This window comes from Dermacentor variabilis, chromosome 11, assembly GCF_050947875.1.
Source record: "Dermacentor variabilis isolate Ectoservices chromosome 11, ASM5094787v1, whole genome shotgun sequence".
NCBI lineage: Eukaryota > Metazoa > Arthropoda > Arachnida > Ixodida > Ixodidae > Dermacentor > Dermacentor variabilis.
Window position 1 is genome coordinate 106,601,775 of NC_134578.1, and position 72,089 is coordinate 106,673,863.

Consider the following 72,089-nt stretch of genomic DNA (forward strand, 5'->3'; position numbering starts at 1 on the left):
AGTGTTACAACGACCTAGGTCAAGTGTGGTTTTTTTCTTTTTCCGACAAAAAAAATAATACCAAACATGCAAATTTTTCTTTACAAATTCACATGACAATGCGCTCCGCATCAGTAATATAAGTGGTCTCAGACGGAAACATTGTCATCAGTGCACTGCATATATTACGAATGTGCAAACCTGGGGCACAGTCTTGTAAAGGTTCGCAAAGCAAAATGTTACCAAGATCGCGCTACTTCACGTTAAGTAGGGACTGTACTTGCACGCCAAAAACTGCTGACGTGTTGAAAAAAACTGCAGCTGCTCTTTCCCAGTGCCCCTATTTGACAAAGTTTTTGTTAAGATTGATGCAATATTTGGTGCGCAGAAGCATTGTCATGGTCAGGGCAGTTTATTTTCACCTTTTATTTATTTCATGGGCTTTCTTTCTCGTGTCTTCACAAATCCTAGGCTGTTTGAAATGCTGTTACTGGCTATTTGTAACCATGATACAAAACCTTTTCACCGACATCTCATCGATTAGGTAAATTTTAAAATTTAGCTAATGAACCAAAATTGTGCACAATGAATGAGAAATATTTGCAGTGACTGCCATGAACAACACTCATCAAGATACAGTGAACACCATTCGAGTAGTATACTCTGGTAATTTTTAATTCTTGGCAACCTGCAGTTGAGATAGCAGAATATCGCAGAATAAATGTGAAGTGACGTACAGGTCATTGCATGTTTGCCAGTATTTTACAGCTGTTTTGACACACTGGTTAGAAAAAAGACATGAACGGGCATGTTGATTGCACTTGAGCTGTGGTATAGAAGTTTCCCTTGTCGTGCAAGGGCGTCTACATTAGACAGACGGGAAGGGGTTTCAATGATTCATACTAAGGTTCGTTACAGCGCAACCTAAGACAAGGACAACAGAAGGTACAAAATGATGACACGGTGCTGTTTTGTACCTTCTGTTGTCCTTCTCTTAGGTTGCGCTGTAACAAATCTTAGTATGAATCCCAACCAACTGGCCCAACTTGCCGTTCTGATGAAGTATCAATGATTGCTTGGGCGAGCATAGTTACAACCTTCATAAAAGTTAACAAAGTAGGCCCCTTGCCATGCATTGCAAGACTTGTGGATGCAAACTATTTTTTTTAAAGAATGTGTCCTCATAGGATGCAGTAACACTCAACTGATGCGCGAGATTATTGAGGCTAATGCCATTGCCAAATACGTTAGGGTGTGTGTGAGTACGCCGTCCTTATCTTTATCAGGCAAGGAACTTTACTTTCTAAGTTGGTCAGCACGTTTTCAGTGAACTGCAGCCATGTGCTTCTTGTAAGGTTGTTTTTTCAATTGTTTTTCTCATGTGTGCTATGAGCTGCGCATATAATGTGCAGTAGGCTCATGGAATAAAACCAGTTCGAAGTTAGTGCTCATCCTGTCACCTGTACTTTTTCTTCCATACTCAAACTGAATTATGCTAAAGCAAGACAAGAATCCATTCAGTCAGTTTGTGCCTTCGAACCAGTTAACCTCCACAGTGCACAATGATGCTTTTATAAAGGGACATTGAAAATATTGTTTATTTTCTTTGAATAAATAAAGTTTACTGTTAAGTTTCACATTGCATTTTGCAAGTTTTAATTACGCTAGTATAAATTTGTATTCTAGAATGTGAAGAATGAAAACAAGCATTTCCAACCTTACACATTTCCAATGACATGTAATCACTACAACTTAGAGGAAAGGCGTTACGATCTCAAACAGTCGCAGCTCCTATACGCGGTTGTTGTATATAAATGCATTACGCACCGAGAGAATATGGTCAAATCTTAAAGCTAAAACTACGGTAAAAGCTAGTACCAAGACGCCTAAACATGGGAGAACATTTCAAGACACATAGCGCAGAGGTAAAAAAATAAATCATGGAGTTCTACCTGCCAAAACTACGGTCTGATTATGAGGCATGCCCATAGTGGGGGGACTCCGAAATAATGTTGACCACTTGCGGTTCTTTAACGTGCACCTAAATCAAAGTACACGGGTGTTTCCGCATTCCGCCTCCATCAAAATGCGGCCGCCATGGCCGGGAATCGTGTAAACACGACCTCGTGTTTACCAGCCCAACACCATAACCACTAAGCAACCATCGTGGGTACAGTGCAGAGCTGTGAATATTTTTCCTATACCAGAAATAAGTTTTTGGCCAGGGGCTCAAGAACCGGGGGAATCGCGCCCTGTCTGGCGCTGTTCACGGCGCCACCTCCGCAAACCGGGACATTTGCACGCGAGAACGAGAGCACCAAGTCCGGCCATAACTAGTAAACCATACGACGACACGTTAACAAAATATGCAGTAACTAAAACAAAAGGACACGTACAAACGAGACGTGTCCTTTTTATTTAACTGACATATTATGTTCGCGTCTTTTCCCCCCTGTACGATATAGAGGTTACACAGTTCTGCTTATTCTATATCAGTAGTATCATCTTACATGATGAATGCGCACTGAGCACATCAATACGTTCTGGATATCGCAGAAGCCGTTGTTCACGGCGTGAGACTCACGATAGCGAAGTCGAATGCGATCCTTTTAGAAATAAAGAAAAAAATTGTTTGCCTGCGACAAAATTCGCAAACGAGAAATAAAATACTAGCTTACCGAAATGCTTCGTCCAGGTTGGTGGCGGCACACAGTTCGGTGAGCTTTGGGTGAGGTGGTGGGTGCACCCTGCGTTCCAGCCTGTGATATTGAAAGATCGCTGAGTAGGTGATGGGTACGGTCTCTGCCCCTGCTGACGCAGACCGGCATCTTGAGAGTAGGAAGGGTTGGCCAGGCAGGTGTGGCCTCGGGCCGCGGCGTGTGCTGCTTCGTTCCCCTCCAGACCATCATGCCCAGGAACCCAGGTCACGCAGGTGTAGGGGATCGGAGGGCTGTCGTGCTTCAATATCTTTATTGCTTCTGTCGACTAGACCCTTAGCGTAGTTCGTGGCAGCTGCTTCAGAATCGGAAAAAACTACAGCTGTGTTCATGCACGTGGTAGTTGCTAGGGCCATTGCCGTCTCTTCTGCAGTCTCAGAGTTTTGTGCACGGACTGTGGCAGACGCTAGCTCTCTGCACTGAGAATCTATGACGTTCAGGGCGTAAGCATTTCTTTGCAGGTATTTGGATGCGTCGGTGTATCTAGCATCTGGATCTTGCCTGTGTCTTTGCCGTAGGGCATCCATTCGGGCTTGTCTTCTTTTCTTGTGGTACGTGAGGTGCATGTTGCGTGTAATTGGTGCTTTGCACAGGGATTTGCGGATGTTTGGAGGAATTCTTTCTTTTCGGTCCATCGTGGCCTATACAGGTTTCAATGTAGCTCAGCCGTTGCAGCACTGATCTCCCGGTGGGCATGAGCTTAAGTCATTCTAACTGACTGGCTTTATGAGCTTCAGCTAATTTTTGCTGGCGTTGTGTATGCCCTTCTTGAGAAGTCTCGTAGTCAAAGCCGTAGATGGGCTGTTTTGATGGCTTTGCATACTTGAATGTTAATTTTTTTCTACCTCTGATGAGATCTAGAATATTGGCTAGTGTACATGATGAACAGGTCGGGAGAGTAATAAGTTTAGGTAACGTGAAGTGTAGACAGGAATCAAGGAAAATATGCCATTGAGCGTGAGCAGCTGTGACAGATTCTGTTGTCCAGTTAATAACGGACCGGCTCGAGGCCGGCTCTTTCGTGCAAAATGTGGTGAACAAGAACACGCTTCCGACAACTGGACTGGCCCGCCCCACAGTGCGCACTGCAACTGCGATCATACCATATATTCCCGATCGTGCACTACGTTGAAAAAAGAAACACATATCAATCCACTGAAAGTTGAAGAAGATATCTCATTTCATGAAGCGAGGGAACATGTCTCGTCCATTCATACCGTAGCGTATGCTGATGTGGCGCGCAAAGGGGGCAATGCCGTAGCAGGCTCCTGCTTTTGCCAGGCCCCCACAAAGGGTGGCCACGGTGGTTCCACGATCCACCGCGGCGACGAAAGCCAGCACTGCTTCGATATCACAGATGGAGGGTCCATCGACCTCCGGGTCGGTGGCGTCCAAGGGTTTGTCTCTGCAGGCGAGGATCACCCCGAATACATCCGGCCCATGTGAGCCAAAGTCCGGCGGCTCCCAGGAGTCGATGAACACAACCCAAAGAAAGCCAGCGAATCCGGCGCCTCGGGAGCGGTGCGTTTCTCGCGACCACGGCAACAAAGACCAAGGCCGAATTATGGGGCCTGAAGAGGCTCCTTAAGCCAACTTCACTCATCTTAACAAAAAGTAGAGAAATACAAACAATATGGATACACATATATACAAAAGAAAGTGAGACGCCTTACACACAACCTACATGAAAATACAGAACTTTCAGAGGAGTGCACTACGAAGGTACTGTGTGTTCAGGAAACACGTCTTAAATCTACGCAACAAAACTACACTACAACCAAACAAAACAAATCTACACATACAAACCGGGAAGAAGCTGTTGCATCGACCGGCCGTCTAGCTATACTATTCGATAGATGCGTTACGTCTTGGCAACTGCAACTCCGAACGCCTCTTGAGGCATATGCCATCGAAGCAGTGCTGTTCAATAAACGTTCTCCATCATATCTATTTATATCCCTCGAAGTTATCAACTTTCTAGAACAGCACTTGAAAGCTTTATCGATGAGCTCTATCATGCTTAAATAGTCGTCGGCGATCTAAACGCACCTAGTTGAATGTGGCCCGGCGCTCGCTGTGATGCGGGAAGATGAATATTAGAAAACATTCTATTCTCTGCAAGTACCTGCTTGCTTAACAAGAAATAACCAACATTCTACAACCCTATGCGCAAAGCATTTTCATCCATAGACCTAAGCATGGCGTCCAGTACAATTGTGCCACATCTGGAGTGAAATATAATTATTAACCCTTAGAAAACTGATAACTTCCCCATTCTTGTAAGCCTTACAAAACAAGCTGAGCGCTCTGCACACGTTCGTCAATGGAAAGTTGATTCAGCTAACTGAAAGACGTTTGGAGAACAAACATAGCCGCCCTGGAAAGATGTGTGAACTTGAACTTGGTAAACACGACGCAGTAGCATACATAACAACTTTTGTTATTGATGATGCATCAGTATGTATTCCCCAACCAAACGGCGTATTCCATTGTGGTATGAGGAGTGCATGGATGCCTCGAAAAACCAAGAAAAGGCTTGGCATCTCCTTCACAACTCCCCAACCACAGATAACCTAATTAACTTCAAGGCAATTAAGCGAAAAGGTTGAAGAACACGTCACCGTCACTAACGCTAAATCTGGTAAAAATACATACGTAGCATGAATTCTTACACAGCCGAACGAAAAGCATTGGCATAGAGCGAATAAAACAAAAGACCATGAAACTCATCCTATTCCATTAGGAAACAAACAAAGAGAGCTTCTTGAGGACCAGGATCGTTGCCTTGGAGCACATGTAGAGCAGATTTGCAGTACATCCCATTACACAGATACATTTCTGAAATACCAGCCACAAGCAGAATCAGTGAAGAATATAATTGTCCATTGCGCATGGCGGAGTTCCCGATCGCACTGAATTGTTCTAGCAAGCCGGCTCCAGTAAGTGACAAAATAATGTACGAAGTGTTACTGTTACTACTGTTACTTCTATCACTACTTTTACTCTTTAACTCTGTATTCTTCTCTACATTTGCCCGCATAGCATCGCAATTCCGATTCTCAAAGAGGGCAAGGAGCCTTCCTCACTCTAAAAGCGAGGAAGACCTATAGCTCTGACAGTTGTCTGTGCAAACTCCTCGAGAAAACAATTAACCGGCGCCTCAGCCATTTTCTGGAAAGCAACAAAATACTGGATCCAATACAGTGTGGTTTAGGGAAAGCAGATCATCGATTAAGACAGTGGTCATTGCCACAGATGCTCCTTTGACAGTCTACATTGATGCAGATTTCATGAGAGCCCATATCCGACACCCGACTCGGACTGTCTCTCTTGCTTGCCAGCAAAAAGGCCACAGTCAACTATTTCCAAAAGTATAATAAGACATCATTCCTACTCGCCATCACAATTCATGCCTGCTACACGATTATCAGACACATTGTGGTGTCGGGACCGGCCGCAAGTGCAGTTGACAATTCCAGGCATCAGAAGCAAAGTTGGAGCGCCGTTGCAATCTTTTTAAACACGCAATTTTGGAACACACAACGTGCACAGATTCCTCCAACATGCATACTAAGATGGTTCGGTAAAACTGAACAGATCTGCTGCTGCAGTCATCATTCTGTCAAAATCTGAAGAAATGAAATTAAAACATTATGTATCACCACTTCGACGAGTGGACAACTTTCGGCGCTCTATGCGGCACTTGCTTCCACTAATCAGGAACCACTGCAACAGTGGATAGTCTTTAGTGACGCCAAGGCGACCCTTCAGTGCCTAAAAAGTCCATTGCGCCACGGACCCACTAAACAAGTAGACTGAGAAATTTGACACTTATGTCATCACCGCCATGACAAGGGACATAACATAATCTTTCAATGACTTCCAGGACATTGTAGCATCAGTGGGAATGACCATGTCAAAGAAGCCAGTCGTTCTGGGCTTCAACATGGTCACCGCGTGTTCATTCTCTTTTCGCGGACAGACGCTGTAGCTGGGCTGTGATTGCTGTCCCGTGATTTTAATTTGCCCCCGTGGGACTCGAACGTTTTCATGATGTGTCGTTTGCGTTCGTTTTCTCTGGACATACGGATGCACCTACCATCTTGGTTACCATGACGTCAAAGACCATGCTGTAACGTCTATGGCTAGGCGTTACCTTTACGGACAGATATGGTTTCCTTATTGGAAGGGCCAACAGCCCACGTGCGACATATGCAACAGCGATGAGACGCTCGCGCATATTATCTGTGTCCGCCCAAGATATAGTGCCCAGAGACAAGGGATATGCAGAATACTGCACCAGTTGGGCAATTGTCCACTAGCAGAACTGAAAGCTTTAGGTCGGTTCTCCGAAAGAACATGCGCATTGAAGGCCTTACTCGCTTTATTAATGTTCCTGTGGTCTACGGGCTTCACGATAGACTTCAGGAATGCCGCTCCTACCGCTCTATAGTGTACAGGCTTTGTTCATGCTCGTCTTTTTTCTCTCTATCTCCCTCTTCCACTCTCTTTCTCTTTTCATCCCCTTAAGCCGTGCCACCATGCAGGGTACCCAACCGGAACTACCTCTGGTTAACATCCCTTCCTTTCTATACATACTTTTCTCTCTCTCTCTCTCTCTCTTAGTGAAGCCCAATCGAAATAGCCCACATCATTGAGTAGTCAGTCTCACGATTTTAGCACTTATATTGTATACGCATTTTAAAGCGACATGTCTTTGTCTCTTTCATATTCGCGTTACATCAACCGTAAGGAATTGATTTTCCACGCCATGCACAACTAATCGGCATCGTTAGCACTTGTCACGGTGCTATTTGTGAATGCCTATCCCTTGCGAACCACTGAGTGATTGCCAATAGTTATAACATTCGTATGGACTGCTGGCGCCGGAACAGTGCCCAAACAATAACGCGAAGGAGCTCAAACACAAGGAAGTTGCAGCTAGGGACCGGTACTTACCCGAACGGGAGTGTTCTGCATGCCTTGTGTTTTGCGAATTGCACTTGCAACTGCGCCTTCTACTTTGTGCAAATTACCGTTTACCAGATGGTATGGCAGTGTGCTGGGAGAATAATACGCGGATAGAACAGAATAATGTGCGGATAATGAATACCTTCTTCCGCAAGCGGAATAGGCGAAAGTGGACGTCGAGGAGCCCCAATGGCGAGACTAGAAATGAAATGGACTTTATATTCTTCGCTAACCCTGGCATCATGCAAGATGTGGACGTGCTCAGCAAGGCGCGCTGCAGTGACCATAGGATGGTAAGAACTTGAATTAGCCGAGACCTGAGGAGGAAACGGAATAAACTGGTACATAAAAAGCCGAGTAATCAGTTAGCTTTAAGAGGGAAAATACAGCAATTCCGGATCAAGCTAGAAAACAGGTATTCGGCTTTAACTCAGGAAGCGGATCTTAGTGTTGAGGCAATGAAGGACAATCTTACGGACATCATTAAGGAGTGTGCAAGAGAAGTCGGTGGTAACTTCCTTAGACAGGATACCAGTAAGCAATCGCAGGAGACGAAAGATCTGATCAAGAAAGGCCAATGTATTCAAGCCTCTAACCCTACAGCAAGAATAGAACTGGTTGAACTTTCGAAGTTAATCAAGAAGCGTAAAATAGCTGACATAAGAAAGTATAATATGGATAGAATTGAACATGCTCTCAGGAACGGAGGAAGCCTAAAAGCAGTGAAGAAGAAACTCGGAATTCGCAAGAATCAGATGTATGTGTTAAGAGACAAAGCTGGCAATATCATTACAAATATCGATGAGATAGTTGAAGTGGCTGAGGAGTTCTATATAGATTTATCCAGTACCAGTGGCACCCACGAAGATAATGGAAGAGAGAATAGTCTAGAGGAATTCGAAATAAACATGTAACGCCGGAAGAAGTAAAGAATGCCTTGGAAGATATGCAAAGGGGAAGTCAGCTGGGGAGGATCAGGTAACAGCACATCTGCTGAAGGATGGTGGGCAGATTGTTTTCGAAAAACTGGCCACCCTGTATACACAATGCCTCATGACTTCGAGCGTACCGGAATGTTGGAAGAACGCTAATATCCTCCTGAGACCCGGGATGCATTTGGGTGCACAGATTTTTACCAAACTTTCAGAATAAATCAGGATGGTTATGAAGGTGAAAAGTGTTAAATGTTTTTTCAATAGCCGTGATAATTTCAGCTCAGCGCGATGTCCAATATATTGGACACTGGGATGCTACCCGGTCTTTCTTTACCCAGGGCGCACGTAATGACATACCGCGGATATTACGCAAAACTCATGTGCAAAAATATTTTAACAACTCAAAAGGCAAAGTATTCAATAAAGTACATAAGAAGAGCATTCCTCTGCTCAAAAAAAAAAATTTCGCTCTTGTGTTCACTTCCCGTGGGCAATTTCAAAACACCTGTTTGTCCTTGGTGATGCAGAAGAAGAGCCGACATTTGGTGCAAAAGAACTTCGTTTTCATGTCGCAGCCCTGTAGTCTGCAACGGGCAGTGTTTGCAGTGTCTGCCAGTATTGAGTAGTGGGCAGTGCTCTTTTCTTGCGGTTCTCGAGGAGACAGCCGAGCCTGCTTTGATGGCGGATGCCACTCGGCTTCGTTCTCACTCTCCGTTTCATCCTGCTTCTTCCCTTAAGCCACGAGAGTCTCAGCAACAGATTGGTGGAACTGCATATATTTGAGTATTTATTTCCGCTGTTTCTTTACGGAGCGTATGTCCCGCGTGTTCTGCACCCAGGAGTTGTTGAGGGCAATGTCGAAGAGGTGAAAGATGGCTCTGATTGTCCACTTGTTCACGCCTGCTTTTATCCTGTAGTAACTTATCATTCGGTCTGCCTTGTCAGCAACGCCCATGTTGAAGTTGTACATGCGAACAATATCTGGTAGAGGGATATTGATATTTTTTTGCCTTACGAGACCATCTGCGACAGTAGGTGTCTTGCGGATCAAAGCCATGGATTGAAAAAAGAAACGTTATTGGATTAATCCATAAGACACGCGAGGCCGGTCCCCCGAAGAAAAGAAGAGACGCAATTTCGTCCGCAAGCCGCTAAACGCCATCAGTACTCGCCTACTGTTCATAACAAGGCCATTGAAAAAGCGCGGTCAAAATAACCGGGTTGAGTCCTAGCGTCCAACGTAATTGACACGCGAAATCAAAGGAAGAGTAAAAAAAGGTAAGCGCGCGAATAGTTAAAATTTTGTATTCTGCGCGTACGCTGTTGTATCAACTTTAATAGAAAATCAAAGATATGCCCTAAAAGCAGGTAGAAATACGAGAAAGAGTGCTTACTTCTCCGGCAGCTGCCGTAAAACGCCGCGCCGCTTAATGCCGCCATTGTGGAACTGTTTCGGCGGGAATTTGAACGATGTATTTTCATCAATGCTGCATAGATGGCGCAAGCAGGTGTCCAATAAGTTGTACAGTGTGGTTTTATGAGAATGAAAGCCTTGTCACAGGAGTACTGTCTCATATCTGAATGTCCAATATATTGGACAAATCCCCATAGCGGGGTCTCAGGAGGATAAAATTCTAATCCATAAAAAAGGGGACGCCAAGGCTTTGACAAATTATAGACCGATCAGCTTACTCTCTGTTGGCAACAAACTATTTACTATGGTAATCGCAAATAGAATCAGGAACACCTTAGTCTTCTGTCAATCAAAGGACCAGGCAGGATTTTATAAAGGCTACTCAAGAACAGACCATATTCATATTATCAATCAGGTGATATAGAAATGTGCGGAATATAACCAACACTTATATGTAGCTTTCATTGATTACGAGAAACCATTTGATTCGGTTGAAACTTCAGCAGTCATAAAGGCATTGTGGAATCAGGATGTAGACGAGACATAAAGAAAGCAACGACATCTCAATAAAGAAAGGCGTCAGACAGGAAGATACGATCTCTCCAATGCTATTCACAGCGTGTTTACAGGAGGTACTCACAGACCTGGAATGGGAAGAATTGGGGATAAGAGGTTACGGAGAATACATTAGTAACTTGCGATTCGCTGAACATATAGCCTTGTTTAGTAACACAGGGTACCAGTTGCAGTGCATGTTCACTGACTTGGAGAGGCAAAGCAGAAGAGTGGGTCTAGAAATTAATCTCCAGAAAACTAAAGTAATGTTTACCACTCTAGGAAGAGAACAGCAATTGACGATAGGTAGCGAGGCGCTGGAATTTGTATGGTAATACATCTACTTAGGGAAGGTAGTGACCGCAGATCCGGATCATGACATTGAAATAATCAGAAGAATAAGAATGGGCTTGGGTGCGTTTAGAAGGCATTCTGAGATCATGAGCAGCAGGTTGGCATTATCTCTCAAGAGAAAAGTGTATAACAGCTGTGTCTTACCAGTGATTACGAAAAGGGTTCTAGTTAAATTGAGGACGACGCAATGAGCTACGGAAAGAATAATGATGGGTGTAACGTTAAGGGTTAAGAAAAGAGCAGATTGGGTGAGGGAACAAATGCGAGTTAATGACATCTTAGTTGAAATCAAGAAAAAAAATGGGCGTGTGCAGGACATGTAATGAGGAGGGAAGATAACCAATGGTCATTAAGGGTTATGGATTGGATTCCAGGGGAAGGGAAGCGTTGCAGGGGGTGGCAGAAAGTTAGGTGGGAGATGAGATTAAGAAGTTTGCGGGGACAACATCGCCACAATTAGTACATGACTGGGGTAGTTGGAGAAGTATGGGAGAAGCTTTCGCCCTGCAGTGGGCGTAACCAGGATGATGATGATGACAGTGTGGGCACAACCCTTGGACACCACACCTACCGGACCAACCATTGAGCAGTGGGAGGCATAGCTGACAAGCCCGAGCCCTGCCGACCAGCATTGTCCGGTGAGCAGGGCCAAGCTATCGGCTAAGGCCACACATTGTGCACTAGGGATGCCTCGCACCTCAGACCTCTTCACCGTCAGCACATTTTTGCAAATAGTTTATTCCTTATTCTCACATTATAGGGCATCTTTCGTCTACTTTATAAAATAGCACGTGATACAGATTCTGTGGGGATTCTAAAGAACATGCGCAGCATTTTTACTGAATAATAAACGGATTCGATACGAAGACGGCGCGCGGTTAATCCATTGAAGTAAAAAAAAGAACGAAAAGGAATTGCCGTGCTGATCAGCGTAGCTGGCATAACTCGATCAAGCTAGCGTTTAGGACTTGCGAGCCCAGAACCGAAATAGGAAGTGTGGTTCAGGTAATAATGCGGATGTCCTGACGCGTAACAGTTCGTTTGCCTGATTGGCTCTATAGTAGTCCCCGCTTTTTGAATGTTTTTGTACATGCAACTGCTCAGTGCCTGCCAGAAACTGACAAAATTAGAACTTTTAGTGCTACTAATGAGGCAGCAGCAGCATAATTGTGTCTGCATTTCTTCTGCTTCGAGCAGGCACTAAGCAGCACTTATATTTGTTGCTGTCATCCGCTCCTGGCAGGCATTGGATAGCATACTTGTATCTTAACACTTTTCACAGTGTGTCAGTGGTAGCACTAGTTGATTTTATTTTTTCTACACTGGGCACTTACTCATATACTACTTGTAATTCAGTTAAAAGTTTGAATTCAGGTGGATATGGTGTTCTCTATGCTACTGGGGCGTTATCGTGATAAAAATATTTTGTATCATCGAGGAGGCACTCCCCCGGATTCCCGAAGTGCCCCACTCTGAGCCACAGTCATAACCATGTTGTCCGCCAGAGGGACCAGTCTGTGGACGATCCTAGTCGCATAAGATTCACATGTCAGGATTCCCATGTTCATATCACAGGTCTGAGAAAAACATGAATACAAAAAGACAATCGGCCCCAGAAAACGCGACGTTTGCCTACGAACATGCACTTTCGGGCGTAGTAACCCTTGCGCTACATAAAAGCATCATTCGCTCATCCTTGAGTGCGACATGTCACTGAGGCTGCCGTCCACGCAAATGATGACTCCAGAAAATGTACCGCCCTAAAGGAAACCCTCCTTCTAGGCTACCTTCTTATCGGATGTATTCGGAAAATGAACCCAATTGTTGCAGGCCCCTGATTTTACGAGAGCCAGTGCCATGCTTCGCACGCACTCGGTGAATTGGGTAGTATTTACTGAGGATGTTATTCAAGTTTGGGAGTGCGTTTGAGAATTTAGTAGTAAGAAGTCGCGTTGTTGTTCTTGTGAAACGCACTCCCAAACGTGAATAACATCCTCAGTAATTACTACCCAATTCTCACCAACAACCAGAAACTTAATATGATTTTTCCCGACCCCCCCAGAGTAGCCTACAGACGCAACACTAATTTGAAATATATTATTGTACATGTCAAACTAAGAACGAAGACGATGTTGGGAACCGGTCCCTGTTACTGCCCCAACTGCTCTACATGCAAACATATTCAATCTACTATTACAGTAAACGGTACAACGTCTACAGTCTACAGTCTAGAATGTGCCGCTTGTAGCAAACAATACATAGGTGAAACTGGACAGCAAATTCATACAAGACTCATCAGTCACCGCGCGGACACAAAACACAATTTACTTGTAGAAGTAGCCAGCCACTTTAAGTTCAAGTTCAAGTTCAAGTTGGTTCATCAACGGTGTCAGTTTTACAAGAATTGTAAAAATTACAAGAGTGCACTGGCATGCACTCCAACCCACTTTTATTCTTCCATAAATTTTCTTCTCCCAATCGCGGTTCCCTGTGAGTAATTGATCAAAATAAACGTACTCCTTGACAGTTTCCAACGGCAGACTAATGATCCTGAACTCTTGTTCCCTTGCCACGTTATCCAATATTATCTTTGTCTTCTTCATATTGATCGTCAATGCCACTATTACAGTTGCGTCGTTAAGGTCAATAATCATTTGTTGGTATTCACCATTGATCCTGAATCATGAACTTTACAAGTTAATGACCTGAATACTTATTCCAAGCATGCAGTGAATAGCAGTGGCAAATGGCGTCGCCTTGCACGACCTTAACAAAACATGGCCGTAACACTAGAGCTTCAAGATAGGCCGTGAACACAAGGACTGTTAATCCTGATGTATGGTGTTTAATAGCACAAGGGCCAGCTATGCCCAAAGAGCGACATCGAATATGGTTATAACTAGTGTAGTATGTAAAAATGATCAATTTATGGTGCATACGTAGATGAGATGTGGCTGTAATGAGGCCTAAAGACGGGTCGCCCTAAACTGCGTAAATTGTATAAGCGTCGAAATAATGACAGTGACTCATCATAGAAAAGGGCATTAAAGTCCCAGTATGAAGATGTGATATAAAACAATGGATACAAGCGCTACTGCCTCCAAAGGGCTCTTGAAGTAAAGCAGGAGCTGAGAGGCACGTGCTGGAAAAACTTATGTCAGTGCAGCTGCAGCCTCAACTGCCAAGCTGTGCTACGCACAACCCGGCCAAATAATTTCTAATATGTCGACATAATCTAAAAAGCTGAAAACTGTCTGCATATTAAAAAGCGGTTCGTTACTAAGAAAAAACGGTCGTTGAAGTTGAATAACCTTACAATACGCAAAGTTAAAATACTAGCTCACTTTCTTTTGCCCTGCACTGGAGGAGGACATGGAGGACATCAAGGCTGTCTTCACACCTTCGACTTGAGGGAGGGTCACTTCCAATCAGTCAGTAAGAGTTGGTGCCGAAGGTATGACATATTTTTTTATCAACAAAGGAGCGCTACCTTGTATCATAATGCTTTCTATGATAGGCAGTTCCCTAATATGGGTTTCATAAAGTGCAGTTTAGTGTAAACCTGAGAATCGCACTGTAACTTCTAGTGCTTTTTTTAGTGGGTGACCGATCTATGGTTTTGGGTCCGCGGCTGGCATGGGTATACTTTTGTCGGCGACACTATAATTTACTGAGGTAGCGTTCTTGTCAGCAGCTTCATTGCCTTTTATGCCACGATGGCCAGGTACCCTGCAAAGCATCATGACTTGTTTAGCCATATAAGCAGAGCATAGCAACGCATATCGCTCGTGAAAACGTTGTTCTTACGTTTTGGTAATATCAGTGGTGCTCGGAGTACACTCGGTGAGTACGAAAGCACAATAGGCCTGTGATATTTCTTTAATACATTTAACTACAGAGATGATCGCGTATGCCTCCCCCGTAAAAATACTTGCATATGGATTCAGTGTACCAGTTATTAAAAACAGTGGCCCTAGAGGTTCGTAGGCAACACGTGGAGGAGCCATCGAAGCATGTGTATCAATACAAGTTCACCACAGGAATGCTTCCCTTTAAGTTCAAGAAAAAGCGAATGTATATTCTATTTGAGTGAAAACGTGTGAAGACGAAATGGCGAACGCGGTTCAGTATACCGTGCGCGAGCGGGGAACGCTGCCCGGATGCGTTCTCTGTCTTGTTGCTCGTAAAGGAGGGGGGTGAAGCGAAGGAGGAGGGGGCATTCATCTCTGGCGGCTGCTCCGCAGCCTCGATGTACTACTTGCCCGACGCTCATTCCAGAGTGAAGAAAAATGGCGGCGTCTACTACGGCGTCGGCCACGGGAATCGCGGCACGGCAGTAAACGCCTTTAGTCTGATTCACATGGCGCGATTTTGAGTCAGCGACACCGTGAATTCCGTCACTCAGCGACCGCCGCGACGTCGTGGGCTCTCCGCGACTGGATTCCAACAAGTTGGTCGCACCATCGCTGAGTCGCAGCGATCGGCGTGATGTGGCAAGAGCAATGTGGGACGAAATAAAGAGCCGTCAACATAGGCGCTTTCCTGCTTTAGCGCACGTTGGTAGCTCTGTGGAGCAATGTCGCGCATCAGTGTGAGTTGTATTAACGCGATAGCGTTAAGGAGCTCGTGTCGCAGAAAAGCCGGTGTCGTCGGCGTCGGTGTCGGTGTCCGCGGCGTTGGCCGTGAGCGATAAATCACGGCAGGCACTTCATAAATAAAAAGCAACTTCCAAGATGGGCTGGGTGGGAATCGAACCAGGGTCTCCGGAGTGTGAGACAAAGACGTTACCACTGAGCCACGAGTTCGATGCTTCAAAGCGGTACAAAAGCGCCTCTAGTGAACGCGGTGTTGCCTTAGAAACGAGCTGTTTCTAAGGCTCAGGCGTGCGTCGCTTGCTCAGGCGCACATTTCGTTGTCGCGCCGAACGCTGCGTTGCTCGACGCTCACCGCGTCCGATGCGGGGCGCGTAGTCGCTGCGCCGTAGCCCAATACCCCTTGGCGGGTCGACGGGAACGCTGTCGCGTTCCACTCTTGAAGGCGAAGCTTAAGCGTCCTCCAATTTTTTTTATAGTCCGTACTCGCCAGTGCCTGCGGCTTAGGGGCATCATAAACATATTTTTTCTTCTGCTTACACAATTCGTTTAAAAAGAGAAGCTGCACGCTATCAAGATCGGGAGAAGGACGCCGCTTCAACATAAGGCCCGCGCCCACTTGACCGCCACCGTCGTCAACCTCTTCATAGCTACAAATTGTGACAGCTACTTATACCTGCACAGTCAATAGTACCGTGCCCTGGAAAAGCAAATACTGATCCAGCAAAAGAGTTACTACCTTTATCGTCATCATCAACATCATCATCATCATCATCCTGGCTGCGCCCACTGCAGCGCAAAGGCCTCTCCCATAGTTCTTCAACTGGTCCTGTCATATGCTAAATGTGGGCATGTTGTCCCTGCAAACTCCTTAATCTCATCCGCCTACCTAACTTTCCGCCGCCAACTCCTACGCTGCCGTTCTCTTGGAATCCAGTCCATAACTCTTAATGACCTTCGGTTATCTTCCCTCCTCATGACATGTCCTGCCCATGTTCACTACGTTTTCTTGATTTCAACTAAGATGTCATTAACTCGCGCTTGTTCCTCACCAAATCTGCTCTCTTCTTATCCCTTAACGTTACACTCATCATTCTTCGTTCCATAGCTCGTTGCAGCCCACTCAATTTAAGTCCCTATTGCCAAACCCAGCGTCTTCCAGTGCCTTTCATTGTAAAACCAGTGCGTTTTTTGGCACTGGATCGCACTGGGTGCGCTGGCGCTCGCTGGGACTCACTGGGACACCAGTCAGAACGCTGGATAAGAGCTGGGTCACACTGGAAGAGACGCTCGTTCGACTGCTATGACGCTGGGCCGCGCTGATTTGTGCTGTACAGGCGCTGGTTCTCGCTGCAGTTCGCTGGTTCGCACTGGAATCTGCGCTGGTTGTGTTTGTGCCACGCTGATTCCAGTACCCAAGGACGAGCGCTGCTGAATATTAAATGCTCTATACGATTCCATCGCTTGATACTAGTCTCTTGTCCTAAATAACGCTATATTTTGGGGTCATAAAACTTTATTTCATGTCGCAGGCTGGAGTAAAGGTGCGTGAGCTGCCCTGTTTATTCATTCACATTTGACACTGAAGATCACTTTCGTTTTTTTGCATTTTCCCTTTTGACTGGGCGGATAGCTAAATTCTTGAACGAAACCACGCAAGCGCCGAGGACGCCGCGTTCTTCCGTAGTTCGCCTGCAACATATGACTGGGAGTTGTCGCCGTTGTCGCAGTGTTGTGGAGTAGACATGAAATGCAGAAGTCGGTCAGGCGCGCGCGAACAGACCCCGAATTAGAATCCTACCGCTGAGAGATATTATCGCACCGATAACAAAGTCGAGGTCGGACGATCGAATTCTGGAGGGAGGACTTCCATTTTTACGTTGTTTTATTGCACTAAAATGTTCTCTGTTGCTTACTGTATTAAAAAAAATATACACGGTGTCAAGGCACTTCGCATTTAACGCGTTAGAGCTGTTTTGCGCACCAGTAGCCAGCGCCTCCCAGTACGCCGCTCCTGCCCAGTGCCCCAGTATCCGGCGCGCTGCACTAGGCCCATAATTCGTCGCACTGGATACGATGTACTGGGTTTTGCAACAGGGGTAGTACCCATTTCGTAAGCCTCCATGTTTCTGCCCCCTAGGTGAGTACTGGTAAGACACAGCTGTTATACACATTTCTTTTCAGGGATAGTGGCAACCAGCTCTTCATGATCTGAGAATGCCTGCCAAACGCACCGCAGCCCATTCTTATTCTTCTGATTATTTCAGTGTGGTGATGCGGATGCGCGGTCACTTCCTCCCCTAACTAGATGTATTCCCTTACTATATTCAGCGCCTCGCTACCTATCGTAAATTGATGTTCTCTTCCCAGACTGTTAAATATTACTTTAGTTTTCTGCACATTTTTTCAAACCCACCGTTCTGCTTTGCCTCTCCAGGTCAGTGAGAATGCATTGCAATTGGTCCCCTGAGTTACTAAGCAAGCAATATCATCAGCGAAACGCAAGTTACTGAGGCATTCTCCATCAACTCTTATCCCCAATTCTTCCCATTCCAGGTCTCTGAATACCACCTGTAAACACGCTGTGAATAGCATTGGAGAGATCGTATCTCCCTGCCTGACGCCCTTCATTATTGGGATTTCGTTGCTTTCTTTATGGAGGACTATGGCGGCTGTGGAGCCGCTATAGATGTCTTTCAGTATTTTTACACGCGGCTCATCGTTTTGCTCGGTCGTTACCCTGGGCTCGGTTTCTTGATCTGCTTCTGTCTCGCTGCTGCTACTGCTGTTTAGGGTGCTCCCTAAACTCCCGCTCCCTGTCCCTCTAGTTGCTTAAATTCCACTTGAAGCTTGCCATTCCCTTTCTTGTTTCCCTTGGCGGGCGGTCTCTCATATCTAATCTCGCATTAGTTGGATCCCATAGAAGGTTCTCCCATGCGCAGGATGCACCTCGGCGTGCACGTGGGCTCGTCTTGGACCGGATGCTCATCGCCGAACCTGTAGCAAAGATTTCTTTGTTCTTCCGGCCATACGGCCGAGCGATGTCCCGGTCTTCTACAGTTGTAGCATGCTTACACTTTGGGTCTGAATAGGTAGCAGTTATGGATTCCTCCGACAAATGAAGTCCGGGACCCTCTTGGTGTTGGCGAAAGTGATGAGCAGGGCTTTTGATGATTTTCCCATCCTTCTTGCGTCCACAATCTCTAGCTGTAGGTTGACTTTAACGATGTCCTCCATGGTACCGGCGTGGCTTCGGTCTTCTAGGACGGGATACCCTATCCTGTTGAAGCTGTTGTCCGGTGCCACTACGTAGGCACACGTCGAAGAGACTTGGTCTAGGATTTTAATGTGTTGTCCTTCCGCGTATTTTCCTGCGCGTTTCATAGAATGGGTGCTCGCCGTAAAGGAGTTAAAAGGTTTCATCCTTACTTGGTCGTGTTGTTTGATGTCCCCAAAGTTCACGTACACTGGGCGTACAGTTGTGTAGTGGCCGTCTGGTCCCGGAGCCGAAGCCCGCTTCTTGGCCGGTGTACGATCTTGTAGTCCCTCTCTGCTTGACGTGATGCGAGAGCGGCTTCTTTTTATATGGGCGGCGTCTTACTGATTGGCTCACCACATTGGTCTGGACGGCCTTAGAGGTGGCGTCCGTCGGTGTCATAGCTGTATCCTGTGAGGCCTCGACGTCCCCTTGCTTGGGGCGAGCTCGATCATGGGCTTTGATAGCAGCCTGTATCCATAGGCTTCGGTTTTCGTATTCCTCCGGAGAGATTTCTCCTCCGTCTTCGGCGTACTCCATTGCAGAAACGTCGGTGACCGCTCGAGGGGCCGGCGGCGATGCCGATAGCGCCCCTCATTGCACTCGGCATGAAATAGGCCCAGGTCGACTAGTTGTGGCCGGTGAACGAAAGTGCCCCTAAAGGGGCTAAAAGGGCTCTTGCTGGCCTCGAAAAACAGCGGCAGGGTTCTAGGCACTCTCTGTGACCTTGTGGGAGCAGTCCAGGTCTTCTGGCACAGATAGTCGCTCGGAAAAGACTAAGAGCTCGGGAGCCCATACGAAGCACATCTGCACGACTCAACGCGCCAAGCGTGCTGCTTATACTCCTCATTATGACAAACTTCCTTAGGTAAGCTGTCTTACGCTTGTTGATTACCTTGGAGAGTTTTGCCAGTTCTATTCTAGCTTTAGGGTTAGAGGCTTTCACACAGTGGCGTTTATTTGAATCTTTCGTCTCCTGCGATAGCTGACCGGTATCTTGTCTAACGAAGTTACCACCGACTTCTTTTGCACACACCTTAACGATGCCCATGGGATGGTCGTTCATTGCTTCAACACTAAGTTCCTCTCCTGAGTTACAACCAAATACCTGTTCTGTAGCTTGATCCAGAATCCCTATATTTGCCCTCGTACCGCTAATTCATTGATCGGATACTAACATACCAGTTTCTTCTGTTGCCTCTTCAAGTCGAGGCTAATTGGAGATCTTACCATCCTATGGTCACTGCAGCGCACCTTGCCTAGCACGTCCACATCTTGCATGATGCCAGGGTTAGCGGAGAGCATGAACTCTATTTCATTTCTATTCTCGCCATTCGGGCCCCTCCATGTCCACTTTCGGCTATCCCGCTTGCGAAGGAAGGCGTTCATTATCCGCATATTATTCCGTTCTGGAAACTCTACTAATAACTCTCCCCTGATATTGCTAGAACCTATGCCATATTTCCCCACTGACTTGTCTCCAGCCTACTTCTTGCCTACCCTTGCATTGAAGTCGGACGTCAGTATAGTGTATTTTGTTTTGACTTTACCCATCGCCGATTCCACGTGTTCATAGAAGCTTTCGGCCTCCTGGTCCCCATGACTGGATGTAGGGGCGTAGGCCAGTACGACCTTCAATTTGTGCCTTATATTAGATTTACAACAAGACCTGCGACCCATTTGTTAATCCTATAGAGTTCCTCTATATTACCAACTATATCCTTAATAATCAGGAATCCGACTCCTATTTCTCGTTTCTCCGCGAAGCCCCGGTAGCACAGGACGCACCCGCTTTTTAGCACTGTATATGCTTCTTTTATCTTCCTAACCTCGCTAAGCCCTATTATATCCCATTTACTGCTCGCTAATTCCTCCAATAGCAGTGCTAGACTCGCGTCACTGGATAACATTCTAGCGTTAAACGTTGCCACGTTCAGATTCCAATGACGGTCTGTCCGGTCCCGGATATTCATAGCACCCACCACCGTCCTCTTGCACGCGAGGCGGATGCTCTACCTCTACGCCACTGCTGCAGCTCTTGCATTGTAGCAACGAAACTGCAGTGTACTAAATTGAACCATTCCTTCGACGCCGCACAAGCTGCACGCTCATACTTGCGGTGTGGCGCAGCGTCTCAGTTGCCGCATCTGCAAGCTGTCGAGAAGTATCAATGCTTATAAACTTTAAAAATAGTGTGCCCATTCTATTATCGAATATAATAGGAAAATTCGAATACATGACTAGTTTCCATGTTGTTTTTATTTAACCATGTGTGCATGCTTACTTCGTGAACAGTAGGCAACCTTGCGCATCGCTGCGATGTAAATCGCGCTGCCGCAAAGGCATGTGAAAGCTGGCAGCGAAAATCGCTCTGCGACGTGCGCTGCAGTATGGTCGTGTTCGCCCGAATCACGCCATGTGAAACAGCCTTTTGGCGGTCGCTGTAGGGACGCGTTCTCGACGCTCATGTGTCTTGAAAGCGGTCTGCGACGTGGCTAAAGTGGGCGCCCACGCAGGCCTGATCTTCAAAGCGATCTGCGTTGCTTGCAGCTGACGCGTATTGTCGGTAGCTTCGTATGCGCTGTGCTTTCGAAGTTTCGTACGTGTTGAAACCACAGATGTGCGAGGTCAACTGGCTCGTGGCTACTGCCGCGATTCCTAACTCCAGCATTTCCACAGACAGTATCAGCTGTCATCCAGCGATGCTTTCTTCATTTTTACCTGTGCGCGCGTGAAACCGTGCTGTGTAATTTAGTTAAAACACATTGACCGGCTAGTTGGTTTGATCCCATCATGGAAGGTGTCATTACGACTGAACAAGGTGTAGAAACAAGCAGACACAGAAAGACAGCGTTGTCTCCCGTTGTCTCTCACTTTCTACGTCCTCGTTCAGTGACGCTTACACAATCTATCATTGTTAATTTAGTAAGATAGGGAATTTTTACAAGTTTATACGGCCGCTAAAGCTACTATCCTTACTTCGCACAGCTGTGTACTAATTTCCAATCAAGATCGGTGTTTCGCCTTTCCGGTGGAACTGTGAATTTCTTTTCTCCTATTGTTTTGCTTTCATCTATCGCATTCCTTCCCTCACGCTCTGCTTTGTAGCCATCAAGAGATAACACCTGCTTAACATAGCTGATGTTCATATGCCTTTTTCTCCCTCTTTCTGCGACTTTATGTACCTAGTATGCCTGCAATAGTACTCCGACAGCAACAGTGACAAGTGAATGCATGCACTTTAAAAATTAATGATAATGAGAATCAACAAAAACAAAACATGGCAAGATGCTCAAGTAAAACTCTTGCTTGGGCTAGTTAGTTAATGCTTGAAGTAGTAAAGGCTAGGCGCAGAAGACCAGAACTCGAGAAGAAGAACACAAAGGATAGGACCGGCGCCGCTGGCAAGCTGAGACGGCGATCAGTTTGATGCAGAAAATGGCAGGATTGTTGTTCAAAGAAAGGGCCCAATGTAGAAGAAATATGCTCAAGTAAAATTCCTTGGGCTAGTTGGTTAATGCTTGAAGTAGTAAAGTCTAGGCGCCGAAGATCAGGACTCGAGAAGAACACAAACGACAGGACTGGCGCCACTGGCAAGCTGAAACGGCGATCAGGGGTGCAATCGGAGATGGTTGTTCGGCGCGTTCGTTCGGTTACCGGCGCGCGCGATTGGCCTACTCCCCGTCAACGTCGCCCGCCGCGGGGCGCGGCCACGTTTTTGGTAACGCCAAAATGACGACAGCTCCTGTCAATCATCCTCCCACAGAGCATTTCGTCTGCTAGGCGCTGAACCCGACGGGAGCTGGGAAGTTTGGAGCGATCATAGGGCTTCGCTTGGCGCGTCTGGTGGATTGGATTGGATGAAGAAATGGCAGAAAGTTAATTCCGGCGTCGCTTTTGTTTCTCGAAACAAATAATTCGTTGGTTGTACAGAGAAATCGACGCCATCATTGGTGCCAGCGAGCCACTGGAATGTTGTCGCTGCCTCTTGAAAAGTGCGCCACTCTTCCCGTCGTTTTTTCTTGTTTTTCCTTCTCGCTGTGCGCGACACCACCTAGACACGACACAAACAAACTAATAGTTATAAATTGCAGTAGTCATACGTACTACTATTTGAAAACGTGTTTGGGCTTGAGAAGAAAAAATACATTTTTTTAGAAAAAGATTTCATTCATTTGGAAGATAAACATTTCGTTTAGTAGTATACTGTGCAAGCAGACGACAAACGACGGAAGTAAACTTCCGGGGAGGTCACCGCTTCCTGATTGGCTGCTCTCTCCGCCCCGCTGTCACAAAAAGGCGCAGAAGACCAGTACTCAAGAAGAACACAAACGACAGGTCCTGGTCTTCTGCGCGAAGCCTTTACTACTTCAAGCATGGACCAACTAGCCCAAGCAAGAGTTTAACTTGAGCATGTTTCTTCTACATTGGACCCTTTCTTTCAACGAAGCTTTCCCACCAATCCTGCCATTTTATGCGTCAACCTGATCACCGTCTCAACTTGCCAGTGGCGCCAGTCCTGTCGTTTGTGTTCTTCTTCTTGATTCCTGATCTTCTGCGCCTAGCCTTTACTACTTCAAGCATTAACCAACTAGTCCAAGCAAGAGTTTTACTTGAGCATATTTCTGCTCCATTGGGCCCTTTCTTTCAACAAAGCTTTCGCAACAATCCTGCCATTTTGTGCGTCAACCTGATCGCCATCTCAGATTGCCAGTGGCGCCGGTCCTGTCGTTTGTGTTCTTCTTCTTGAGTCCTGGTCTTCTGCGCCTAGCCTTTACTACTTCATGACAAGATGCATACGGGTCAGGATGTTAGATGGTAACTGTATTGGTATAGAAAATTATGTTCACAAATGGGCAAAAAAATTCGAAGCACATTTAGTACTCGAGAGAAGTAAGTAAATTGTGGCACATCAATCGTCTAGCTCGAATTTTATTGCAGTTACAGTTATACGGACACTACAAGCCCTATACCCCTTTCGGCGTCACCGTCGCCATCGCCGTGAGGTGGTGCCGTTGAAGAACACAGTAGCAAATACTGTGAAAGACAAAATAACTTTTATTGGGCGAACCTGTGCTCACAAAACAGGCTACACTTACAGCACAACGATAGCGGCGATCGTCGAAAATCTGATCAGCGGTTCAATTGCGTCGGCTTTTATACAGCAGTCATCGAATGTTCCAGACTAATCGTTGGCACCCGCAGCCTTCCACAAAGTTCTACAACATTCGAGTCACGCGATGAAATCAGATAACACAAGGTTCGGCGACAACAGACAGCGGATAGAAGCATCGATAACTTTCGAGAAACTTCGGATATATGCAGGCGCAACCCGCGCTGTGCGATAGCATTTGTCAGGCGGCGAAACGTGGTCGCCCGTTAAATATAAGTACACGTGTCAATACCCCCTCTTAAAAACATCGACCCGATGCTGCAAACAAACGAAAGGGATAAAAGAAAGCACTCCTAGCAAAGGAAACAACAAAATAAGGAAGTTCGTCAGCGTCCGTAAAAGGGTTTAAGACGCACCACGTGGACCACTTCAGATCGTGCGCGGCGTCGCTGTGAATGCGAAATGCCGTCTGGCACGACCTCATAGTCCAGTGCGCCAATACGTCGGATGACCTTGTAGGGTCCGAAATATCGTCGCAGTAGCTTTTCACTGAGTCCTGGTCGGCGTATCGGGGTCCACACCCAAACACGGTCGCCGGGCTGGTACTCGACGAAGCGTCGTCGGAGGTTGTAGTGTCGGCTGTCGGTCATCTGCTGGTTCTTGATCCGCAAGCGGGCGAGCTGTCGGGCTTCTTCGGCGCGCTAGAGATAGCTAGCGACGTCAACATTCTCCTCATCAGTGACGTGCGGCAGCATGGCGTCGAGCGTCGTCGTCGGGTTCCTGCCGTAGACCAGCTTGAACGGCGTGATCTGTGTTGTTTCTTGCACCGCCGTGTTGTAAGCGAATGTTACGTATGGCAGGACGGCATCCCACGTCTTGTGTTCCATGTCGACGTACATCGCTAGCATGTCGGCGAGGGTCTTATTCGACAGCTCCGTAAGACCATTCGTCTGCGGGTGGTAGGTCGTTGTACTCCTGTGCCTTGTCTGACTGTATTTGAGAATGGCTTGGCTGAGCTCCGCTGAAAAGGCCGTTTCTCTGTCGGTGATGAGGACTCCTGGGGCGCCATGTCGTAGCAGGATGTTTTCGACAAAGAATTTCGCCACTTCGGCTGCGCTACCTTTCGGCAGTGCTTTTGTTTCAGCCAAGCGGGTGAGGTAGTCCGTCGCCACGACGGTCCACTTATTTCCGGTGATTGACGTCGGAAAGGGTCCCAGCAAGTCCATCCCGATCTGCTGGAATGGTCGGCAAGGAGGCTCGATTGGCTGTACTAATCCGGCTGGCCTTGTCGGCGGTGTCTTGCGTCGCTGACAGTCGCGGCATGTTCTGACATAACGGGCGACGTCGGCGGTCAGGCGCGGCCAAAAATTCTTTGGTTGTATCCTCGATAGTGTCCGGGAAAATCCGAGGTGTCCAGCGGTCGGATCGTCATGTAGGGCATGCAATACTTCTGGACGAAGTCCTGACGGGACAACCAGAAGGTAATTGGCGCGGACTGGTGAGAAGTTCTTCTTCACGAGTAGATTGTTTTGAAGAGTGAAGGAAGATAATCCGCGCTTAAATGCCCTGGGGACAACGTCGGTGTGCCCTTCCAAATATTCGACGAGGCCTTTTAGCTCCGGGTCTGCCCGTTGCTGTTCAGCGAAGTCTTCCGCGCTTATAATTCCAAGGAAGGCGTCGTCATTCTCGTCATCTTGCGGCGGCGGGTCAATGGGTACGCGTGATAGGCAATCGGCATCGGAGTGTTTTCGTCCGGACTTGTATGTTACAGTGACGTCGTCTTCTTGTAGTCTGAGGCTCCACCGCGCCAGTTGTCCTGAAGGATCCTTTATATTCGCTAGCCAACACAACGCGTGATGGTCACTGACGACTTTGAATGGCCTGCCATAAAGATAAGGGCCAAATTTAGCTGTAGCCCAAACGATGGCGAGGCATTCCTTTTCGGTTGTAGAATAGTTGCCTTCCGCTTTTGACAGCGACCGGCTAGCGTAAGCTATCACCTGTTCGACTCCGTTTCTTCTCTGGACTAGAACGGCACCGAGGCCTAGGCTACTGGCGTCAGTATATGGATTTCTGTATCGGCGTACTCGTAGAAGTGCGCAAGTACCGGCGGCGACTGCATGCGTCGTTTGAGTTCTTCAATTGCGTCGGCCTGCGGCGTTTCCCACTTGAACTGAACATCACATTTAGTTAGACGTGTCAAAGCCTCGGCGATGCGTGAAAAGTTCTTGACAAAGCGCCTGTAGTAGGCACACATGCCAAGGAATCTACGCACTGCCTTCTTGTTGATGGGTTGCGGGAACTGTGCGATGGCAGCTGTCTTTTACGGGTCTGGATGGACACCAGATGGATGGACACACTACGTTGCCTAGGAACAGATGCTCATCGTAAGCGAAGCGGCATTTTTCCGGCTTCAGAGTAAGCCCTGACGACTTGAGGGCCTCTAGTACTGTCGCAAGCCGTCTGAGGTGATCGTCGAAATTTCCAGCGAAGTCGACGACGTCATCCGAATAAACGAGACAGGTCTGCCACTTCAATCCTGCTAACACCGTGTCCATGACGTGCTGGAACGTTGCGGGCGCCGTGCACAGTCCTAATGGCATAACCTTGAACTCGTAGAGGCCGTCTGGGGTGATGAAGGCCGTCTTTTCGCGATCTCTTTCGTCGACTTCTATTTGCCAATAGCCAGACTTGAGGTCCATTGACGAGAAGTTCAAATAAACTGTATACCCTCTTTGTGGTTTCTTAGTGGCTATAGTGTGGGGCCGCTAAACCCGAGGTCGCGGTTTCGAATCCCGGCCACGGCGGCGGCATGTTGATAGAGGCGGAATGCGAATACACCCGTGTGCCGAAATTTAAATGCACGCTAAAGAACCCTAAGTGGTAGAAATTATTATACTGCGGCATGCCTCATAATCAGATTGTGTTTTTGACCCGCAAAAGCCACAAGAGTTTACTATATATCCCATTTGCCTCCGCGAGTAGGTGCAAGGGTATACACACGTATACACACAAACAGACATTGACCACCCTCTGTCTCTCTCACACGCATACAGACGCACAGATAACACACACGTTCGGCCGCATACACATTTAGACGCGCTCACACATGTACAGACGCAGAAAAAAAAACAGACGCACGCACACACAAACGCGCGTGTTCTCGCACTCGCATAAGTACGCTCGTGAGCACGCAGTTTGAAACACGGAGACTCAAGCACGCGCGCGCACTCAAGTCATGCACGTGCATATGCACTCCCTATACCTCCATGCTGCCTGGTATATATAGCTGTTGTGCAGCATAGAAACTACATTCTCTACACTGCGGTCTCGATGTGTGTAGACACCGGATGTGAAGCAATCAGGCTGGCGTTGTAAACGCGTGGCTCGATTTGTCTGATGCTGTCGGGGCTGACACAGTGATGATAGTGAATATTCGCTGCAGAGGCAGTAGCGAAGTGTCTGTGGGACCACGTGCTACATGCTTGTAACTTTTTTTTAACTTCACTCACCAATCTGGCGCTTCAAAAGACCAGCAGCAAACCGCGCTACGCGGCAATTACGGGGAATTACGGCAATTACGGGAAAGGCGGGAGATGGAAATTCAAGACGATGAGCGAAACGAGAACAAGGTGAAAACAGGAGCCAACGTTTCGAGAAGTAGACTTGTCTTCTTCAAGGCGACATACGCTTTCCTCGCCACAGTATTTATACCAGATTGTAGTTTCGACACACAAAAGCCCCAAAATGTTGCAGAGGGAGGTGAGCTAATCTTCCAAAAAGGCAAAATTATCTTACTCACGGATGGTGGAGACTATTTTAGACTCCGTGCTATTTTCATGCACTGCGCATTCGTGATGTATTTAGTGGCTGTTTGTGTAGATCTGTTGAATAAAGGAAAATTGTACACAGGCCTTTAGTGTCAGGGTGGCGTGAGGTGGGTAGCCCTACGCTTATCCGCGGCGTCGTCAGTCCGCGATACCAGCGCGATACCAAAGCGGGGGGGGGGGGCGGTGTTTCGCCACTCGCGGCGACGTGGGACGATCCGTGCATATTCGTCGCCTGTGTCACGATGCGCCCGGGTTCGTGAACAATGGAGCGCTCGAGGCACCCTGCGTTAGACGGACGCTCCCCAGCGTGGTGGTGATGAACGATGACTAACCGCCGAGCAGCTGTGCTCGCCGGCGTTTATTGGTGCGGTGGGCAATGTTGCCTACCAAGCCTGGCAGGCCAGCAAGATTGTGCCCGATGGGCCGTCACGTGCTTGCTACATGCTTGTAACTTTTTTTTAACTTCACTCACCAATCTGGCGCTTGAAAAGACCAGCAGCAAACCGCGCTACGCGGCAATTTGTGTGCCGTCTACTACTACGGACGTCCTAAACACGTTAAAACACATCCTTGAGTACAGTACACCTAGTAACAGCTAGTTACAATTTGGAATGCCATTCTTCTTCTGCACGCCAAGCCACGGAGAATACTATATACATTTAGGGCATACTCAGACTTGGCAAACATTCGTGTTAACCCTTCATGGTATATGTGCTAAATTATGTTGAGAAAAAAAGAGCTTAAGTGCATGGAAGGTGATGGCTCGTGATTCGATCAGAAACCGCAACCGAAAACGTCTATCTCTGTCTAGAAGGATATCGAAAGGAAACACGCCCAGGGTTATGTATTAAGTGCACTAGGAAAGCATCAATACTGGCTTTTCTGATTTTCTGGCGTCGTTCCTTTACTGTTTCAAACATTCAGTGCTCTGGATAATACAAATTCATCAAACTGTATTCAAGTCTTTATTGTTACATATGCATGAGCACATATATATGCTTCACATATGCACTTTTGTAAACAAGGAATTAGGTACACGAGTGATTTTGTTGGCCTTTACAAATCAAGAACCCCCTGGCGCCGGAGTTGCGTGAAACTGGGTCGTCATAAGAACTGCCCAAACGTAATGCTATGGAAAATCAATGCAGGGACAAGAGTGGCGAAGTCGCTCAGAAATATGAAAATTCTAAACATCGAATTTTATACAGCACGCAACAGTACTCCCCAAAGAATGGAAAATGAATGAATGGTGTTCGACAGGTTATTCTAGGCAAATTAATCTACGGAAGACCGGCCATAGCTCTCCGCCACCGTTGATGGTAACGTGGCCGCCGCCAAACGTGAGAAACACAACATTTAATGCAAAGGGGATCTCCTTTACAGACTGGCTTAACCCTTCTTTGTCCACCAGGCAAGGAGTTTGAGCCGGCTACGTACATACATGCGGAGGCTACGAGTGTGGTAGATGCCGTAATTATGCGCATCAGGCTGTTCTGGATGTAGCTTTCGTGCAGACTGTTTCATACCTCCCCACATACACTGTTTTTCACAACAAGAATCAAAAACAAGCTAATGACTCGGGGAGTTCACTGTACTAAAAAAAAAAGACTACTGAAAGTAGCTAGAAAGATAACATTTAGACCAAGCTGATACATCCACTACTCTGAAGGGGTCATATTATTTTCAATTCGCATGGCAAATGCTGAAACTACTCCACAGTTTGCCTACTAAAGACGCTCATTGAGCATCTTAAGCAAGAGCTTACGAACCTTGCTTTTTGTTACCTTCACCTTCTTCCGCGAATATGTCCCAGTTGCCAGTATATTAACGCGACAGCGTTAAGTGCCCCTAGTTGCATCAAAATCCGATGTCGGTATTGGACCTCATTGAGCAAAAATCAGTCTTAACCACAAGCACGCAAGCCCTACGCGTGGCGCAGAGGCGTCAGTGAAGCAATTCTTCAAAGTAAGATGCGCCAGAAACACCCGTGCAGACATGACAGCGTCGCAGCGTAATTTGAAGATACATGAAAACATAATTTTGTTACCGGTAAACTCAAATACAAACCACCTTTCCAGCTTTTCTGCATTCCTAGAGCAGTCGTGGCCTCTGAGATTTGCGCTCGCCAGCTTCCGCGCACAGGCAAATATCGGAGACCTTAGAGAGCCGCACTCGGTTCCTTGCAACCCTTCCAGATAGAGCTCGCCTCCGCCGCATCAGGGCCCGCGCAAAAGGCCATGCTTCTACGAGAACGCTCGCATTCGTGTAGAGCTTTCGCCGCTAGCATTTCTCGGTAAACATTACGGTTACATAAGCTGCAGTTGCCAGGAAGCGCTAGAAGAACTTGGGGATCTTTGAAAGCTATCGGGTTCTACTCTTAAAGGCGAAGCTTAAGCGTCCTCCCGATTATTTTTTTACAGGTAAGCCCCGTTCTGAAGGTCATTGAGGACCTCCGCGTGCGTCAGGTGTCGCAGCCAAGAAACGCTGAACTGTCTTGAGTGTGCTTGCTAAATATTTTCATAAAACCTAAGGGGAGGGGAGTGCCATTACAAGTGCTACAAGATCGTAGAACTACCCTTTACTACTTCCTTAAAATCAATTATCATTTATTTCTTGATACTTTCTCTTTTCCCTACGTAGAATAGCCGGCTGGCCTATGTACTATTCCTCGAAGGAAAACCTTTTGTGGAGTCCTGCGTGCATTCACGTTGACATTGTGTCACAGTGGGGACTTAAATTGCAAGAAGAAAGATTATTCTGGGGTTTTCTGTTGAGACAACATGATTTGTTTACAAGAGGCGCCGCATTGCGGGTCTCAAGACTAAGTTTAAACACCTGGGGTTCTTTAGCTTCCAATATGCGTGGTACATGGTCATTGCTGCAGTTAGCGCTCATCGCAATGCAGCCTCTGTGGCCGATATTTTATCCAACGATCACCTGCTAAAACAGCAACGCCTTGTCCGCTAAGGCACCATGCCGGCTCGATTTAAATTCAGCAGTCGTTCAATATTCGCGAGATATATCAGGTTGCCGAGAGGTAAGTGAGTCTAAGAAATATTCCCCCGGACAAACGGTGCTGGCATGAGGAGCAGTTTTATTGAAATAATTTTTGTTTTGAACAAATAGAAGATCGTGCAAGAGAAGGGCAGTAAACATAAACAGGAGGGAACAGCACATCCGTAAGAAAATCAGGCAGACGCCGTACGTTTTAGCAGGTGTTTCGCAAACACTGTCCCAGTAGCCCTGACTGAAGCAGCTATCGCTGCACTTGAGTTTGCCAGAACATCCGCTTCCTTTTGTTCTTTAGGCTGAAAGGCAGAATGAGTGCAATAACATAGTGAGTGTCACCATAAAACCACGTCACCTTGAGTTTTGCGGAAGAAAACGTAGAATGTCTCTGGTTGGAGTGTATTATGACGACGTTGGTAAAAGTGAAGCAACATTGGCTTTCGTAATTATTTATGTGCGCAAAGTAATTTGTGGTCAATACATATGTTGCCGTTAAGTACGGAAGTGTACCATTCCAGATCAAGTAAAAGCTGCGTGACATCGCAGGTTACATACAAGAAAGCACTACGTGGTATTTCGTTTTTTTTTTTGAACTTCTGCGCAGAGCAAGAACTTTTTCAATATTTTAGTGTCATCCCTGTCGTAAAAAGTTAGCTAGCATCTTACACTCCCGTAGCACGTGAAGATGAAGGCCTGCTGCACACTTGGTAATGAATTCAGTTAAGCGATCGGAGGGGTCTGACAGCTTGCAAGACATAACGAAGCTCAATGTGAAATAAACGTGTGGCAAATCGTTGTCTGCGAGCGTCGGCCTCCTCTCTGCGTTGCGGTAAGGCCTCGTCGCGTTGCTGTTTTGGCAATTAAGCTCCTTCGGGTACTTCGACTGCGCCTTTGCGCGCTCGTATAGAGGGTCAGGCTCGCTCCAAAGAGGTTCCTCATCAACTATATTTAGCTTCCTCTCCGCAGGGGAAAGCAGCTTTCGCGGTTGCACGCCTTGCTCCAGACACATCACGCTTCGCAACTCGTTTCACGTTTGGCGAGCATCCTCTGCTATAACGACGAAACGGGCACTCCCTTCGCATAGGATCACTTACGAGGGCGCGGAGCATCTGAGATGGCAGCCGTAAAAAAGAAATAGGCAAAGGAGCTGCGGCAGCCGAAATCCCCTAAATGTGACAGGAAACTTCACAAAGTACCGTCCGCACCTGCTCGTTTCACTGCCTATCGCAATTTCACAATACATCAGTCTTCTTCAGTGTTCAGCCTGTGTATCAGCCTCTTGTCTAGTGTTCACCGTAATTTGTGTAATCACATCGCCGGTGATAATCAGGGTGTCAAGAAGTAAGTGGGTCTTATAAATAGTACGGTAGACAGCATGCTCTGAAGCAAAATGCACATTTATTCCCATCAAGTTTGTGCGCATATACCTAATAGAAGGCAGTGCAAGTGAAGCGCAGTAAACAGGGACATCACGGTGCAACCCTTGCGGTAAAAACCCAGGCAGGCGCAATAGGTGCCACATCGTAGGAGCCCTGGATCCGGCATCCCTGGCTCCTGGGCTACCTGGCTCCAAAGCCCTGACTCCGGAAGCGGCACCTGCCGGAGCCAGGGCTTTTATTTGGCCTCCGGCCTGAATTTGACCGGCGGCCTGATTTGATAGCTTCCATTTGACCTTCTACCTGAAAAACAGAGTGAAGACATTAGCGCACAGATGTACTTCCGCTACTCAACGAAAAATTGACAATTTACCCGAAAGGAGAAGTATTGAATGCAATAGAAATCCAGTAAACAGCTATACACACAGAAATTAGTGATTTTATCAGCTGTACAAACTGCAGTAAACATTAGCTGACTAAGTCAATTAACGATAACATTGGCAAGTACGCATATGCACACTTGAAGACATCTCACTCAATGAATACGCCACTCGCTGTAAGAACGCTCGCGGTATGAAGAGCGGCAGTAAATGCGAATGAGCTTCCCTTCGTGCTGCCTCCCGCTTCAGGTCAAATTAGGCGCGCGAGAGCACAGCCAACAAAAAAGCAATCAGCTATCTCATGTTGGCTAGCCTGCAAACGTATCACAGGTCATTGGAGCGGAAGAGAGAAAACATGATTTGATGCAGCATTTACTGGAATGGAATCCTGTGGGGGATTGAGCCTTCAGTCCAGGACCCCAGTGGCCGTCAGTGGGCAGAACAAACTCTCACTGGCAGTGTGTTTCGTTTTATTTGAGGGAGTTATGAGAAATATTTTGGCAGGCCCACGTTCTGGGGTATAGGGTCGATCGTGTTGTCCAAAATGGACAGCAGAGTTGATGAAGTATGGGGTACATGCCGTGGAGGAGCGTGATGTGACCATAGGTGTTGGTCTGGAGTTGCCTCTAGGTCGCGACTTTAGCTCTTTGTAGGTGGCGGCATTGTTCTTGTCGTACGACATTGGCACATCGTGGTGGGTGCACAATCTTTGTATACTAAAGAATCCAGGCGTCTCTTGCTGTGCACTAATTAAGTGATCTCGGGCTGTCATCCGTGGATGTCGGTTTACCCTCAGGGATTTGTCATGGTATGAAGATAATCCTGGTGCGGGGTATTTCGTTCAGGCGGTTGAGGATATCTAAAGGCCCTTCATCCAGATGGCCGTTCGCCTAGACTTGACAAGGTGATTGACAGTCAGTACGAATATATACTTCCTAATTCTGTCTAGATGCCGAAATATCGAGAATGATGGCGGCCTCCTCTGCCTCGGCGACCTTGTGCATGCCACAGGTTGCGGATACCAGTTCCTCTTGTCTGTGTCGTGCAGGCTCGTTACCATACATTCGACATTTGGGTACAGGGCCGCATCTATACAGCGCGCAATAGAGAGATCGTCATACTCTCTTTTTATTGATTTGACGCACAATTTCCTCCGGCGCAAGTGATATTTTTGGTGCTTGTTGCTCAGAAAAGAGGCCACAATTGTTCGCATATGTACAGAATTGAGGACTGCTTGTTGAGTATTGCTTGTCCTTACGGGGTATTGCAATCTTCGAAGAGTTGTTCTGCCGGTTCCATTTAGCCTGACGCGTGTGATTTGCAGATATTGTTGCGCCTCAATTAGATTGTCTACGTTTTTTTGGATGTACAGGAATAGCAGTTCGTTATTCCCGTGGCTGGAGGAAGGCCAAAGGTCTTGTTTTTACACATTTCGTAATTATAAGTTTATTTGGCCGTTATTTGATGATGTTACGTTGAGATAAGGCGTCGATGTAAATGATTATACTGAGGATAAGGACCTGAGTCTAGCTAAGTAGGTATTCCTCCTTGTTGCTATGGGTTTGGCTCGCCAGTCTACGCTGTAGGCAGTTTTTCTAAGTGCGTTTATTGTGCCGTTATGGCGGCCATTAAGGTGCATGTGGACACCTCATTTGCGGAGTGTGTGGACTCAGTGTAGATATTTTGGTTAAGATGAATCTCAATTGCTTCTGTACCTGTGCTTTTTCTGTTAGTTCCTTTATGAACACGAGGACCTCCGATTTCACAACAGAGCCCTCAACGCTACACTTTTCGACGCATCTTGTGACATAGTTCACCTATGCTTGTCGGAAGTCCTGCTGTTTTTCATCCGAACCAAGAGTTGCCCAAAATGTATTGCCGTTTGCACACACTGCATAAGGAACGTGTGATAACTTCTCTGGGCTTTCGGATTTTTTTCGTGGTGACGTTGAAGAGAAAAGGTAATAACACTGATTCCGCAGAAATGCATCTGTTTCGGAAAAGTTCTGTTGTGTTCTCAGTACACTAACACCTACGGTTGCCGAGCTCTCTATCAAAAGCGCTCGAATGGACTTCTATGTTCGTTACCACAGTTTATATGGCATAAGTTTTTTATGATGGCCTTATGAGTGACTTTGTAAACTTCTAAAATAAGGACCAGGGCGAGTATGCATTTTTCATGTTCGGTGAGATGATCGAGTACTCCTTCCATCAATTACAGTTGTGCGCCTTAGGTCGCACATTGTGAACTGAAGTCATGCACTCTGTCAGGAACGAAACTCGTGTCATTTCCATTAAGTTGCTGGTGAATAGTCATCACATTTTCAAAAAGTGTCCATTGACATGACTTCAGGTATATGGGTCGGAAATTGGTGATGTCTGAAGGCTTTCTGGGTGTTTATATTAGGAATATTTGGGTGCGCTTCCATTTCTATGGTAGTGTTCCCAATTTTCAATGGCTATAAAAGAATGTCGTTACGGCTTCTACCGAGTGGTCGTTGAGATTTCTGAGGATTTTATTTGTGAGCCCATGTTGTCTGGGCGCTGTGCTTTGAATTAGTGTCTAGATATGTGTCTAGGCTTCAGGTGGTTGGAAAATGCGATCTACATCTTAATTTAGTTTCCCACTATAATTTGGTACGGATGCATGTTTCCGTGTTTCTCGCTCTCGCAGAATCCCTTTGCGGGACCACGGCTGGTTCCAAAACATGAGTTAAAATGTGTGCGTGGTCTGCGGCTTCTTTTGCTTCCGTTAACTAGGTGTATAAGCATTGTCCATGCTATGGACATTGTTGGAAGGTAATAACATAACCGTTCAGCCTAGGAAGGCCTTTGCATACTGCGTGACAGTGTCCCCAAAACAATTTTATATTGTCTGTGTTTTTTGCATCTCTTTTGATTAATGTCCTTCTTCCCACCAATTGCATTCATTTGCTCCTCCCCAGGTTCCGGACAGCTAGGCGGACATAATATCTATCTTAACCTCAGTATTTTGCATTCTCCTTTCTCTCTCCAGCTAAGGCACATACGTCATATGACATAAGTACGGCGCTCAAGTACGTAAAAAACAACACGCTACTCGTACTAGGCCACTTTAACGGGATGCGTCAAACTTGAGGTTAGACCCTCACTACAAAGAAAGGAAACATCCACCACTCGCTCATTCTAAAACACGCATTGAAAGCCCACACACAGTCACAATTACCAAATGAAAACGAAACCAGAACATGAAGGAAACCGTGTCTAGACCCTATCACCTTCCAGAACCACGAGCACGCCACGCGAACAGGGAATAAACGCTGTGTAGCGATCCCAACATCCCGGAGGCTGCAATTTCGCTTAAGCATACACGAGAACGCATCAATCAGATCCTACGGGCAAATTAGTCACCATGAGCGAGGGCCCAACTAAAGAAACGAAAAACGAAGGAGGAGGATATCAAATCGCTACAACAATGGAGCAGCAATCTAAAATGGCAGATCAGACAACACTCGAAGCGGATGCAACTCACCATGAAGCAACCGATGGTGGAGACACACCTGGTCAACCGAAGGTATTCCAGTAGCGGTCAGCTGAACAGATGGCGCAAGGAAACACAATATAGAAAACTGAAATTTCTGGCAGTGGCTGTTACACAACAAGCGGAAGAATACGCTGCGGCAGACTCTTTAGGCGGTTGGCCCCGCCCGGCCACGCTTATCCTCAGCATGCACCGCCGCAGCAGGAGCAGAAGTGGAGCAGAAGTGCGCAACCCTGCGCCCTTCACTGCCATTTCATAACGCACGCACATCTGCCCCATTCTGGCCTAAGGCACATGAAAATTCGGCACGCCCTCTCCACACCTTCGTTTCTTGCGCGCGAATTAATACTCCGCCGCAAAAAGCAAACGTCCTTTAAGCTCACTTTCCCAAAGCTCCCATCACATCAATAGAATACGGCAAGCCGCCGCGGTATTATCATGCTCGTACTTGATACAGAACCTCATGGCGACACCAACGAGGACGATGACGGCAGAGATTGGCTCGCCTCTCCATAAAGTTACTATCGCAATATTGTTAGTATTTAACATAAAAACCATACAACAGCGCGGCTTGCGAAAGGATATGTGAAATGCAGCAGCTTACGAATTTATTGATGGATGTAGGTCAAGAAAGGGCAACACTGTCTTCCGTAATTGTTGATGAGCTCATAGTACTGTCTGTTTAAAATGCTTTGCATTTAAATATGGAAATTTTCCAGTCAAGATAAGGTAAAAGCTGCGTTGTATTATGCTTGCAGATAAAAAGTACTGCGCTGTCCTTGTTATTTTCTGCCTTTCTGCGGAATGAAGTTTTTGGACATATTGCCTTTCATTCCTCTCATAAGAAGCTACGCTAATGACATTAAAACTGTCTTGTGCAGAAGTGTTGTGGGAACGTGCGTGCACATCGCTAACTGAGAGAAAAAAAGGAGCCCCTACTTATTTGCGACTATTTAAGCGATGTTTTGCTTAGACGCTGCTACTACAGGCCGCTTTGGTATATGCTTCTATATTTACGCGACGTTACTGTTACTTGATAACTTTGGCCTACCATTTTTGTGTGAAAGACAAATTTCAGTATGTATACATCATCTGGTAACCAGTTTTATAAGTGGTTCGAAATGTCGTTGTCGCATCGACTGACACAACGACTACATACAAGCAGGATGTCGATCAGTTTGAAGCCTGGACTAGCATAATTTACTGCATATTACTTCATGAGCTTACATTAAGCGCAACTTGTGCTCTCCTCGCCCATTTTGCCTGGTATTCTGCAGAAGTCACTGCATAATCCAATAAACTGCTCTTCTAGAAGATTGCAGCAGGCGCATTCGGACCTCCAACTACTCACCAAGGAGGGGAGGTGAATCCTTACTCGGCAAAAGTCCCCCGAAGAGGTCCAGGATAACTGCATGCACGGGTAGAGTAAACGTTTCAGAAATCTCAAATAACTCGTCTATTGTTCACTTCAATGTCTCATGCAATGGAAGTATGTGTACCCGTATAATCGCGCAGTTATTACCCAGGCTAAGTTGTCTTCGCAGTGCTAGTCCAAGTACAGTCCAAAGATGAAGAATTTGCACTGAATAATTAGCAAGCTTAAGGCCAACCCACTGCCAGAAGAATGAATGCAGACAAACTTCTGCACACGCCGAGCACGAACAGGTGGAAGATGTAAGAGGAAGCATCCGCAAGTTTTTTTTTTTCATTTGCATGTAGCAATCGCTGCACGCCGTGTCAGCATCTCTCGTTGCTCCGACTGAAAACACTTCATATACCGCCATCAAAATTCGGGGCGTTTGTAACAGTGGCTCGAAGCTGAAACTTGTATTGGGTCATATAAATATAGAATATAATATTTAGTAGCTGAAGTTGTTGAATCATTAAGGGTAGGTAGACTGACGTGATATTCGTTTTTTCTCCAACTTTTTACATGACTCATTGCTTGTCCTCTATGTACAACGCCCGCGAAGCGTAATTGAGTATTTCGGCGCTTTATTTCTTGCTGTAGGATTTGCCTTGCATGCTGTACGGCGAAGGTCTTGCAAAATTTTTGGCAAAACACCGATTACTACAGTGTGTGGTATGTGCAGGAGTTTACAGATTGTAATTGTGATAGAAAACGCACTACATAAAGGAATAAGGGACAAGGCGAAAAACTGACAAACCTGTGTACTATATTTTCGTAAGCGTGCGCCTTCTTTGCGGATATATATATGTATATACATATATATATATATATATATATATATATATATATATATGTATATATATATATATATATATATATATATATATATATATATATATATATATATATATATATATATATATATGTATATGTATGTATATCGCAAACGTACACTGATTCCCACAACACGTCGGATCTGCGTCACATGCGTGGACTGAATCATTTCGTGATTCACGTCTGAATGCGCCTACTGAGAGCCCCGTCAAGGAGAAAGCTTCATGAAACGTCAACGGACAAAAGAACATATTAAGCTTATTGTATTTAGCCCACTAATAACCGTGCACAATTCTCAAGGCTTTAGTTTACGAGCAGCAGACTAAACGTGTCGGGCGAGGTTCACAATTTCTTTTCTGCAATTTCTTACCGGCTGGCACCAGAAGCAAAGCGACGACTGTAGAGTAGTACTTCATCTTGGCAGCCGCGGAAGCCTGGAAACTGCGTAGACAAGAGAGGCTTCAGTAATAGGTGGGGCACAATGCGTGACTGTAAAGGAACCAATATTTGTAGAAATACCCGCGCTTTCAAACGGACGCCCAACTTACCACGCACAATGCTCGCTTGTAGCGGCCAGCGAAGATGTACTTTCGAGGATGTTCTTCAATGAATTTATAGTAACTAACGTGGCTCTTTGAGCTTCGCGAATACATATTCGTAGTACCAGGTATAAATTATGCTTTTGTGACGCGCCATGTCAAGTCATAATAAGTTCCCAACGTCGTTTGTCAGCAGAAGCACCCCCACTACGCACTAACTAAAAACTGACGCTCGAGAATGAAGTCCATGTCATATATTCATTTGCGTAGACAGATGAAATATAGAAAGAAGACATTGCGGCTTAATCATTCTTGAGTTTCTGGTGTGCAGCTCCTATGGGATGACAGAAACTGTCAAACTGTCCAACAGCAGGCAAACATATCAGGCAAGCACGCCGGCCTGCATCATAATGATTACGGCGAGACAAATACGACAACCTTGTGTAGCGTGTCAAAAGCCTGAAGAATTCATAGGCCATTAATAAAGCTTTTCCTGTTCTCAGGACATGCGGTTGAAGAGGTCATACTTTACAAGAAGTTTACGCAAATGTGATGTGAGCTTCACATCAGGTATATGCAGTACGATATAGTAGGCTTGATATTGCATAAATGTTGGCATTAGTATTGCGAGCTGGGTATAATGGAAACCCGCTTTCCAGGTTTGCGTCAGGTTCGTGCAATTTAATAAGATATGTTGACAACCTTTTGTACAGAACGCTAAGGGAAACATGCACGCAGGCATGGATACAGAGCCCGGAGGACATAAGGAAAAAATGTTCTGAAGTGATGCAAATTTACAATAAATGTTTGTGTCCATGGTAAACGACCCACGCTCGATATAATCAGGGAAATATCCTTTTTTATTAACACCGCGGAGCGTGCTTTATATATGTCGATAACTTTCCTTGCCAAAATATGCGGTAGCATTAAGGAATACATATCCGCTACAATAACTGATAGGGTTTCGAAAGCCTGAAGGCATTGAGAATTGGTATTTAAAGACTCAGTTTATGACGGGGCTACGCTGCAGAGCTCACCAAGGTAGTGTTTACATCTGCAGTGGGTTCTTCCCGAAGCGCGTGGATATTTTAAATGCACAATTTTAATAGGCGAGCAGCTACTGAAAAAGAAACAGTACCGCCTCCAGCAATGCTGAGAAGTGAGAGCGACGACGATGGCCTTGCTGGCAAATTGCGACAGCCCCCATTCTTCTGCCATTGACAGAAGGGTAACAGTGCTGAAGACCTGTGTTTTGACCTTTTCAACGAATTTTAAAATAAAATGCCTCTACAATAAGATTGTGTGGTGGCGGGCACCTTTATTGTATTTATACCGCGTTTTTCCACAGGTACACGCCTACGTCACGAAAGCGAATGCAGCGCCACTTCTATACTCACTACAAACGAAGGCTTACCTGCTCATCTCCAGTTTAAAACAAAAACAATTAGCTGATATAGTAAGGCTTCTGGACTAGACGTGATTCTACAAAAGAGAAGTCGGTTGCCGGCGTCTCGCTGGAGGCAAAAAAGCCCGAACTAAAGTAGCCGCCGTAGCACAATGTGGGGTGCGTGCGTCCTGCTTGTGGTTGTGCGTATTTGGAAGAGCGTTCGGCTTATTGCGGCACCCGTCACTACTGACGCAAACATTTCAGCCGCACTCGAGGTGGTCGCGCCTTGAAAGCTCTTCTGGCTATCCAGGGATAACAAAACAATAAAAAAATAAAATAGAATTGAAACCTTCGACGGCATTCGTGTTGTTGTCAATGCTCGTCCCGATATTTCGCGCTTCCTACTCTAACTTCTCTGTATATAGCGCTCATTCTTAGTCAGTTGACCTATTGCATGGAGTCATGGGGCCTTGCGTATAAAGCCTACTTACGCCCGCTAGAACAAATCCTAAAGCAATCACTCCGTATTAAAACCGAAAGGACATATCACGCTCATTGGCCTCCACTGTTTTCCTCATTAAATATCCTTCCTATTTCAAATATTTTGTTTGGTTTATTCATTATAGCGTACCGCATCGTCCGTAATCCAAGTTTTCTTTATATTATATGAAATAAATTTGCGCTTTACTCTAATTATATACGTTTTTCCTACAAAAATAATATTTTGCTGCCTAGCGCTCGCACTAATTACGGGAAAAATACAGTAAGCTTCGCCGTCATCAAAGGGTTGAAAAGTCGACCCTTGGAGGCTAAAACCTCGTCCTCATGAATTGTTTTGAAACGCTCATTTGGGCTGTTGATGACCATTTGGATTTATATGGCGATCGCTATAGACAAGAACGGCACCGAGAGCGGCGCTGCTGCGCCGGCGTTGAGAGCGCCGCAAGCGAAGCAAAATTCTAATAGCGGGTGGTACCCCTCTCCCATCTCTCGTTCGCACCGCCTTGATTGCCTCTTGCACTGCGCGTGTTTGGGCACGTTTCGTACCGCGCGCGGTGTGTGCCTACGTGTGTGTGCGTGGACGTTTTATTCGAAGGACGATGTACAGTCTGTTTCACAGTTAGAAAACTCGGAGCGCATTGCATCGCGATGCGGCGAGCGCTTGAGTCAGGCGGCGGCAGCAGCTCGCGCAGGTGGTCGAGGGGCGGGATCTTGAACGGCGTCGTCTGCTACGGCGGTGCGCGCTGGCCGCATTGTCGGGAAGCGTTCTACTGTCAGTTGCAGTGCGCCGATCTCGTCGTTACTGCGTGAAATGAGCCGGTATTCTTTACTAAGCGTTGTGCGACGCCCACTGATACGCCTCGAAGGTAAGTTCATTGCTGAAAGGTGCAGGGCAGTCATAGACGACGTACTGATTCCATACATTCTTAACGGCCCGTTCCTGGAGGGCGACTATATATTCTAACGCGATAGGTCGCCGATCCACACTGCTCGCGTTGTGCAAGAACTGCTGGAAGAGCGCGCAGTCACTCTCTTGGATTGGCCGCCTCAATCCCCGGGCGCCAACACCATTTAAAATGTCTGGGGCTCGTTGAAAGTATCGCTGGCGCACCATCCCCTCTATCAGACGCCCGAGGATACGCTTCGATCCACCATCTTCAGTGTCTGAGAGGTGCTGCGAATGAGCACATCCCTGATCAAGTCATTCTACACTTCACTGCCTTCCAGGATGAGCGCTGTCATCGCTGCCGGCCGCTGTGGACATGACGAGATACTAACTGAAGTTCGGAGCGTGGCGTGTCCAGTTCCCCGCCGGCGGGTGGGGTCTGTCTGGTGTAGTGAATGATTGTCAAGAAAAATCACTTCCAGCTCATTGTCTTAACCTAAAACATTCCTTTAATCGTATCCGTTTGTTTCATCGTGTTCGACCCCCATATTTATCATTGTTGAGTGCTTTGTTTTCTTTTCGAGTCAAATAAAGACTGAGCACGTTCCGCGCACATCTTGGTGCGTCTTGTCACTGCTTATTACGGTAGCACACACAGTGAAGAAATATACGTGCACGCGCTCAGTACCCCGGCCTTTCGAAAGAACAAACCAAGCATGCTGTCAAAAGAAGTTTGTGGAACTCCATTATCGCCAATGCCTTCATTGCCTCGGAGTTTGGCTTCCCACAACGTTTAGTAAAGAATATAAGCTCAGCTCCCGCTGTACCGATGAAATCGGTGCACTGCCCCTGACAGTAGCACGCTTCCCGACAATGCGGCCAGCGCGCGCCGCCGTAGCAGACGACGCAGATCACGACTCCGCCCCTCGAGCGTCTGCGCCTGCTCGAGCTGCTGCCACCGCACGACTCCATTGCTTGCCGCATCGCGATGCAATACGTTCCGAGTTTTCCCCTAAGTGTGAAACAGACTGTACACGCTTCTATTTACCTTTAAGAAGATCGATACGATTGACGATTATTTTTATGGCTGCAAAAGGGCAGCGTCTGTTTAACCGTGTAAGTGACGCTGAGCAGGTAATTGTAAACGACATCGTATGTGCCGCTGGAAAAATCGTCAGCACATACGATGCGGCACATACGAGCTAAAGTCATTTTTGCAGTGTCTCACAATGTTTGCTACAAATCCGTGTTGTCTCTGATGGCGACAACGGACTTCCATCGACACTGTGCGGAAATAAACAAAATATATCGCTGCATAGCACATTTACGATATGCGCACACAACTTTACCTACTACGTCCCCTACAATATGGAATAGAGGCAGCAATGTAGACAGCTTGGCCATTTTTTAACAGTGCTCAAGAGATGGAAGTCGAAAGTATTAGTAATCATTCCTGCTTCTGCAATGCCGGCGCGACCAAGACACGGGCGTCTATCGTCCAATAACTCAATCGATCGGTGCAGTGGTGAAGCGAGAATGAACTCCGGTCATGTTCAATGCATCGTGCACATATTCAATTTCTCGGCACGCGTGAACTTCAGCCACTGCTAGCGCATACAACAGAAGTGGTTTCCATTCTTGGGCAGCGCACACACAAACGAAGCACGAGAAACAAGACAGGACAAGCGCTCGTCGAACGCTTCGTTTGCCAGTTGCTTACTTCGCTCGGCGCACCGCAGTAATCCATGTCTGTCGTCTGCTTTTTTTCGTGCCATTTTCTTGTGAATTGGCAGAATATATCACTGGTGGCATCAACCCTTTCGTGTTTACATTGCGGTCGTGACAGTTAACAACACAATAATTTCCGGTCATCCGAAGAGGCGCTGTCGCAAAGAAGAGACGTTGCGCGCGCAGCGCGTACTGAACGCGGGCGCTCCGGCCAAGGGAAGCGGCGGCGGAAACCTACACCCGTTGGAGATGAAATCGTTCCGCCAGGGGAGAAACGAGCGCTGGCGTCTAGGATGAAACTTGGCGTGCGGTCGTCTATCGTTACGTATTTCTCCTCTCCAATGGATTTCGCGTATTCTTATTTGTATTCATACGTTACTTCACGTCGATTGATTTATTAGCGTTCAATTTCTATTCATTGCATGAGTGACATATCGTTATGCCTTAGCTCATTTTCTTATTTATTTTCATATCTTATTCAATTTAGATTAAACGATAAGAAAGGCGAATAACCGAAGGGCCCGATTTTTTATTTGTCACATCATAAGAATCCAACAAACACTGACATCAAGGACAATACAGGGATAACTACTTGTGCCTAATTAACGAAATAAAGACAGGGTAAATAATGGAAATTAACGTGGATGAAAAAGAAATTGCCGCAGGTGGGAAACAATCCTACAACCTTCGCATTTCGCGTACGATGCTCTACCAATTGAGCTACCACGGCTCCCCATACACTTTCTAGGGTATTTATGTTTGCTAGTAGAAGCTTGAGAGTGTTAGCCAACGCCACCACTCACAGACTTTGGCGGCGGATGTGGAACATTCTTTCTGCCGCAGGCGTCACGCGAACGTCATCTTCTTGGGTGAAGGCAACCGTTCAAAAAATCTTACCCATCCGTTAACCGGCTTTCTTCTCGTTTATTACATAACTGGGGTCCTGAAGCCGGACACATTGATACCTTCAAGTAGCATGTGTGGGTTTATTGACGGGTTAGCTTCACCGAAAAAGATCACGTTCTCATGACGCCTGTGGCAGAAAACGCGTTCCACATCCGCCGCCAAGGTCTGTGACGGGTGGCGCTCACTAACACCTCGAGGTTTCTACTAGGGAGGAAAGAGAAAAGCAGAAGACAGGGAGGTTAACCAGACTAATGTCCGATTCACTATCTACACCGGGGTATAGGAAAGGGAACACAAAGATGACTGGGAAAGTGAGGAGGGAAGGAATGAAGGAAATTAGCGGTCAGTTCGCTGACGCGTGTGGTGTATTAGAAATTGCATTATTTGTGACAGACGTTCACACAAGCCCGTCTTCCTCTGGAAGCACAAAAGTCCCTTCATTGCGTTAAGGGTCCAGGATTGATGGGGCGGTATTTCACCAGCCCCTGCACAGAAAGTGGCCAATGGTTCAGTTTTTGTAGAGCATTCGCAAGTTTTTGTCTTTCCGGGGCATATCGTGGACACTGGCACAGCAGGTGGTTGATATTTTCTTCGGTGCCGCAGTAGTCGCATGCTGCTCTGTTGGTCACTCCAATTAATGTAGAGTATGCTTTTGCGAAGGCAACTCCTAACCAAAGGCAACAAATAAGCGTAGCTCGACGTTGAGGAAGTCCGAGTGGAGGTCGGAGTTGCAGTAAGGGGTTTAATCGATACAGTCGTGTAAGTCTTAAGTTTGGCGAGTTCCACTCGATCAGTGAGAGACTGCATGCCAGGTGTCGAAGCTGCCTTGCGGCGTCTCTCCTCGAAATGACGAAATGTCTGTCCTCGGAATTGGAACTCTGTGCTCTTCTTGATGTGCTGTGCGAGCAGCGTTATCGGCGGAATCATTGCCACTGATTCCTCAATGGGCCAGGTACCCACTGAAAAACAACCTCGTGACCTTTTTGTTGGACGTGATGGTGAAGTTTGATGGCGAAGGTTGGTGGCGGATGTGGAACATTCTTTCTGCCGCAGGCGTCACGCGAACGTCATCTTTTTGGTTGAAGGCAACCGTTGAAAAAATCGGGCCCCTCGTTTAACCCCATTTCTTCTCGTTTATTACATAACGAGGGTCTTGAATCCGGAAACATTGATGCCTTCAGTTAGTATGTGTGGGTTTTCGGACCTGTGGGCCTCACCCAAAAAGATCACGTGCTCGTAACGCCTGCGGCAGAAAGGATGTTCCACATCCGCCCCCTTGGTCTGTGAGTGGTGGCCCTGGCTAACAATCCCACGTTTCTGCTAGCAACCATAAATATCCCGGAAAGTGGATGGGGAAATCGTGCTCCGGTTGCTCAAATGCCAAGGTTCTGGGATCCTTCCCCACCTGGGGCAAATAGTTTCCTCATTGACATTAATTTCCATTATTTATCCTTTTCTTTATTTCATTTATTAAGCACACGTAGTTTTTCCTAGATTGTCCTTGGTGTCAGTTTTTGTTGGCTTCTTATGATAAATTTTTATTATTTCATTTGTTCGTTACTTCCTTTCTTTGCCAACTCGCTGTAGTTGGATGCATCGTGTGCTTGTGTTTCGTGATGTATTGCTCTTTGTTTTCATTGAATGCCTGAATATCGCAATTTCTTGTGGTGTTTGGTATTATTTTTTTCATACGTTAACAAGAGGTCTCAATGCAGTGTTCACCACTAAGGGACCTCTTACTGTATCTTATTCTCCATATTTAACCCTCCCAGCCCGTGTAACGTTCAATAAACTGAAATTCAAACAAAAGGTGTGACATTCCATCCGTTCTTTCCAGACTTCAAAGTCTACTGAGAATTTTAATCTAGGCGACGTGCTTTTGTAAGTCCCTCAGTTGACCGCGACGTGTTGCCGTTTCACATCGTCTCATCCCGGCACCTTTCGCTACCCTGATCTTTATGCTTCGCCCCCAATGACGAACGATAGAATGACGGGAACGATAAGTGCTCCGTGTCCTTTCTCCACGTTGCCGCAGGGCGTGATTCCACGACTCGTTTATCCGATGGCTTGGCAGTGCATGAATGGAAAACATTGACAACGGCTATTGCACATTTCCCTTCTTTGCACCTCGCGCACGCTGTTTGACGCTTCTGTATTTACTAATCTGCGTCACACTCCTGCCGCATTAGGATCTGGACAAAGCTTCTTTGCACGGCGCTTTCTCCTCGAAGTCACTTTTATTCCATCTTCTCGCGCCTCAGCAGTCGCTACGCATCTCATAGGCCAGGCTCACTGTCTCGCTGGCACAGTCTGAGCGATATGTACTTAAATTCACCTGTTTGCCTCGACTGGCGGACAGCTTAGCTGACATAGGTACTCTGCAGCAGTCTTTACTCGAAGTACGCACTCCTGCCAACTACCCTCTGCTGCGTAGGCCAGCTTGCGCCGTGACCGTTCATGTGCCTCGACAGTTAGCTCACCCGTACAGTTTGGATTATTCATACTTTAATCAGCGCCCATTCATCTACCTAGAGTGGCAGACAACCACAGCCATCCCTCAACAATGCGATTCTCTGCCTTTTAGCTACGCAGCACGCACTCTTACAAACTGCTCTCAGCTCCATCGTCGAGCTTGCAATGCGCTCTGTCACGCAGCCATGACTTGACATGTGTGCTCATGTCTGTCATGTCGGTGGTATTCTGAACTTCGCTAACAACCTCATCAACAATACATGCGACGCACACAGCTGTGATTTAATTCACACGTGACCTGGCTGTCTCTAGATTGCACTCTTAGCACATCACTTCGACGCCCTCACGACGGCCTTCCACAGCCTCTGTTGGCACTTACAAATCGTTAGGAGCTAAGAATTCCCGTTGATCTATCAGCGTGCAGCTGACGTCACAGGTACTACTCCTCTCTTCAGATATCGGCAAAAATGTGCTAGGGACTTCTTCCGACTTTCCCTGCGCACTCCACAGAGACTTTTCAGAAGCCGCTGTCTTATTATATTTACCTGCTGCAAATCTACAATATCGGCAGTCCAAGTTCGTCATACACTGTGCAGGCCCAGCAGCATAACCAGATCAATAGTCACGCCATCGTCGTTTTTGAACGTGAGATAATGGAATCCATGCGGACTTAGCCGCACTTTTTTTTCAACATTCTCGGTAAGATGTCCTAGAAAAACACCCCAACCCAGCAATCCAAAAACACATGCTCAATTTTCTCTGGTTTTTTGCATAGTAAGCAACGTGTACCCCACGGCTGAAATAAAAGCCTATCTTCTAATCGTGCTTTAATGTGCGAGCTTCCTGTTTGCAGCTTTAAAAAAGCTTTTAAAACGTGGCGTGGCGACCATTTTTAACATGTTTCAAAACATCTTTCTCTTCTTCTGCACAGTATATTTAACGGTACAATGGCACAGAAAATAACACATCAACAAGATCTTCGTACAGTCGTTTACGTGACACCTCGGCCAAATATTGCAAAGGAAAGCGCACCGATAAGAAGCGGGAAATCTTGAGGTATCCCCGTAATTGTCCTTGCGGACACGCCGAAGACACCAAAATTCTGGTAGTACTTTGCCCAGCGTCAGTTAAACTATAGTTCTGGGAAAGGTGTCATCTACATCTTTGACAAAAACAAATCGACTAACGGGTTGTCTCACATACAGAAGCAGTAAAGAAAGCCCACCATCAGTCACTCTTTTAAACAAACTTTTTCGGCTCGTTTTTTCATTTACAGAGCCACAAATAAACACTTCGAACACTGTGTGCATTTTTGTACATGTAAGCTGCTGCATTGCAATACTTTCACAACATACCATAGCTTGCTTACGAGAAATGAGTTGCAAGTAATGGCCCATGCGGAAATCGACTTATCGCAGCCTTTCCACTTTTGTGCATTCTCATGTAACCCCTCTGTTTGTTTTTTTCCAGTAAGGCTAGTTTTCACAGTAATACTGCAGAAGCACTGCGAAGTAGGCTGTCGGTGTTTCTTGCCATTTAATGTTGAAAAGCATCCTGTGCTGGATGTCCCATTCCCCATGCCAAAATCGAAGACACTTGTCCCTGTTAACTGCTCTACGACATGCTTGACAAAAACTTCTTACAACATTGAAAGTAGGTCTTACGCTTTCATTATCAACACAGAAAATTGCAATGTCATCAGCACAATCAAGAAGGCTTACCTCACCTTAATCTGAGTGATATCCTCGTACCGCGTTGCTCCTAACTACACTTAGGAAAAAAGGTTCAATACATATACAATAAAGAAACTGTGATAACGGGCCCCCTTCTCTGACTCAGCGCTGCACTCGTATGTGTTCACTTGCTGATTTGTTTCTTGTCAACCTCGTCGCACATCCGGCGTAAGCCATCCGCACACCTGGCATGACCACAATGCCTACATTGGCATATTCAAGTACAGATAGCAGAAGATCGTGCGGCACGCGGTCGAATGCCTTCTCAAGGTGAACTTGCAGCACGGCGACACTGAGTTTCATTGCGTCACAGCATTCAAGGATTGGTCGTGCTATGTGTATATTTGTCATAATTGTCATTCCTCTTATAGTACACGTTTGATGTGGACCCACTGAATCTTTAATTACTGTCTGCAACCCATTAGCCAATACTTTCATTATATTTTATAGTCTATGTTTGTAAGACTAATCGGTCTGTACGATGTACGTTACGTGATTTGATTGCGTCTTCAGTTTTTGGTATGAAGACTGTGTGTGCAGACAAAAAGGACGGCGGTAGATGTTTGTTCTCGTCAGCCTCATTGTATACTTCAGTCAAAACTGGTGCGATAACACCCTCAAACGCTTTGTACAATGAAGCGCGTAGGACAACCGGCCCCGGTGATTTGCCATTATTTAAACGATCAATCGCCTAATAGCCACAATCGCGATAACAGTCGCTGTCGGTTCATCATACGCGCCTTTTAAAGCAGGGCGTTATATTCGTGAATAAGTACACGCAGCAGGCCGAAGTTACTCAGTACAAGAACGCACCTGTGCAAGCTAGCCAGTTTTTCGTCAAATTTTCATAAGTCTCTGGGGCGCTTTCCGCGTTCTGGCTTGAGGCGATGGACGCGGAACGTTCCGCAGGCTCGTGCAGCAAGAAGTCTGCAACTGCAAGCTCTTCTATGAGTCAAGGCACCTGGTCAACCACCAGTGAACGCTCAAGAGAGACTCCTACTCCTGTGGCCATGGATGCCGAGCCTATTGCCGGCCCGTCTGGGCAGATCACTACATTGACAAGTTCCTCAAGGAAACGAGGCACCTGGTCCAGCACCAGCGAAGACACAGAGGTCTACTCAATCACAGGTGACGACTCATCCGATGACAGCTTCGTGTCGGTGAGGAGCCGAAGGGCTAAAAGGAGGCTCATCAAGGCGTCGTAACCAGCGAGTACGTCAACCATGCAGGCAGGTAGTGAATGCTGGCCGCCCACCATCCTCTTGATGCCAGTGGATTCTTCCGTCAACCTTCGAGTATTGAACAGGCAAGCTCTCTGTTTCTCTTGAGAAAAAGGCGCCAAACGAAATCAAGGAAGTCCGGCTGAACACACGAAAGAATGTGTGTCGACACAACCCGTGGAACCACGCGGGAGACGCTACGACAAATAACAGAATTGGGGAACATAAAAGAAAGACCGGTCATACTTAAGGATGGGGCCTGCGCTGCAGGTGTTATCTACGATGTTGACTTGGCTATTTCGAACTCGGACCTGCCAATTCTGATCAAACCGGCATACGAAGGAGTGGTCATCACGCACGTATGCCGACTCGGCAACAGCCGTTGTGTGAAGATTGTGTTCAAGGGGGATTCCATCCCTTCACACGTAAAGGTTGGTCGCTTCCGACATGTCGTACGGCGGTTTGTCCCAAAGCCGCTTCAATGCCAAGTGCTTCAAGATCGGACATGTTAAGGGCGTCTGCGCAAACTCCCCAATGTGCCCCTGGTGCGCGGAGTCACACACTGTAGATGTCTGCCGTGCAACAAACTTTAGGTGTGGCAACTGTGAAGGCACCCATGAAGCGACATCTAAAGAGTGCCCAAGAATCAAAAAAGAGTTCGAAGTTCTGATGCAATTGGTCAGGGATAACTCAACCCATAGAGAAGCCTCAGAAAAGATCCGGCATCGACGTCGTCATCGACGAAAACGCTCAAGACAGGGTGGAGTTCGTGCGCCGCTTGCGCCAACGCCATCATCCTCAAATAGAACGCCCGAGAGCACAAGGAGGCCTCAGACGGGAAACGCTGCCCCCGTGGAAGAGTGGCCGGCGCTTGCAAGCTCTCAGTCTTCTAACGAGCCTCCACGCTTGATGCTCCTATCGAAGCCCGCTTCTGCTGGTGAGGCTTCAACAGTCGAGTGCCAAATGATCCCGGTGCTGCAATCCCTTGTGAATGTCATCAGGGCCATGCTGACAAGCATTGACACTCCATCTGCTCGAAGTGGACTACAAGTGCTCGACGCGCTGAGCCCCCTCCTAGCAAGCCTTGAGTGAAGCCATGACTGACAATCACCAGGCATTTCGTAAGGAGGTCAGAGAAGCGTCGATCCTTCAGTGGAACGCGAGAGGTCTAAGATCTCGCATTGCCGATTTTCGTCAATTTGTTCTCACTAACCGATTTCCAATCATTGTCATCTGAGAACCAAGATTATCCCATCCAATAAGACTATCCGGCTACGAGACAATATTCCCATCAAGCGACATCAAAAGTAGCGAGGTCGTCGTGTTTATTCACCGTGAACTTACTTACGTCGTCCAACCGGTGCAACCTCATGACGACAATCAGCATGTGTGCATGACTGTTAAAAATGGGAAAGTCACCTTTGCACTCTTGGGGGTGTATCTGTCTCCATCAAGACGATTTGACACCAAAAGGCTAGAAGATATCTTAAAAACACAACCTGATCCATGGATTATCACCGGGGACTTCAACGCACACCCCACCATTTGGGGAAGCTCTAAGGTTAACGCGACGGGAAGACGATTAGCTTCATTAGTTTCCAACAATGTTCTCTACCTGCTGAATGACGCGAGTCCAACATTTCTGCGGGGAATAACGTACAGCAGCTGCCTCGATTTGACTTTCGTGTCCCACCGCCTCGCCGCACATGTTAAGTGGTTTTTGGACATTGAAACGCACGGAAGTGACCACAACCCCACTTACCTCAACATCAAGGGAATGTCTAACACGTATACGTCCACCACGATACGAAGAATAGATTGGACTGTCTTTAAATCGCACATTGAGGACGCTTGTCACAAAGGCCTCTCTTGTGGACTTCAACAAGCTATCAAGGAAACGGCACAGACAGCCACGCGCACCCTCACGTGTTCTCCAACGTATTCTGAATTCGACCTGGAATTGGAGCGGCTTCGTGCGATTCGCCGTCGTGCCGAAAGAAGATATCGACGCACTAAGTCATTTCAGGATCTAAGAACAGCCAGGCGAATGCAAAAGAAGATACAACGCCGCATGGACAAACTAGAGGCTGAGCGGTGGTCGAAATTTTGTGCGTCGCTAGATCCCCGCAAACCGCTATCTCAAATATGGAGAACTGCGCGAGGTCTACGTTCTGTTCCGGAACAGCGTTTCCCGTTTAAGGCCCTAGCACTATTCCAGCGCCGACAAGACATTGATGTGGAGGAAGACTTCTGTGCTATGATTGCGGGTCAACCAACTCGTAAAGGTTCGCTCACATTGAACCGCATTCCAGATTCACGAGATTCACGCATGGATCTGCTTTTCACGACGCAAGAGCTTGACGCGGCGCTCGCCCTATGGAATCGGTCGTCGTCGCCTGTCCGGATGGCATATCTTACCGCATGCTGTGTCACCTTGGTGAACGGGTACGAAGAGCATTCCTTAATATCTATAACGAGTCCTGGCGGAAGGGCAAAGTTCCCCAAGATTGGAAGATCAGCCGCCTGGTACCGCTTCTTAAGCCTGGCAAGTCTCCCTTAGAGATTACTTCATACCGACCAATTGCGCTGGCAAGTTGCGTTGCGAAGGTAATGGAGCGAATGATTCTCGCCAGACTTGAGTGCTACCTTGAACATTACGAAATCTACCCGGACGCCATGGCTGGTTTTCGACGTCACCGATGTTCCATGGACAACATTATCGATCTGGTAACCTATGTTCAACACCAAAAGACGTGTAAGAGGTTATCTGTCGCAATCTTCTTAGACATTAAAGGAGCCTACGACAACGTTCTCTATGACGCCATACTTGAAGCATTGGAATCGGTGGGCCTAGGCGGTACATTATATCGTTGGACTCGCAGTTATTTACATAGGCTGTCTCTGTTTCTTAACACGTAAGCTGGCCCAACCTCGCAATACTATACGCACCATGGAGTTCCACAAGGTGGTGTCTTGTGTCCCACACTTTTCAACCTTGTACTCATTGGTCTCGTGGAACGACTTCCGAACACAGTTAAAATATCAATGTATGCCGATGACATCTGCGTCTGGGCATCTAGTGTGACACGGCCGCAAGTACGCGCCAGGCTTCAAAAAGCTGCCATGTCAACAACGGCGTACTTAAATGAACAAGGCCTCAAGATCTCGCCAGAAAAATGCGCATTGGTCGCGTTTAGCCGAAAGCCAATGAGATCATACGATGTCTCTATCGACGGTCAAAGCATACCTTATGTCAGGACACGCCGATTCTCAGGCGTAATAATTGATCGTGACCTCTGCTGGAGTCCTCATGTGGCCTACCTAAAGAAGCGCCTGACGGATATCTCTAATGCGTTTAAGTTTCTTGCAGGAAATGTCTGGGGTACTTCAGTACATGCAATGATGCAACTGTACAGGACGCTCTTTCTTGGGTATTTGCGATACAGCTTGCCTGTGCTGACCAACACCTGCAGAAGTAATATCCGTACACTCGAAAGCGTCCAGGCCCAGGCACTTAGAGTGTGCCTTGGATTGCCGCGGTGTTCGTCAACGGCTGAAACAATTGCCATTGCACACGATTTCCCAGCCAAGACCCATATTGTCATGGAAGCGCTCAGAGCACACGTAAGACACCTTGCTCGAGCTCTGCCCATCATCTAGCCTCACTGCCAGAGGATCGTCCACGTGCTTCCTTTTGTGAAACAGTCCTGCCTTATCGTGCATACCTTCCATCAGGTTATACAGCTCCAGCGAAAGTTCCGTTTCCACAATGGTGCTCGGCTCAAGCAAATGTTCGACTAATGGTACCAGGAATACGAACAAAAGCCCAACTCTCGTCTCCAGCACTCAAGTAGCTTTCACTGCTCTTGCTGTACGAGACGTACAACGAGCATCATAATCTTTATACTGACGCTTCAACCACGCTGAATGGGTCTGCAGGATCGGTGATCTTTCCTGCAAAACCTTCCACCATAAAAATTCGACTATCTCACCAGACTACATCGACTACCGCAGAGCTTGCTGCTATTCGTTGTGCACTTCGTGTAATTTCTGAAGAACTACCCAAGAAATGGAGCGTGTTCACTAACTCCAAGGCTGCTCTTCATTGTTTGGTTTCTGCCTTACGCCGAGGACCCCACGAACAACTAGTTATAGAAATCAGACTGCTGCTTCACCACCTCGTCCAGCAAGGACACGACATCACGTTGCAGTGGATTCCAAGCCACTGTGGCATAATTGGCAATGAGCATGCCGACGCAGCAGCACGATCTGCATACGAGGAGGGCTTGCAAGACTCCATTCCTTTCTCAAGAACAGACGCTGCAACGAAAATTCGTGTGCTTGCAATTGAAGCCATCAAAACTTTATGGAACACACCCAGCTTAAATCATACACGTCTACACCGACTGGACCCATCCCTTCGACTTCGAACCCCACCTGGACTCTCTCGACTCGAAACAGCAATACTTTGCCGACTGTGGCTTGGTGTCGCCTACACAAGATCCTTCGCCTTCCGAGTCGGCATGGAAGACAGCGTGGCTTGCAGACACTGCGGCGGCGAAGAGACTATCGAACACGTGCTTTGCCACTGTTCTAGATACAGCGCGCACCGGCTGTCACTAGCGACCGCGTTGCCACGCCTTGACGACAGGCCACTTTCAGAACAGTCAGTTTTGGAATGCCGACGTGAACTGTCGTCGCAGCAAAAGTCGGTCAAGGCTCTGTTGACTTTTCTACGTGACAGTGGCCTATTAGAAAGACTATAATGACCCCATTTCGTCCCTTTTCATATTTTTTCGCTTTTATTTTTGTCACGCTCTTCTTTCAGTCTTTACTTCCCTTTCCCTTCCCCTAGTGCAAGGTAGCAAACCGGACGTTTTAAGTCTGGTTAACCTCCCTGCCTTCCTCTCATTTGCATCTCTCTAGACGCAGCACAATACGTGAGCCAATCAGAGACGTGCCGTTTTTGCGGAGGAGGGAAAGGGTGTGATCGCGTGTTCTTTCGCCTTGCACCAGCCGGTCCCCGCCAGCTGAGGCCCGGGAGCCACATAACGAGGACGTGTTTGGTTCGTTCTCCCGTTGACCAGGCTCCATTGAATGAACGGCAGTGGGAGAGGGCCGCACGCCGTGCTTTCGACCGAAAAGCAGGCGGCGTTTCATGATCGCCGACGCAAACTCGCCTGAGAAAGGGCTCGTCGTCCTCATGTCGACCACGCCGTGAGGATGTGCCAAACCGAGGGGACACGACAACGAAGAGCCACGGATCGCGAGCTCCCATTACACACCTCTTCGCAGTAGTTGGAAGGCGGTGAATTTATTTTTTATCTAATTGACTGACAAGAGGCGTGGAGCACGCTCAAGTGAAGCGGGTTTTGATTGGGCCAAGCCGGCGCTATGAATATAGATAACCGGATGAGGAAGGTTTTACTGGCGCCAGGGATCGGTCCGCTTCTCCTTACATTGCTTTCGGTGGCTTATTGAAAATTGCGGCGGCATGCAACGGAAGGTCAAGAATGCCAGTAAAATGTATCTTTTGGAATGAAAAGTTTGCATAGTGATGTCCTATACATGCCGAAAGGGTTGGATAACGTTACGCTGCCACGCCCAAAGTTTGCTACAGGCAAATAAATTTATGCTCTCCGGCAATTTCGAATAGTCAGTGTCGGAGCGATCGTCGGGCAGCTATCTTCTATTTCTTTCGGAGCGTGGCAGACACTGAAAAAAATTCTGATTTGTGTTTTATAATAACCAATTTGTAACGCGCATATCACGCCCTGACAAGGTGAGCATCCTCGGTTTGGTGACGTCGCGTGAAATAGAAGGGAAGTGGGTGCAGCCCGAAAATTTTCGAAAAATAGCAGAGGCCTAATGGCGCCCACACGCTGAAACAAAGATAAGTATTTTTTTTCTTTTGTTCAGTCTCTTCATGCATAACCACTGTGTACACGTCCTATCACTTCCAATTTCTAGATTAATTTTGCTTCAATCCTGTAGGTGCATTGTCCTTGTCGGCATTTGCTTTTGTATCATCTTTAAATAAAATGTTTAAATAATATTTAGTGTGTTCAATTATTTAAAAAATATTTATGTATAATAAACATTCCTATTCAAGTAAACCCCAAAATTTGCCAAACAGCCTAGGGCGCTAGAGCACGGAAGGAAACAAGCGTACGGCAATTGAATATATAGAGTATTTTGCCATTCCACAAATATAATTTTAACCTAAATGGACTTGGTGTGATGTTCCCTCTATGGTAAATATGTAAGGGAATTCAGTCAATAGGCCATTGTTGCATCCAGGAATTTCTATGTACATAGATCTGGTCTTACGATATGCCTGAAAGCCAAAATTTAAAAAAATGCTGGCATCTAATTTTTATTTACATAAAGCTTGCATGATGATGTCCCTTCTTTGTCACAAATGCAAGGAAGTAGAATAGATGGCGTACTTACTTTTGTCATCCCGACGATATTCAAATCAGCAAAACACATTCCTCAGAGCTCCACTCTGCGAAACTTGGTTAGGACGAAGAATACAAGCGCTCGATTCCCACTGTCGCAAGGCACCCACTGGTATAAAGAGGCACAAGTGTACTGCGGCCTGGCGCTCTGTTCTTCATCAGGGTGATACGCTTGGGAAAAGAGCCTGCGCCCTAAATTCCCCTCGAAACGCTTGCAAGCGAAAAAAAAAACAGATTTGGGCTGCTTCGATGGCGAGAATTCATACCCCATTCCTAGCGTTGAGTTACCCTATGCTTGAGAACCTGGCGGGGTGTGCGCTTTTACCTATTTTACCCATAGGTACCCGGTGACAGCACTTGCCTCCCACAGTCCCGGAAGGTGCTCGTCATCAAGTTGTGCTTTTCTGTCTCTCTCTCCAATCTTTGTTTCTTCCTCTCCTTTTCAATCTTTCCTCTGCTCTTTTCACTTCGTTTTACTTCCGCCATTCTTTGCAGTAAGCGTTAACCTTGTGTGGGACAACCAACCTTGGTCGTACATATTTGTTTTGTAACGGAAACATAGTATAGGCGCGCGCAGCACTTGTTCTTTACAAGACCTGAGGCGTGTCTGTTCGCCTCTACGGTGGATGGCTGGTGTTACTGCCGAAAACGGGCAATTTTCAATAAATAATATTTTACCCGAACTCCCTAATCGCCCTCATGAACGGGAGCGCACCGAAGTATTTTAATTTCTTGGTCACCAACGGGATAACCTTGGAAGGTATCATGTAAGACAATCTGAACAATCTGAAAAGAGCGTGACAATCATCTTTCCTTTTCTTGTAGTGAAATATCAATGTGATTCTATAGGCTCAGACTACAGAGCTACGCTGCCAACTAGTGGTGACCTCCTTTTCGAAGCGCATGTTACGAAACACTATGAGAAGCTACATAACCAATGCGTTTTGGGGAACATTCCAGTTACTGTGACTGCACACCAAACAATGAACAACACTTTGTTGTCACCTTCAGCTCATGTGTCCCCCCCCCACCCCCAGAGACACTCGAGGCGGGATATGTCAACATCTGAGTCCTACCGTAGGTACCTAGTCCTCTGCGATGGTTTAAGTGCCCCTGTTTCAGCGACAGTTCGCAGAACTGCCGCGACCACCGAACTTATGCAAAATTTAGTGCTCCCCAAAGCGCTGCAAACAACTCTCGCGCCGTTAAATGTGATGGTGGCACACCGCGTATTCTCGGTTCTGCTCATCGTGGAAAGAAGAAAAATAAATTCTTATAAAAATAAAACAGAATATTTCATTCTAAGATTCATGCAGGAGGGTATGCTACCTACAAAAGAACAGATCAAACTAAGGGACGCGGCAGGGGCCAGCGCCACAATGGCTGCCGGCGCCTGTGCGGCCTGCACAGAGGGAGCCGGCAGTGATGCTATCTGGCACTGGGCGGCGGCAGCCAGCGCTATTGCGCCGTCCCCGAAGGAAAGGCCATTGACCTCCGGGCTGGTGGTCTCAAGGGTATCGTCCCTTGAGACGAATCTCTCTCGTCATATAGAGCGTCCAGAAGAGCCCGTGTACAGCGTCTCTGATGAAGTAATGGACCTAACACCCATGCTGACGGCGGCCTTAGTGCCAAAAAGCGGCCAGATCTCTCGAACGCTCCAAAAGAGACAAACTTCGCACCACTGCGCCGGGAAAGCGCTCTGCGAGCCACCTCCTGTGTCTTAAACACACAGTAAAAAGCCACATTGAACATGGATGCATGAAATTTACGCTGGAACACAAGAGGACTCCACCACAACCTCTATGACATTAAGAAATCCTGCGCTGTTCTAATCCAAAGGTACTGTGTGTTCAAGAGAAATCATTAAGCCTACACAAACAAAAATTCTCCAGTAACACATCATTTTTCGGAAAGATCGAGACGACGCTGTCCCCTCGTCCGGTGGTGTGGCAACAGTTGCAGAGAAGTCCGGGGCTTGTCAACATGTGGTTCTTCAGAAGGCACTTGAGGCAGTATCAGTTCCGACAGTAATTTTTTTAATAAATCGGTCACTGTATATATCATATACATACCCCCAAACTTTGATCTAAAAAATTATTGTCATTTTTTTTCAATTCAAGTTTATTTGCATCTATACATGTACAGATAACAGGAGTACAGACAAAAAGCCAAATGAATTCGGCTTGACGGGGTCTGTATCCCCTACAAAAATGGCACTGTGCACAGTAGAGAGAACGCAAACATACAATAATGGATAAATGAGAAAAAAAAGTGAACATTAGTGAAGATTGTATAACAGAAATGCATACCGGTAAAAAAAATCAACGATAGAATGCTGCAAGAAATCGTATTAGAGGAAGCGAATAGTATGAAATGACACAAATAATACAGCCTTGACATTCACATCTATAAATTCTAAGTTATTGACAAGCAGAGAAAATTGGTTAAGCGTTCATGGCGTCCGTGTATACCAGAGCAAAAAGGAAAAAGAAGGAATACACAATGAGCCTATTAAAAGGAGAGATAGGTGTCTATTGAGTTTCCAATGAGTTTAACAAAGATGGCAGTGTGTGGCGTAACATTTGTTGACCGTAGTTAGTGCGCGCTTTAGGAACGTACCATGTTTCTCTGTGACGTGTGTTGTAAATGTTAGAATTCATTGTCAGTAGAGATAAATGCTCAAAAAATTTCGTGTTCTGTTTTTTCGAAGTAGTGAAACGCTTGAGTAAAATACTACGATATATGGAAGTGACCGGTTGTAAATTAAGGGCGCCAAAAAGGGGCTGCGTATGAGCGTCATATGAAGAATTGGCGATAGGGCGCACTGCTTTCTTCTGCAATAGAATAATTTTTGTGATGTTAGACAGTAATTCAGATGGGACAGGAAGAGAGAGTTATAAAGCAATTTTTTGACGCTGAAGGGAAGAAAAAATCGAAGTTTCGTTTGTATTCCCACAACACGAGCGATTTTGTTAGCAACTGAGTCTGTATAAAGATTCCAAAGTAAGTGGTCTTGAAATAAGACCCCGAGGCATTTAATAGATGGCACAATGTTGATAATCGAGGAACCCATTAGTAAATGGCTGTCAATGTGGACATTTTTGTTTTTAGGTTGAAAAAGTACTGCCTTTGTCTTGTTTTTATTTATAAACTGGGAATCGAATGAACGCCATCGGTTAAGTTCACTTAAAGCAGCGTTCGCAAGAGCCAACCGGTCCCTTGCACAACCAGATGTAAAGAACAGACTAGTGTCATCAGCGTATATGATGAATCGGGCAGTGGTGTCAATATTAATTATGTCGTTTATGTAAATATTAAATAACAAAGGTCCAAGAATGCTTCCTTGAGGTACACCAGAATAAATGGGTAAGTTATCGGAAATACAGTTATTTATTGAAATCCTTTGACACCTGAACTGCAGATAGCTTTTGATTAAGCCAAGGAAGGGGCCCCTGAAACCGTAAATTTCAAGTTTTGTTAGCAGAGTGGAGTGGTTAATTGTGTCAAAGGCCTTTGAAAAATCGATGAAAACGCCTAGTGCCACTAAATTGTGCTCAAATGCTTGTAGTATTAGTTCATTTTGTGTTAGTAGAGCTAACTCTGTCGAGCGACCCTTCCTGAAACCGAACTGACAGTCAGTAATAATATTGTGTTTTTCGCAGAAAGCGGTCATTCTCAGTGTTATTAATTTTTCTAGGCATATTTAAAATACAGGCGAAATGGATATTGGTCTGTAGTTGGACAGGTTGTTTTTATCACCGGCTTTGAAGAGCACTGTAACCTTTGCGAGCTGCATGCACTTGGGAAATATACCGTTGACAAAGCACAGATTATACACATGCTCAAGAACTGGGCATATCAGATCTAAAACGTGTTTTACGGGGAGTATTTGCAGGTCATCAATATCGCAGCTTTTACTATTTCGCAGAGCGGAGAACGTGAGATAAATTTCTTCGGCGCTAGTTGGAAGTAAAAAAGCACTATCACAATTTCTGGAATTGAGGTACTCTGCGGAGCGTGGATCGTGCAAACTATTTACGAGGGACACAAGATAATTATTAAAAGCGTTTGTTAAATGCGTGCCTGATGAACGTTCCCCACTAACTATCAATTCTCGTACGCCCTCTGAATGCTGAAGTCCAATGTTAAGCACTGTGCTAAGGTTTCTCCACGTGATATCCGTTCGCTTTATAGCTTCAGGATTAAACAACCTATGAAGGTATTTTTTCTTGGCTTGTCTAAGAGTAGCAGTTAACTTATTTCGAAATTTCTTAAATTCGGATAGATGGCATGTGTCTCTTGTGTCCAAAAAACGTTTGAATAGAGTATCTTTTTGCTTGATTAGATTCAGAAGTGCATTGGTTATCCAAGGTTTTCTAGCTTTTCTAGGCTTCAGTGTTTTAGGATGAAAAGATTCCGAGTAAGCCTTTTTGAAAAGACGCTAAAATGACTCGTACGCGGCATCTACGTCAGACTGATTGTACACCTCGACCCAATTTATTTTTGATATTTTTGTGCGGAATTCATCAAGTGTAGACGGATTAATATCTTGAATAGTCAATGGGGGACACTGCTTCGGTTGTTTAGCCGAGACATACGATTCCAAAAGAAGAAATACTGGCAAATGATCGCTAATATGAGCGCTGATTACTCCGGAGTTAATAGTTCGAGATTCAATGTTTGTAATAAAAACATCAAGCAAACTTTCACAGTCGTTGCTAATGCGAGTTGGAGCAGTAATTGTGTTAAAACATGCATTAGCTTCTAATAGTCGAGTGAAATCGGTACGCAGCTGTGTTTTCTTCAACATGTTAATATTTATACCACCGCCGAGGACGAGTTCATAACTGTTTTCATTTATCCAAGATAAGAAGTTTTCCAAGAACTCTGCCACGTTCCCGCCTGAAGGGCGATATAAAACAGAAAATATGCTTTTGTTATGAATGACGGTCAAAATTTCAAAGTCCGGTGTGACCGCCGTAAAGTCATAATGTCGTTGACCAGCTTCCGGAACCCTAAATACATGTGGTAGACCCGCGATGAAACCCGAGTGGTCGACTTATTGAAAATTTTCTTGTCAACTCTGGTGCATACCTCTTGAGTATGAAGGAACCCCCAACAGATTACAGACATTATCATAATTCATTGTATAAAATGGACCTGGCCACTGGCCCCGCTTCTCTTATCCCTGATTTAGAAAGGCATGCGTTCAAAGATCCATTTAAAAGTGGCGACTTCTCAGCAGCTCTTAACCTAGTAACAAAACATTGACTCCTCTGTGCATGCCTTTTACTGGAAAATAGCCGAGGCTAACTGGAAATATTTTAGGGATCCACTAAATCATCACATTTTATAAGTAATTATAGTGTAGAACATGCCGTACCATATGTTACCGCGTTTATCACTGACGCAGCAGAACAGTTCAACACTCAGACGAAAAATACTTCACGTGGAAGACGAGTTTCCTGGTCGAACGAGGGATACATACAAGGTCGGAAGACGGAAACCAAAGCATGGGGCATTCTGCGCCTATATCCAACTGCAGAAAAGCTTGTTAAATTCAAACTGTCTAAATCACGGCGAAGGAGCACGCGACAATAGGATTATACAGCAGGCTGGGAGAGGCTTCTGTGCGGAAAACAATTCCCATACACAAGTAACAGAGTTCTGGAATGCGCTCAGAACGATAAAGGGCCCGGAACAATATCCGCTGCCCTTGGTAAATGATCCAGGAAACAAGATGGAAGACCACACAGACGCTCATCTAACACAATTTTTGAATGTATCTAGTTCAGCGCACTATACATAGACATTCCTTAAACACGACGAATTAGAATAACGCAAGACAATGGACCGCAAATCCACAGGAAACGACTTCAACGTTGCTGAGTATAAAGTAGCACTGAATGCCTGCAAAATGACACGACCAAGAAATCGGACACCATGTTACATTGGTCGCACTTTTTAATAACATTTGTGCCACCCGACACCTTCCAGTGGCATCGAAATAAGTTATTGTTGCCCCAGTTATGAAACAGGGTATAGAACCATCTTTGTTAACAAGCTACCATCGTAAAGCACTTACAAGCTGCCTATGTAGACTTTCCGAAAAAATAAACATCGCACTCTCCTAGATTTCGTAGAATCAAACAAAATGCTTGATCCCTACCAATGTGCTTTTCAAGATCGGTTCGCAACCGACCATCATGCGCACAGTTAGGCGAACATCCGCCACGCGTTTGCCCATAAACCAGATTTCTTCCTTGTTTTTCTTGATATGCAAAAGACATGTGACAACACATGGCGCTACGGCATTATCAGAAATCTATCGGAATTGGGGATCAATGGAAACATGCTTAGCATAGGAAAGGTGCCTCTCACCCCGTACTTTCCGTATTAGAATTGGTAATGTTATGCCTAAGTCATTTACACAGGAAACTGGTGTACCGATGGGTGGCTTAGTTAGCTGTACCATTTTTATTGTTAAAATGAACGCTTTACGTTCGTGTATTCAACAAAGTATATATTATACAGCATATGTCGCTAATGACTAGATTTGATTTAGGACGTGTAAAATCGCACTCTGTGAGAGACACGTTCAATTTGGCCTGAACCAAGTCTCAGGAGTGACAAATAACAACGGTTTCAAGCTGAATCAGCAAAAAAAGACACTCCAGTGTCGTCTTCACAAGGAAAAGACGCGTTCCCCGAGCCTATTATCTAGCTGCTTAGTCAGCCCTTACCATATAACACACAGCCCCAATTTCTCGGTGTCATACATGACTTGAAGCTGACTATCATCCTACACATAAGGTATCTGAAAGCCAAGTGTTTGGAAACAAACAACATTCCTGAAATTCTGGTGCAGGTGACATATATGGGGCATTAACAGTGGCTGCTTAATGAACCTGTACGGAGGCCTCATACGGTCACGTGTGGACTATGGTTACGCGAACTATGAAATTGCCGCGTGAAGTGCATTGAATATTTTGCGTCCCGTTCACATTTTGGAAAAACGCCTGGCCACAAGTGCCTTCAGGACAAGTTCTTTACATAGTTTATACGCATACTACGGATTCAATGAAGTGATCAGGTGCAGGTTGCCAATTGACATCGGCATTCTTGGACTTTGTTCTAGCTTTCCACAATGAGTGGTCACTCCACCTGCAAAGAGCATATATAACTTTCACACAATTCCTCAAGCGCAATTTAATCCTGAACACCGTTGTTATGAACCCGCTAATGATCTTACGCGCTTCAAAACCGACTTTTAATAAGAAAACATTTCTCACTACATGGAAGTACGCTGAGCGGCTGTACCCACCGGGACTTTGGTAACCCGATAGAATGCGACACTTCCTTTGTGAAAGTTACAAAGCATGTTCCAGACATGTACATCCATTTGCATATTGTGGAACTCCAGTCGAAGTGCTGTTGTCCAGAACTTTATACGGGCACATCAAAGTCACCGAAATACGGCAGTCCATCCATCCTTCTTGCAATGCAATATTGTGCTATACCGCAAAAAAGCGTGTTTACGGCAGGAGCATAATTATGCATTCCTCTCTTCTGCAAAACACATGAAGGCATTAGAACCACAAAAAGCTGTCATATTTACGGACTCTCTTAGCGCAGTGAGAGCTTTAGTGTCTTTACGGAAACATAATAATTCAGTAGTCAATGACCTCTACTCATTCTTCTGCACTGTGCATGCATCTAACGAACAGATAATGGTATATTGCGTTCCAGTCCGAAGAGCCATAGTGGATAATTTGATTGCAGAGGAACCTGCTACATACATAACGAGAGCCTATAATATTGCCATTACTATCCCGCCCACAGAACGCTGAGCAGGTTTTGGCAATCGATCTGGTACCCTAAAAGCTCTAATGAACTTCATTTAATTAGGCCGGAAGTACGAAATTGGCCTCCACTAACAAAAACGCTACAAACTTATGTCATGCGCTGTCGAATGAGAATTCGACACACATACGGTACACATTCTTACTTGATGAGTGGTAGTGATCCTCCCTTTGTTGTAGGTGTGGTCAGAGGTTCACCGTTCTCCAAGTCGTGGTAGATTGTCGGTAAGCACTAGCTGAATGAAACAAGCACTTTCCTCAAGCATACTGCTGCCGCGTTCCCCTGCACCCGGTATTGTTTCTTGGAGCAGAAACAATTTTTGATTACAAGTGAACGTAATTTTTTTTTTCAATTTGTGGATTTACTGCGCGTTCTAAGCCCGCGATATTCGTAGCACACCCTCTCATGAGAAGCTGATGCTGCGATGGTAGCGACCTGTGTTGCAGAGGCCTTCCGGATCTCGTGCTTTAGGGCCTTGCTGAGGTTGTAGTGCTACTTGTAGGGACATGTCGTGTATTACGTAGCATATGCCTATTGCAAAACCCAGTGCCACTGGGACCCAGTGCGCTGGATTAAGGGCCCAGTGCCACGCGCTAGATGCTGGAGCGCAGGGCAGGCTCTGGCTACTCCTACGAAAAACAGCTCTAGCGCGGTAAAGATGCGGTGCCCGGACACCGTATATATATATTTTTGAATACAGAAAGCAACAAAGAGCCTTTTACTGCAATAAAAAAGAAAGAAAAACAACCTAAAAAGAAAATTTCTCCGACAGGATTCGATCGTCCGGCCCACAGTTGCCAAGCCAGGCACTTACCGCTACGCTATTTTTTGTTTGTTTAGTGCCGGCGATGACACACACAAACATTACACCAAAGATAAAACATGTCAGCAAGGATTTTGCTGGCACGACATATTAATTTTTTTTAATGCTGGAAGTTTATCTAGCATGTCAATCCATGTTGGGGGTTCAGGGAGTGCCCGATGGACATTCCTGAACCATACTACAGATTCAATGAAGTGATCAGGTGCAGGTTGCCAATTGACATCAGCATTCTTGAACTGCGTTCTAGCTTTCCACAAACTGTGGAGGAAGCAGGAGCATTATAGCGTCATACGGGAAAGCCTCCGTTTCTACTTTTAACAATCTTATTCCATGTGGATCTAAAGGTAACTCTTTAAAGTCCTTTGTAGCACATCCCAGAAAAATATGTTATCCCGCCAATCTAGAAAGGCATGCTCTATCGTTTCAGGTTTCTTGCATAAGAAACAGTTAATGAACCATGGGACAAAAATACCATCGTTATGCATCCATGTTTTAACTGATAATGTGTTAGTGTGTAGCTTAAAGAAAAAAGTTTTTACCGAAGGGTGTACTGGCATTCCTTTAACCCTTTTGAGGACATCTCCTGGGCCTCCACGGTTTGACATAGGGTAAATCGGTACAGGGAGCATAGTGTCAATTAGGGCCTTACACAGTTTTTTCCTAGTAATATTGGCGAGACACGGCACTAAAAACCGCCCACGTAACATTCTGTACGCAAGCACGACTTCTCGCAGGTAACCTGTAACGGCACCATGCATTGTTTCACACGAGCATACAAGAAATCCTGGAAGGTGACGACATAAAAGCACTTGCATGACCGTGCGAAGAAACGCATCATTCTGATCGCAAAGGTACATAAAGTGCGACACAACTTGTCGCACACATAAATGTGCCATCCTAATGCCTCTTTCTTTAGTGGCGAGAAGAAGTTTTTGCGGTTCGTTCTTTCCCAAGTCAGTGCCCATATGAAAACGGCGATGACACGGTGGATTTTTTGGATGTTGATCCAAGAAGCACATAACACATTCACGACATACCATATCTTGGACGTAAGAAATAGACTACAGACTGTGGCGCGCGAGAACCTTGACAGCTGTCGCCCTTGCCACACGTTAGCCTTTTCCTTTGCTCTCCCCACTATTTCATTCCAGTACGGCTCACAGTACGATAAGAGTCGAGATGCACGCCTAGGTAGGTTGTTGCAGTTGTTAACCACCGAAGTAGAGCGAAGTAGTCTGGCGTTTCCTCCCATTCACCATGCCAAAACTCAGAACTCTTCGCCCAGTTTATTTGCGCACCGGTGAACTAGCAGAAGGTTTCAACTGCCGCCACGGAATATGGCGATGTCAACGCCATACGCCAATATTTTCACTTTGTTGACGGTAACCTTAAGCCAGTTATCCGTTCATTGTTTTGGATGGCCTTGCACAAAGGCTCAAGGTTAGCCGTGAATAGCAGGGGCGAGACAGCGGACATCCCCGGCTCCTAGAAGACAGCACTTGCACGCAGTCTGTCCGGTCCCCGTTTACAATGAGCGGAGTTGAGCAGTTAGCATACGCCCTCCTGACATCGTCTGTTATTACGCTTCCTACGTTGTGATGCTCTAATATGGCGAAGAGAACATCGTGGAAAACACAGTCGAAGGCATTAGCGAAGTCCAGTTGCATCATAGCCACTCGCTCGCCACTCGCTCGACATTCTAGCACTCCTCGAGCTGCGCGTATGTCCTTGGCGGTGCTTCTGCCCTTTATACCACAGGCCTGATGCGTGCCGACCAGCCTCGTTATCACACCCTACATTCCCTTGGACAGCACCTTCATAAATGTATTGTAGTCGACGTCAGTAAAGCTTATCGGGCGATAAGACCCCACCTGCTGACGTTTTTCAGGTGCCTCAGTTTTTGGGATGAGAACGATGTGCGAAGTTGTGAAGGACAGTGGTACATGTTTCTGCTAACACGATTCGGCGATAACTTTGAGTATAATCTGGGTTAGAATTGTTTTGAATGTTTCATAAAATGCTACTCCTAGGCCGTCAGGGCCGGGTGCCTTGCCAACCGGTAGTGCATCCATTGCACCCTCTATTTCTTTCACGGAAATTGGCTGTTCCAGACGCGTTCTTGCTTTTTCATCCAGCTTTGGCACTAACGACAGAAATTTCGCTTTAAAGCCCCCTATAATGGTGCGCGGTTGACAGAGCAATTCTTTGAAATTATCAGCGACGGCACGTTCGATTACATTGCGGCCCGCCGAAACGTCATTCCAGCTTCTCATTTGACGTATTTCTTTACTGCAAGCGTATCGTTTTTCGTCCGATAACGCACGTTTTGTGGGCGTTTCACCGGCCCACAGCTTCTCGGCCCGTACACAAATAATTGCCGCTCTGCACATTTCTGCATCAATTCTCCCCAACTGCACTTTTATGCTTCTTAATTCATTGGTGTAAGTACCGGGTGGGGAGCATTCTATACCCGTGAGATATTCAAGTTTCTCACAAAGCAGTGTTTCGTTTCGTTTGTATCCATACCGCAATGTGTTGCTTCTTTCGTTGGCTTTCATTTTCGCGCCAGCAGACGAACACAAACAGTTAATTTGTCAGGTCAAAATCGAGAAGCAGTTTTAGTTTCGCAGAGTTACTTCTCGCACAGACATGGTAGATGCGCTATCGCCCAGCAACCACAACTCGCGCCTGTACTACAAAGCAAAATTTGCTGTCCGCATTCAGTAGCATGCTCGGAAGTGCCACAACACCGATTTTCACTTGCGATAGGTATTTTAACTTCGAAAAAAGTCCTAAATGAACCGCCGACCCGGGACGCTGTATGGGCTGTTACCGCCGATTTCGATAGCCGTTTCTTGTTCTTCACGCGAAGAATACACAACGCTTTCTTAGTTCAGTGGTGTGTTTCCCTCAACACGTCTGTATAGTCATATATCTTCGTCAGAGAAGCGGAGGCTAATGATGGAAGCCTTCGGCGATAGCACATATACCAATGTTTATGACGCGTCACATCGGCGGCCATCGCTTCGTGTGCTGGCAGTGTAGACATGAAAAAAATTCTTTATTTAAGAACAGCGATGCGAAAGCTGAAGTTTAGAGTGATTTATCCTTGTTAAACTTCTTAATTCCTGAGCCTAGACGCACCGATAGCGTGAAGACGGACGCGGCGGATACGCTAGGCCTAAGTTTCTGTAGCGACCGATCTCAGCGCGGGTAGCTGGCGAAAGCTAAAATTTGCGCATTTGAGCCTCCGAACTTTTTTTAGTACAATATGGAAAGTGGAAGCGCACGAATCACATCAGCTTTGTTATTGGTGTGATAATATAAGTCAGCGATAGGCTTCGAACTCGGGGTCCGTTCGCGCGCCTGAACGACTTATGAATTTTATATCTACGCCACAACACTGCGACAACGGCGACAACTCCCAGTCATACGTTACGTGCGAACTACTAAAACACTGGCGTACTCTGCGTTTCCGTGGTTTCGTTCAAGAATTTAGCTATCCGCCCAGTCAAAAGGGAAAATGAAAACAACCAAAGTGATTTTCAGTCTCAAATGTACATGAGTAAATAAGGCAGCTCACGCACCTTTATTCCAAGCTGCGGCACGAAATAGGGTTTTATGACCCCATGATATAGCGTTATTTAGGGCAAGAGACTAGGATCAAGCGATGAAATCCTATATAGCATTTAATATTCAGCAGCGCTCGTCTTTTTGTACTGGAATCAGCGCGGCACAAACACAACCAGCGCATTTTCCAGTGCCAACCAGCGAACTGCAGCGAGAACCAGCGCCTGTACAGCACAAAGCAGGGCGCCCCAGCGTCATGGCAGTGGAACCAGCGTCTCTTCCAGTGTGACCCAGCTCTTACCCAGCGTTCTTACTGGTGTCCCAGTGAGTCCCAGCGAGTGCGCAGCGTACCCAGTGCGATCCAGTACCAAAAAACGCGCTGGTTTCACACTAGAAGACGCTGGTTTTTGCAATAGATATGTCATGTATTATTGTCTAGTTTTATTACGAATGCATTAACGAACTTGCCAAACAATATTTTTAGGCATCGATAGAGCTGTTTTATCTCTTCTCTATGATCATTAGAGTAATTTAGAAAAGTAAGTCTGTTATCATAGACTTGGCGCTCTTTGGTCACTGGCCCCTGTGCCATCGAAGTGAAATGATCATCATCATCATAAATTGCGCACTGTGCAAGCAAACAGAAAAAGAAACACCCAAGAGAGCTGGTGTAGCGTATTGTAGGATGTCAATTACTTTTTGATGCCTTTTGCTGCCAGCATCCCGCTGTCATTCGTGCCAAATGACCGGGCCGTGCCTGTTTCGTCTGTCAGTCAATCGACGTCCGGAATCACAAGACACCCGAAACGTTAAAGCGATATTGCCACACCCATTAACCGTAGCATACCGCATAAATATCTGGCGCGGCCAAAGGCAGGGGCATGGGCAAGCTTAAATAAATGGCTACCGGTATCATTGCTAAGACGGTGGCGCTTTTTCGTTGCCGACGCGGACACAGAGAGAGAAACGACGCGTTCGATATGCCGGATGACCATTTCCGACGACCTTTCTGACACTCGAAGGAAACGCTGCAGCTCTGCGAGGAATTGGCGGGGGAACTACAAGAGAAGCGAGCGACGGGATTATCGATGGAGCGCCGGGTATTGTGTTTGCTGCGCTTCTTCGTCACCGGGAGCCTACAGCTTCGATAAGGAGCGATGAAACAATCTGCGTCGGGGAAGAATTTCACAGGGTGCGCGCGAAGCGTGGCCCAGGCTGTCGTAGACGCCGGGGCCCGCAACAAGTGGGTCAACTTTCCGAAGATGCCCGATGAAAAGGTAGCCATGACGGAGGGTTTCGTGTAGCGCGGTAGATTTTCCGGAGTAATCGCATGCTTGGACGACAGCTTCATTGACACTAGCGCACCCATGGGTGGGCGAAGGATGCTTTTGTGTGCCGTAAGGGATGCTATGCTCACAACTGCATGTTCGTAGGCATACATCACGTTTTGTGGGGCCGATTGTGTTTTTGTGTTGATATTTTCCTCGGACCTGTGACGCGGAAATGAGGATCCTGGCCGTGCTTTATATGCGATTGGGATCGTGCCTTGACTGCTTCGTCTGGCAAACGACATGGCTGCGACGGTGGTTCCGAGTGGGGCACTTCGTGAATCCGGGGAATGCCTCCGCGGAGATACAAAATATTTTCTAATCACGACAGCGCGTCAGTAGCAAATAGAACGCCGTGTCCGACTGAACACAAGCTTTTGACTAAATTACAAGTATATTAGTAAGGGTCTAGTGTAGAATAATATAAAAGCAACTAGTGCTACCATTGACACTGTTAAATGTGCTAAGTTACAAGGATCTACCCAATGCCTGCATGAGCAGAAGAAAGAAAAAAATATTATTGCGGCTACAGTACCTAGTGCCTGCTGGAAGCAGAAGAACACAGAATGATGGCCCTAGCAAGTGCTGATTTGTTCAGCTTCTGGCAGGCACTGAGCAGCGATATAGATCAAATCATTCAAAAAGCGGACGCTCCTGTAGAGCACAGTAGGGGAATCAACTGTAGCGTTCCAAGACACACGCATTATTACCTGAACTGCACTTCCGGTTTCGCTTCTGGGCGCGCAAGTTTTGAAAGCTAGCTTGATCGAGTTACGCCGGCAGTGCTGATCGGCATGGCAATTGCTTTTTGTCCTTTTTTTTCCTTTTACTGATCAACCGCGCGCGGTGTTCCTGCCGAATCGGTTAATTATCCAGTGAAAATGTTGCGCAGGATCTTTGGAATCTCCATAGAATATATATCTCATGCGATTTCATACAGTAGACGAAATGCGGAGGGGTTTTATACTATTTGTAAAAATTAGCTGACGGTGGAGTCTTGCGAGATGGGCGGCGTCCCTAGTCCAGAATCCCGTGGACTTGAGCCGATAGCTAACCCCTGCTTACCAGACAATGCTGGTCTTCAGGGCTCGGGCTTGTTAGCTACGCCTCCCACTGCTCGATGGTTGGTCCGTTTATGTGTGGTTTTGAAGGATTGTGCCCACACTCCCATACCATGTGGTATAAGGTACTGGGGCATAGAGCTCAAGGTGCACTTGCGAGTATAAGTCGCACGATTCATGGCCTGAAGCACGGTACCATGAGGGATTCTGCCGATTCGTAGTTGCAATATCTTTGCGTTTGAGCTCCTTCACCTTATTGTTTGTGTATTTTTCCGGCGCAAGCAACATATACTCATAATTATAATCATAATAATACTTTATTGATGACTTGAGTATAATACAATGCAAGGATCGGGCCTGCCAAAGCCGCAGTGGGCTTGAATGGCAGTGCCTCGCCGACAGCGAAAGAACCATCAGTAACACGTTATTAGATTGTAGACAACAGTGAAAAAGTAAAAAAATAATATTAAAAAAACACATGAGAGCTTCCGATGGGGCATTAATTAAAAACACATGGGGCTTCCGATGACGCATTAATGTGTCTAAGAGCCTTTCTGAGACCAGATTTCGTTGTCACGTCTTGTATGCATTGGGGAAGTAAATTAAGCATTGCTGGGACATAATAGTCCTCGACCGTATCTCCTCTTACAGTGGAATATGTATTCTTTGGTCTAAGGCAACGAACAGGCACATAAGGAATCTTATACTGGCTTATCCAAAAATGCTTTAAGACAACAGTTTCTAGCAGCAAAGTATTGAAAGCAGGTAAAGACAATGTTTTGAACACATCAGATTTGGGCGAGACATCATATGCAACATGCTTCAGAATACCACGAAGGACAGAATTGACCTGGTTTACCAAATCTTGATTGCCATGACCATATGTAGATATCCAATACCGGATTACACTGTAGCATGAGGCATGTACTACAAGCTTTTGGACATACAATGGCATGTAAAATTTTATATTATACAAAACACAAGGCACTGCGCGAAGCTTTCGGCAAATATGTCCGAAATGAGAATTACATGTTAAATGACTGTCAGAAAAAACGCCAAAGCATTTAATTGAACGAGCGTATTGCACAGGGTCGCACGAACGGGGATTGCAATGTGTTGTGCGCCAATATAATGCGGACGATAAGGTAACTTGCTTGACAGGGTTGTGGAAACAGATTAGTTGAGTTTTGGACGCATTGATATCGACTACACTATTCCGTAACCAGTTCATCAGTTTTATTGTTGAACATCTTGAAGGGACAGCGCAAAAAGAAGATGACAGAAGGCAGGAACACACAGGACAGCGCTGAACTCACAACTAACTATGTTGCGCGGCATTTCTCGGAGCATCGGTGCACTCCAATA

General features: G+C 46.3%; 1 long non-coding RNA gene across 2 annotated transcripts; it reads right to left on the reverse strand.

Moving 5' to 3' along the window:
• Positions 1-32,103: 32,103 nt before the first annotated feature.
• On the reverse strand, positions 32,104-38,696 carry LOC142564984 (uncharacterized). 2 transcript variants are annotated; one of them, XR_012824724.1, is made up of 4 exons: positions 38,617-38,696; positions 37,353-37,409; positions 35,993-36,053; positions 32,104-32,404 (listed from the first exon to the last, which is right to left on the reverse strand). It is a non-coding gene; the product is annotated as an uncharacterized LOC142564984 (long non-coding RNA). The 2 variants fall into 2 exon arrangements; XR_012824725.1 differs by lacking the exon at positions 38,617-38,696 and adding an exon at positions 37,501-37,611.
• Between the last annotated feature and the right edge of the window lie 33,393 nt (positions 38,697-72,089).